Below are 72,089 nucleotides of genomic sequence, written 5' to 3' on the forward strand. Positions count from 1 at the left end.
CTATTGCTCATGTCAAAAGTTGTGATGTCTATCAGCGATGTGCGCCCAAGCCTAGCAAGCAATCCAATCGCCCTCTACAAGTATCTATGGCGTGGTTGCCCTATGAGCGATGGGGCTTGGACTTTATTGGTCCAATCACTCCACCTGCTCAACCCGGCAATCGTAAGTATCTCCTGGTAGCAACGAGTTATTCAACAAAGTGGGCTGAGGCGGTGGCTACCATGGATTGTACAGCCGTCACTGTCGCAAAATTTTTGAATAAAAATATTTTTTCCAGATTTGGATGCCCTTTGGAAATCACCAATGATCGAGGTAGTCATTTCGTCGACGACCTAATCTCAACACTCCTCACGAACTACAAGATTTTTCATCGCAAATCTTGCTCTTACTATCCTAAAGAAAATGGGCAAGCTGAGGGCACTAACAAAGTGCTAATCACGCTTCTCAAGAAAGCTTGTCATTTGCATCCAGCTTCTTGGGCTCATGCTATCCTCGGCACAGTTTGGGCTTCTCACACCTCCTTCAAGGCAACCACTAACTACTCCCCATTCCAGCTAGCTTTCGGTCTTGAAGAAATTGCACCATATGAGTTCAACTCAGGTTCAGCAAGAGTGGGAAGTGTTCGCATCACAACAGGGATTGCTTCCGCAAACCTCTCTCGTCTCTCACAGTTAGAAGAAAGCAAGATGTTAGCTTCAAATGCTCTCCAAGCCGAGCAACTTCGTCGCAATGCGTGGCATGATCGCCACTCAGGAAGCCAAAAATAACACAGGGAACACTGGTGCTACTCTATCAAGCTAAATATCTAAAAAAGGCTAAAAAGCTGGTCCCAACCTGGCAAGGGCCATTCAGGGTACAGCAAATTTTGCCACAAGGAGCAATCCAGTTAGTAACTTTGGACGGTGTTCCATTGCCTCTGGTAAATGGCTCCAGAATCAAGTGCTATTACTCCTCTGAGTAAAAAGTCTGCAACTATTTCTCCATCTGTAGGGTTCTAATATCCCATGCGTCTCCTCCCCACTACCTTTCCACCAGAACAGGTGTTCTGTTACTATCTCAATCTCTGCAATACTCTCAGTCTCTGCTATGCCTGTAGAAGTTTCCACCTTTCCTCCTAAGGTATCCTTTCTCCACTCAGTCTCGATAATTGGGTATTGTCTCGAACTTCTTACAATCCAATCACTCTTTCTCTAATTATTTCTATCATCAGTGTTATTTGACGTTAGTACTAAGGTCTTTCAAGTTAAACTCCTAGTCTGTTTGTGATAGTTTCTTTCAGTTTGCACGATTCTCTCTGTAGCATGGAGTTGTCTGTCTCTATTGTAAGCCCTTGCCATCTCTACTCGCTAAAGCCCAAATCGGGTGCCTTGGCCTTGGTGTTTTCCAAGCACATCCTCAGCTGTCTTTGAGACAAACTTCACCTCTACTTACTTCAAGGAGCTATATTTGCAGTCTCATCCCAACCGACTAACAAGCTCTTATCCTCCAGAAGAACAACCTCACATGCAAGTGTATCACCCAGTCTACCTCTACTCTCCTATAGGCATAACCAAGGGATCTCTTTGTTAACAAGTCCCGGCGAACCCTAGTAGACAGCACTTGTCCGACACTTGTAAACACGTCATAGAGTTGTGCTTCATTGACATTGGGATCAAGGTCACCCACATATAGAGAGTTTGTCATGTAAGGACTTGGGGCAGGCATTGCCATTGCAGGAACTTGTTGATATTCCCCAATTCACACTTCCACCCAATTATTCCCCCTCTTCCCTCTCCAAATTCGCCTTACTCCCCCCACTTTCAATTCGGCTCTTCCCTCCCCAATTCGTCCCTCCCCCTCTTCCCCAATTGATCCCTCTTCCCTCCCTCCCAATTCGTCCCTCTTCCCCTCTAATAATGTGTACCCTCTCTCCTTCCCAATTCGTCCTCACCCCTCCCCTCCCCATTCGTCCCTATTCCCCTCACCCAATTCGTTCCCCCCTCCCCTCCCAATTCGTCCCCCTCCCCTCTCTCCCCAATTCGCCCCCTTTCCCCCTCCCAAATTCCCCCCCCCCCCCCCCCCCCCCCCCCCCCCCCCCTCTCTCCCTCTCTCTCTCCCCAATTTGCCCCCTTTGCCCCTCTCGAATTCGTCCCTCCCCCTCTCTCCCCAACTCGCCCCCCTCTCTCCCCAATTCGTCCCTCCCTCCCTCTTCCCAACTCACCCCCCTCCCAATTCTTCCACCTCTTTCCTCTTCCTATTCAGCCTTTTCAGCAATTCCACCCACACTTCCAATTCGACCCCTCCCTCCCAAATGGCCCCTCCTCTCCAATTCGTCTCCATCTCCCCAATTCGCCCCTTGCCTCTCCAATTCCCCCAATTCGCCCTGCCCTCTCAAATTCGTCCCCATCTCCCTTCTCCCAACTCGTCCTCTTCCCGTCTCCAAATTCGCCCCCATGCCCAATTCGGCCTGCTTTCTCCAATTTCCAAATTCGCCCACCCCGTTCCCAATTCGGCAGTTTCCCAATTCGTACCCTGGTCCCCTCTACCAACTGGTCTCCTCACCAAATCACCTCGGCCGTCTCGAGTTCGTCAAAAACAACTCGACGTTTTTAAAGTGGGTAAGCTTTGCTTCCAAGCAGCCCTGATAGTGAGTATCTGTCGTCGCGCTACCCAATTCGACAACTTGGCCTCTTCGCCTTCTTTCTGCAATTTGGATTTTCCGCTTTCTCTCCTTAAATCAGTATATAGTAATTGGAATAATAGTATATAGTAATTGAAGAGTTATCACAGAATTATCACATGTATGCAAGTGTGGATATGTATGCAATTGTGGATCAGTTTTTAAGTATGTTCAATGTCTGACGTTCTTCTGCTCTACATTAGAACAAATTCGGTCTCTGGACAAGGGATGCACATCAATTAGTGTCGAGAAGATTTGCAATTATCATGGCAGGTACCAACAAACCCTCCAGAAAAGCACTCAAGAAGCCACCACCTCCACAGCTGAGTTCTGCTGAAGAGGAGGACTCGAAAACTAACAGCCAAGATGTGGATGACTTCACTTCCAGTGATGCCAACGATGAAAGTTACAAAGCATCCCCAACTTCGGAGTGGGATTCAGAAGCTGTCTCTGAATCGGATGCATCAAAAGAAACAAACTTGAAAACAAAAGGTAAAAAGAAACGCAATCAGGAAATCATCCATCAAGAAATCAGTAGGCCCGGCTACATCTAAAAGTCGCACACCATTCTCCTTGGTTGTTTATCTACAGCCGCCTCGACCGTCTCTCAACCAAATCCTCTCCAAGGACCAGCTACACTCTATGGGTCTCACAGCACTGGCCGAAGATCTCCCAACATCTGTTCCTGTAGAGATGATTCATGATCTTCTGAAGAACTTTTCCAAGGTCAGGGGTCATAAACTCACCGCCACAAGGTTAGGCCATGCTATGGGTATAACAACCTTTCCAGTTGTGAAGCCTGCCACTCGAACCTTCTCTCAGATTTCTAAGGAGGCCACAATTCAGTCATGTGAGGAAATGCTCAGTAGAAATCACCCGAGTTATGAAAAAAACAAACAGATCTTGGCAATCTTTAGATACTACTTTCTAGCCAGAGATGCCAAACAAGATAAATGGAAATGTGAACTGCCCACTACATTATCTCATTGGGACGGTCTTTACTGTTTTCTCTATGCCCAATCCTGTGGATTTCACCAAATCCTTTTTTCATCTTTACAGTCTCGGGCCAAAAGGTTTTGAACCCAGGTGAGATCTGTGCACCTTCAAATGCTTTGCAGCCCCTCTCTTGGCGTGGGTTGTAAGTATACATGTTACACCAAACGAAGTAAATGATGATACACGAAGTGTGCAAGGGAAAAGGAAATCCCTAAACATTCATGCTGATCCTAAAATCCACAAGAAAAAGAAAATCAAAGCAAAGGTGGCAAAAGATACAGGAGAGTCTCTACTCTCTTTGCCAATATCTCAGAGCAAACAGACTAAAGTAACACATCTTCCGCGGCGTTCTTTGTCTTCCACCCCTCTCTATACGCCACAAGTGTCGACTCCCGAATTTCATGACAAATCGGCGGCTTCTCCCTCGGAAATTCCTCTACCTTCTTTCCCAATATTCACCCATATGGATCTGACTCCACCTGCAACTACCATCTCAGCTCCCGTCTCAACTCCTACTTCAGCTCCTACTCTACCAATAGTACCTCCTCCTAGCGAGCCACTTGTGCCACTTGGGACTCCTCCAGTATCATCATCAGGGGTGGCCGACTCTACTTCTCTGTTACACCTTTCGGAGAAAGTATTACAAGACTCCAGGAATGCTATTGCCACCATAGAGCTGGAGCGGAACAGTTGGCTACCACGCACCAGCGCCACTCTGCCATATACGGAGCTATGGAGGGATCTTTGAAGGTGGCCAAAAGTGCCATCTCGGATCGGGATGCTACGATTTTCGTGCTACAACAAGCTTTGAAAATAAATTCACACATCATTGAAGACCATCGAGCACAAGTACAAATGTCTTGTCTTTCTGTTTTGCACCTTGGTATGCTCCTAGATGGGTCCAAAATCATCTACCACAAGGGCAAAATTTGCCGAGTTTATTTGCTGATGGAAGGCCTCAATGCGCGCCCTTGTGGCAGCCCATTTTAGGGACTTCCAAGCCCTTCAATAGGCACATCCATAACTTCGGAAGCCTAGGTATAACAAAGTATGCATTTTATTAATTTTAATGCCTGCAAGACCCTTTAGTAGTCATATCAGAAATTATGGTGCTTCTCATACACAATGGAAGCCCAGCATATAAGAAATTCAAAACCTTGCAAGTAAGAGAGTCGTAGACACCAAAAAGTAGTTTCATTAAAGAAATCAATGCTTCACATGATATCCGGCTTTTGCTTTAGGATCTTTCGAATTACAATTTTCTGGCGCTTGGCCTTTTGGGGTGGCTCCCTGTTAAGTAAAGTGGTTGTGATTTCTTGGGTGTCATTAACCCCTACAATTTGGTTCATGCCGACATGGGCAATAAGGCGCCCGCCAAAGTTAACACCGAAAGTGGATATTGCAAAATCTTTCTTTAATTACAAGCACTATAAGGTTGGCCGATTGGGCAAGTGTTGTTAAACACAACGCCTTGGAGAGTGCACGGAGAGCAAAAATGTTGTAGCGACCATTGGGAGAGTAGTCGGCATGGACAAACACCACGACACCAGTCGAAAGTGTGCTGAGGTAGTGAGCAAGTGCCGCTTGAGGTCCGAACGGCGTCCTCCTCCCCCCTGACCGTTGCGCCAAGGCGTCAACCTCCAGAACATCCTGCAAAACATAGGTTTTCTGAGATATGACACAAAATTATGATATAACATTAACAAAATCATTTGTAACAATCGAATGTAAGTGAGCATCTATACCTCTTGTCTACGATCCTCCTCATCAGCATCCGGGTGCAAGTAAAGATCCACACTTGACTTCCCCTTTGGATCAAGCAAAACAGGTGTTGCAGCAGGTGGTGGTGAATCCACTCTTGCACGTTTAGCCAAACACATGGCTTGCACGGCCACAAACTCCTCCTTAGAGACCTCGGCCGCTGCCACCTCGGCTTGTGCGATCGCCACTGTGTCCGCCAAAGTATTCCCCATGGGCAGTAGGAGATCATCGTCATGGGAGGTGGTGGTATCAACCTCAAATTTGCCATGGGCATCGAGGATGGCGAAACACTCATCCATACGAAGCTCAAAGGATTTCTCCAGATCGTGCATAAACACAAACTCCTCCCCACCCACCACAATGGAGGAGAAGCGGGTAATCTCTACCTTAGGGATGGCATCCCGAGTGGTGGCTCCTTCTGGCGGTCCCGAGGATGAACCGACAGATGGAGAGGTCTCTAAGAGGGCTTGAATCCCTACAGGGTAGGTCAAGGCAAGCGTCCTCTCCTCTGCGGATGAGTCAATGGCCGCGGGCTTGGGGTCCTTCACATCAGCCAGTACCCCGTCGATCTGCAAGTGTGGTAGGACTACGTCACGGCCTGCTGGGCACTCGTGAAGGAGGAAGATCATTATGGCCTGAACAGAAAAAAAAGTGTTTCCGATCCTTCCCTTACGCATTGCTCGCACATCATCAGCTTCAAGCCGCACATATTGTCCGGTGGGTTGTGCTATGGTGACAAAGCGTGCAAGCCGCTGATGAAATGGCATGTCCCCTTGGTAGATGTAGTGGAGAAGGCCTTCAGGGACCCATTGCCCTGGCCGGTTTGGTAACTCAACAATGAATCTCCCCATGCACGCGGAAATGTATAAAGTAATGTGCTCAAGAAATTGAGTGGAGGGTCAAGGTGGTTTCCAAATCGGGTTGGGTTGTGAAAAATGCTTGAAGCTCGGGGCGATTTGCATGCCCAACCTCAGTAAGGAATGCATCTAAAGCACTAGTAGCAGCCATGTATTCTCTTTGCGTGATTGGATATGCTAGGTCTCTCTGCAATGCTGGGATGAAAATGGTGAAATGAGGTGGTCCTCCTTATATAGACATATTCCATCTCGAAAAAAATAAAAAATATGCATTTAAAAAATAAATTAACCCTAAACCTTAAAACTCAAGTACAACACCTTAAAACTTTTCAAAATCTTTAATAAAATATCCAATATATAAACGATTAAAGTTACAAGCCAATTCACTTAGACCAAGATGATTTCGTCTGTAGCCCAATCTTTGTAAACAAGCATAGTGCCTCCATCCGCCTTCCAATCTATACAACCAAAAAATGAGCAATCAAAATACAAATACCCACAAAAAATAAGAAAAGGTAGCTAAGCAAGCACAAAGCAGACCTTGCGTTGTTCCAGTTTGAAACTTGCATTGCCGACATCCTCGAATCCCATTATGACAAAGTGTTCCCGAAGATTGGCAAGAGTCCAATGCGGATTCACTGCAACCACCTCCACCTCATTATTGGGCATGCGGACACGAATTTCAAAGGATTGAACCTCTTCGGCTGTCAGCTGCAAGGGTATCCATTTGCCACATTTGTGCATCCACCTCTCGTAGCTAAACCATGCATACAAGGTGCACCTTGCTTTCAAATACCGAAGGCAAAGCTGTGTGGGGGACACATTGCACTTATAACGGTCACCATCATGCAAACCGTCAACATAGCCCCAATTGACACCTAGAATGGTGTCCATTGCATCTATGTCAACTTCTTTGCAAACAAACATTGTTGGTGTTTCTACAATCGGCAAAGCGCGGAATGCATGCAAAACAAATGAATGGGACAATGCCAACTAAGACCCACCGATCTGGTTGCCTTACCAAACTTTAGGGACCCTTGGAAATCTTGCAGCACCTTGCGCTTGAAAGAAAGCAAAGCCCAATGGTCTGGAGTTGGCTATTCTGCACTCTGCAATGAGGGTGTCTCCACGGCTTCTAACCTACCATAGCTTTGGTTTGACTTCGGCACCACGTACTTGTGGGAGTACATATATATTCGCTGCTCGGTAAGTTTTTTCGATGAGACATTAGGAAACATAAGCTCCCCAATGTGAGCATGCACAACCATGAACATGCCTGAAAGACACTCAAGCGATTGCTCCTCAACTAAGCTGGATGGAAAAACATCTTTACAAATGCCCTTAGTTAAACATAATGATCGCATAAACGTAAACATGACATATGCATGGGATAGCTAAACCATGAAAACTTACAATGAGGTGCAAATTGAGTTGAAGCTCTCTTGAGGTGGATCTAAGCTGCACTGTAGACGTGTTGCACGATGGCCACCATTCCGGACTTGGTTTCTTTGAATGCCAATAGCCGGTCCTTCCAATGACGTTCCAATACACCTCGACACCGTACGCGATGAGGTCCAGCACGTGACGGTTGCATGTAGACCCATGCACCCTTCTTGAATACCTGTGGAATCCATTACCCCTCTGAATCTTTTGTGTTGTGCAAAACAATCTCCTGTATCTCTGGTTTGGGCCGTCTATGCGTGGACATGCTTGGGAAGTTGGGCTTAGGAAGGGATTTGAAAGAGTTGGGTACTGTGGAGAGAGAATGAGGAGCTGAGAGGAGGGTGAGGTAAGCTGTCTATGGTGGCTATGGTGGCTTTGATAGTGGAGATAGAGAAAGAGGGGCGGAGTGAGAGGGAGAGAGGTAGAGAGGATAGTGGAGCTCTGGGCTATGGAGTGTGGGACTGTAGAGAGTTGATGGAGGTGTTTCCACCCAATTATTCCCCCTCTTCTCTCTCCAAATTCGCCTTACTTCCCCCACTTTCAATTCGGCTCTTCCCTCCCCAATTCGTCCCTCCCCCTCTTCCCCAATTCGTCCCTCTTCACTCCCTCCAAATTCGTCCCTCTTCCCCTCTAATAATTTGTACCCTCTCTCCTTCCCAATTCGTCCCCACCCCTCCCCTCCCCTCCCCTCCCCATTCGTCCCTATTCCCCTCACCCAATTCATCCCCCTCCCCTCTCTCCCCAATTCGCCCCCTTTCCCCCTCCCAAATCCCCCCCCCCGCTCCCTCTCTCTCTCCCCAATTCGCCCCCTTTGCCCCTCCCGAATTTGTCCCTCCCCCTCTCTCCCCAACTCGCCCCCCTCTCTCCCCAATTCGTCCCTCCCTCCCCCTTCCCAACTCACCCCCCTCCCAATTCTTCCACCTCTTCCCTCTTCCTATTCAGCCTTTTCAGCAATTCCACCCACACTTCCAATTCGACCCCTCCCTCCCAATTGGCCCCTCCTCTCCAATTCGTCTCCATCTCCCCAATTCGCCCCCTACCTCTCCAATTCCCGCAATTCGCCCTGCCCTCTCAAATTCGTCCCCATCTCCCTTCTCCCAACTCGTCCTCTTCCCGTCTCCAAATTCACCCCCACGCCCAATTCGGCCTGCTTTCTCCTATTTCCAAATTCGCCCACCCCGTTCCCAATTTGGCAGTTTCCAATTCGTACCCTGGTCCCCTCTACCAACTGGTCTCCTCACCAAATCACCTCGGCCGTCTCGAGTTCGTCAAAAACAACTCAACGTTTTTAAAGTGGGTAAGCTTTGCTTCCAAGCAGCCCTGATAGTGAGTATCTGTCGCCGCGCTACCCAATTCGACAACTTGGCCTCTTCGCCTTCTTTCTGCAATTTGGATTTTCCGCTTTCTCTCCTTAAATCAGTATATAGTAATTGGAATAATAGTATATAGTAATTGAAGAGTTATCACAGAATTATCACATGTATGCAAGTGTGGATATGTATGCAATTGTGGATCAGTTTTTGAGTATGTTCACTGTCTGACGTTCTTCTGCTCTGCATTAGAACAAATTCAGTCTCTGGACAGGGGGTGCACATCAATTAGTGTCGAGAAGATTTGCAATTATCATGGCAGGTACCAACAAACCCTCCAGAAAAGCAGTCAAGAAGCCACCACCTCCACAGCTGAGTTCTGCTGAAGAGGAGGACTCGAAAACTAACAGCCAAGATGTAGATGACTTCACTTCCAGTGATGCCAACGATGAAAGTTACAAAGCATCCCCAACTTCGGAGTTGGATTCAGAAGCTGTCTCTGAATTTGATGCATCAAAAGAAACAAACTTGAAAACAACAGGTAAAAAGAAACGCAATCAGGAAATCATCCATCAAGAAATCAGTAGGCCCGGCTACATCTAAAAGTCGCACACCATTCTCCTTGGCTGTTTATCTATAGCTGCCTCGACCGTCTCTCAGCCAAATCCTCTCCAAGGACCAGCTACAAACTATGGGTCTCACAGCACTGGCCGAAGATCTCCCAACCACTGCTCCTATAGAGATGATTCATGATCTTCTGAAGAACTTTTCCAAGGTCAGGGGTCATAAACTCACCGCTACAAGGTTAGGCCATGCTATGGGTATAACAACCTTTCCAGCTGTGAAGCCTGCCGCTCGAACCTTCTCTCAGATTTCTAAGGAGGCCACAATTCAGTCATGTGAGAAAATGCTCAGTACAAATCACTCGAATCATGAAAAAAACAAAAAGATCTTGGCAATCTTTAGATACTACTTTCTAGCCAGAGATGCCAAACAAGATAAAGGGAAAGGGAAATGTGAGCTGATCCTAAAATCCACAAGAAAAAGAAGATCAAAGCAAAGGTGGCGAAAGATACAGGAGAGTCTCTACTCTCTTTGCCAATATCTGAGAGCCAAAAGACTAAAGTAACACATCTTCCGCGGCGTTCTTTGTCTTCCACCCCTCTCTATACGCCACCAGTGTCGACTCCCGAATTTCATGACAAATCGGTGGCTTCTCTCTCGGAAATTTCTCTACCTTCTTCCCCAATATTCACCCATATGGATCTGACTCCACCTGCAACTACCATCTCAGCTCCCGTCTCAGCTCCTACTTTAGCTCCTACTCTACCAGTAGTACCTCCTCCTAGCGAGCCACTTGTGCCACTTGGGACTCCTCCAGTATCATCATCAGGGGTGGCCGACTCTACTTCTCTGTTACACCTTTCGGAGAAAGTATTACAAGACTCCAGGAATGCTATCGCCACCATAGAGCTGGAGCGGAACAGTTGGCTACCACGCACCAGCGCCACTCTGCCATATACGGAGCTATGGAGGGATCTCTGAAGGTGGCCGAAAGTGCCATCTCGGATCGGGATGCTACGATTTTCGTGCTACAACAAGCTTTGAAAATAAAGTCACACATCATTGAAGACCTTCGAGCACAAGTACAAATGTTTCGAGAAATGCTTCTACATGGAGATAGGCTCAAGGTCAGGCTCAAGGTCAAGGTCAGGGTCAGGCTCAAGGTCAGGGTTCGGCTCAGGGTCAGGGTCAGCTCGGGCTCGGGCTCAGGCTCAGGCTCAAGCTCAGGCTCAGGTTTGCGTGGGGTTTGGATGGACTGGATCCAGGCCACCATTGTAGACTGCGGGTCCTTCTCAACACTTTATGGGACTCTACACACAGCCTCAGCCTCCAGTTCAGTACTACATTCCACAATACCCTCAGGGGTTTCAGTCATCGCCATCATCCCACATGCATAGCGTTACTTGCTGCAACATTGTTGCTGGTGCACACCGCCATGGCTGTGTCACTCGTCGTCCTCAGTACACTTCTGCACAGGTGTTACCCTCTGCCGTGCAGCAGCTGGCGGCTCCTTTCACAGGCGGCCAGGTTATGGACAACAGAGCCCAGCAGCCTCTACAAGCTCAACAGCCCCTACAACGAAGTTCCAACATTGATTTGATGGCTCCACCTCCAGAGATTGATCCTTCGAGGGCAGTTATAGCAACTACTCTTTCTCTGGGATGACGATTGACAATCTTTTCACCATGACAGTACAGTAGTCATTTCTTATTGCAGTTCAGTCTTTTAGCAGTTTCAATGGTTCTCTCACCGAGACGTGAGTGGTTTCCTGGCGAGCAACCTGTAGCAAGGCTACAGTGACACTTTCACAGGACATACACTTAGTACAGTTGGTTTGATTCACACTCGACAGACTCTCTGGGCTGGACACTGACACATGGCAAGGATACGGATGGTGGTCTAGTGGACATCGTGGCCAGGTCACCACCATTCAGTTTCGGGATAGACTTAGATGGCTGACATTTATGAGCCGTTGGTGGCTCTTTATGGTTGCACATATGAGTAGTAACGATTGGATCATCAGGATGATTTTATTCATATCTGGTCCAACGTCATTGTCTAGAGCATAGAGTCTGTACACACAACACGTCTTCATCATCCCTGCACATTTGAGCCTCGACACCCCATTGTACCTGTGAGTCTTGGGCTGGAGCTGAGTGTGCTGCCACGCCGAGTCTGTATCAATTCTTTGAGATAGTCGAGTCATATGTTGTGGTCTGTTGCTGTTGTGTCTCTGTGAGCTCAGTTGTTGTCTATTGTTCCTTTGTTCTAGTTTGTTTTGAGTGAGATTGTCACGCACATTGGACTGAGGAGCACCCATTGTAGAGAGCACGACACACTATCCGTGCTACAACTCCAATTATCTGAAACATCACTTGCAAAAATAAAGTGAGCAAAAAGATGATTCTTAATTACAGAAGTGATAGCCGAAGCAGATACAATAGGGACAGACTCCCTTTAAGCTTTACATCAAGGATGTGAGTTTTGCCCCTATGTTGAAGGGTGCTCTTTTTGTTGAAGACATCCAACACTCCATGTATACGGAACATCCACGGGATTCCCAACAACGGATGCACCCTTCCAGTGGCATGATGTAAAATTCCTCTGTGTCCACATATGACTGAATATGTAGACACAGCTTTCCAATGATAGGAGTAGCACACTCGAAGTGGCCAAGACATACAAACCCTGCCTCTGCTGTGTACCCCATCTCTTCAGCTTTGATGCCCAATTTGATGGCCAATTCTGGTGAGATAAAGTTTGCTTTAGCACCTAGATCAAAGAAGATAAGTGATGTCTGGTCTCTGACTTTACCCTAGGCTCTGCAAATCACACGCATGAACTTGACCTATCACCCATCATATCTGGCACTAGACCTATCGTGGGTTTGGGCTTCTTGCCTTTCCTGTCCTCTTTGTCATCCGAATCAGCTAGTCTTCTTCTTTGTGGACAATCTGTAGCAAAGTGACTAGGCTACTCGCATATGAAACATTTGTTCCCATCCATTAAAGCCTTCTTTTCCTGAAACGACTTGCACAAAAAAGGCTTCCTTTTCTTTTTCTTAGCTTGTTCTTCAGAAGCCTTTGTTTGCCTTTTCTAACCCCTAGGACGCTTGAGAGTCACTCTCACAACGAGCTTCTTTGCTGAAATTTTTCATTTCTTGACCCCCTTTCACGTTGCCCTGAAACCCATTGTCCTCTCCCTTCAACAAGGCAAGACCGGTGTTGGCAACTTCCATATGCTGAATGAGGGTAGCCACTTTGTTCTTTGTACAATAATCTTGAAGCCCTTTAGACAGGCCATGACAATACTTCTCAATCTGCTCTGTCAGTGGCACAAACCACTAGGAGGTTACTGAGAGCAACGCTTTATAGAATCTCCGATTGTACCCCTATAGGCTCTTCCAAGTAGCCGCAGTGAATTGGTGCCAATCCATCATGACATCAGCTTCAAATTCATTTGACAACCATGCAGATGCAAACATTTGGTTGAAGTATACCCATGTGGCGGGTGCCTGTCCTTGCATCAATAGTGTCGTCCGCCATGTAAGCGCATTGTCTTTCAAGAAAGTGGCAGCTTTCCTGACCTATAAGGCCTCTGTAAAATTCCCCCCCGCATAAGTTGTATCAAACTATTGGAAGAAAGTAAGAGCCTTTGCCTTATCCTCAAAGTCGTTGAAAGTTTCAAACTTGACAGCAACACCACCTTCTTTGTAGGCTTTTGGCTTTTCCAGTGCTCCCAAATTGTCATAAGGAATTGTCTGCAACATGGGAACTGTAATAGGGATCATCGGCGCCCCTTGGCCATTGACATTTGGCGTCACTGATGCCATATGTCTGCTCATCGAGAAAACCAATCATGCAAAAATTGCCATGTGGCACCCCAAACTAGCCCAGATGGCACTGAAACCCTTGCTATATGCTAATATTTCCAGACATGGGGATTGGCATCGTGCTTTGCATACCCCCAAACATTGTTCCTGGTATATATTTATTGGTTTCCAAGTGCATAACCAGCCAAGATCTAAAACAGGGATCCACACCCGCAATACCGAGGATGTATTGTGGGTGGTGGAAAAACCTGTTGCATAGCCTAGTGTTAGCTACAGCAGAATGAATGTTGTATTTTCTCAAGATTAGTGATCTTTATTGCTCAAGGTTCCTTTTAGTTCTTAGGGAAAGAGAGAGCTTTCCGTCTTATGGAGAGTGCTATGATCACAAACAAAGTGAGTGGATATTGTGCGTGCAAGTGAATGAGACTGAGAGAAGGAGAGAGAAGAGATACGACACTCGAGAGGTTGTAAAACCCTCCTCCGAAGGCCCCACTCTCGTCGGCGAGAGTGGTCTTACTTCGATTGCACAAAGGTGTACAATGCGAATGCAATGGATTGATGCAATGGGACTATGCCGACGACGATGACGACGGCGACTGGACGGCTGAAATCTGATATCTTCTAATCGCTGAATTTCGGGACTCTTTCGGTGGCTGACAATGACTGTTTTGGCTGCGTTTTCTTGGGCTAAAGATGGGGGAACTTTTGCAACCGATCTGGGATGTATCTGCTAACTTGCTAAAGGCTGAAAATGCTGTGTATCTGTGGCAGGTTGGGGCTGAAAGTCAAAACGCTGCAACAAGGCAAAAACGCTAGCTTTGCTGAAATTGCTGATGTCAAAACGCTGCTTTGCAATCCCAAAAACGCTGGCTTTGGGGGCTGCCTGAAGAGGGAACAAACGCCAGAAGAGGGAAGCTTCAAGGCGATGGTTCTACTGGGAATCCCCGCGAAGAAGGAGGTCCAAAAACACTAGGGGGTTCTGGGGGGCACTGCTGAGAAGTTGCCTGTTGAGCGGGAAGCTCCTGCTGCCTCTTCTGCCAGAAAGTGCTAACTTGGGTTTGGTTATGTATTAACTTAGCACAATTGCCCTACCTACTTTTGTAGGAAAGTCACTTAAAAATAATAAGTGAAAATCTCAATAAATAGGAAAATAGGCTAAATGCACTGGAAAATTCCCCTAACTGATGCTAATGGATTCTGATGGGAATTCCGACGATCATGTTGCGTGCAACCGGAGGATATGCATCTATGCTAAGTGACTGGGCATGTACGGTATACGAATAGACTCACAAAAGTGCCAGATCACTGCTAATCTTAACTTGACTTGACTGACGGGAACCTTGCTATGGTGTAGCTTGTCCACGGACACATAGGGTTGGGATGTGTCACGTGACATCCCCTCCTTTTCAAAGTGAGGTACTGGTACCGAACTGTATGGTGTCGAGGGAGATCGCCAACAGCATCCGGAATCCTAGAAGGGACTCTTCGCCGGCCCACTTTGATGTGTGGATCGTGCGGTACTTGAACTTCATAAAGGTCTACAACGCTTGCTTCTTTGGGCCACGCTGAAAGCGACTCAAAGTCTTATGTGTCTCTTTCGATGCGTCAACTTCGTCTAGAGTCATGCTTCTTTCGTCTTCAAGAATCTCCATGGCTGAAAATTCCTGAAACCATCTCCAACACAAAACCATGAACATACCCATTCCATGTAAAGTGAAGGAAAAAAATCGTGTCTTCTCTAAAGACTGTGTATGAAATGTAGATAAACATAGAGATGGAGTGACAACTCGTTCATCAAACACATGCAAACAATGCGCTCGTATCTTTTCTCTTTGATCGAAATCAATCAACTGTGGCAAATCACAATGGAAATGCCCATGCTACTCAGACAATCATGTGCTCCTTCAAAAACTATGTCATGCCAAGGAAGAGACATGGAATGTGACTTCCTGACATACAAACTTTTCAACTTCTCATGCACAATCCGCATACATTCGTGCTCATCCATGAGAGAAACGTGCTCAATATACACTATGTCATGCTTAGGAAAAGGGATCACATAACGATGCTGACTAAAATACAGGAAATCTTCACGAATGAAACACTCGAACAATGCGTGCGTATGAATCATGCGAACACACAATACTTCCTGTGATGGCTCTTTGGACCAAGGCTCGAGAGCCAAGATCGGTTCTTTCTAAATGATCAAATCGTCCTGTGGGGGTTCTTTGGACCTCGACTCGAAAGCCAAGATCGGATCTTCGTGATTGATCGAATCTACAACGAGGTTAGCTTCGCTAGAAAAAGCATCAACTAACACATCATCTTTGTGAACAATCACATCTTCTTCATGCAACTCATCATGCTTGTGAGAAATCACATCTTGATCATGCAAATCATCATGCTTGTCATTGGCATCCAAATCATCATGCTTAGCAATATCATTCAAATCATCATGCTTATCTTTGTCATCCAAATCATCATGCTTGTCACTCAAATCATCATGCTTATCATTATGCAAATCATTGGCAATCAAATCATCATCATGCTTCACACAATCATGCAAATCCTGTGTGTCACGCTTTGGAGAAGAAGAGACTGAGAGAGTCTCCTTTCCCCAAATCTCTTGCATCTATGCCTGAACTTGAAAATAGAGTCGCCAAAACTCTTTGTTGTGGTGGTCACTCTTTTCTTTGAGGGCTTTGTTGTGGCGATCAAATCCAGCTTGTCTTGCTTTGGTCTCACGCGCTATGGCTGCCATTCTGTCTTGGTACTTACGCTCGATGGCTGCCATATCATCTTTGTGGGCTTTTCTTTTTGCTTCTCTTTCTTGGTCCAACTCCTCCATAGGAGTTAGTGCAATCTTTGTCGTAGATGGAAAAGCGGGAGGGTAGGAAAAACCTCCTGGTGTGGAAAATTCTTCTTCGCCTCTTTCATGCTCATCACCGCCAAGCGAAGTATCCATTCCGCTTCGAGTAATGACCATTCTGCAATCGTGGTTCTTGTGGGTTCTTGGGGTCTTGGGTTCTTAAGTTCACGAGGAACTTGGGTTCTTGAGGGGCTTGGTTCTTAAGTTCACGAGGAACTTGGGTTCTTGCGGGTCTTGGGATTCTTGAGGTCCTTGATTCGTGAGAATCTTGAGTTCTTGAGGTTCTCTTTCGCTTGCAAATCACGTTGGAGAAGGATCTTCTCTTCACCCGAGTTCTACCCTTTTCTGCGGGCGCACCCCTTGGCGGCCTTGCGCTCACACCAAGGTTGCTTTTTCCCACCTCACGTCGATTGGCCGGCCGCTAAGTGCACGGTCCGCTCTCAATGAGTGAAAAGAAACACAAGGGGAGGCTGGACAAGCCCTTCTTTCTTGGGATTCCTGTCACTCTTCAACAAAACACAATTAGGAATCGCGACGCCCAAGTTCGTGCGATCGCAACAAGCAAAAAAAAATCTTGTGGTTCTTGTGGTTCTTTCCTTGAGTAATGCAAAACACCTCCAAAGCTCTGATACCAATGTTAGGTGCAACGGAATGAATGTTGTATTTTCTCAAGATTAGTGATCTTTATTGCTCAAGGTTCCTTTTAGTTCTTAGGGAAAGAGAGAGCTTTCCGTCTTAAGGAGAGTGCTATGATCACGAACAAAGTGAGTGGATATTGTGCGTGCAAGTGAATGAGACTGAGAGAAGGAGAGAGAAGAGATACGACACCCTAGAGGTTGTAAAACCCTCCTCCGAAGGCTCCACTCTCGTCGGCGAGAGTGATCTTACTTTGATTGCACAAAGGTGTACAATGCGAATGCAATGGGACTTTGCCGATGACGACGACGGCGATGACGGCTGAAATCTGAGATCTTCTAATCGCTGAATTTCGAGACTGTTTCGGTGGCTGAAAATGACTGTTTTGGCTGCGTTTTCTTGGGCTAAAGATGGGGGAACTTCTGCAACCGATCTGGGATGTATCTGCTAACTTGCTAAAGGCTGAAAATGTTGTGTATCTGCGGCAGGTTGGGGCTGAAAGTCAAAACGCTGCAGCAAGGTAAAAACGCCAGCAAAAACGCTAGCTTGGTTGAAATTGCTGATGTCAAAACGCTGATTCTGCTGATGCTTTGCAATCCCAAAAACGTTGGCTTCGGGGGCTGCCTGAAGGGGGAACAAACGCCAAAAGAGGGAAGCTTCAAGGCGATGGTTCTGTTGGGAATCCCCGCGAAGAAGGAGGTCCAAAACCACTGGGGGGTTCTGGGGGGCACTGCTGAGAAGTTGCCTGTTGAGCAGGAAGCTCCTGTTGCCTCTTCTGCCAGAAAGTGCTAACTTGGGTTTGCTTATATATCAACTTAGCAAAATTGCGCTACCTACTTTTGTAGGAAAGTCACTTAAAAACAATAAGTGAAAATCCCAATAAATAGGAAAATAGGCTAAATGCACTGGAAAATTCCCCTAACTGATGCTAATAGATTCTAGTGGAAATTCCGATGATCATGTTGTGTGCAACCGGAGGATATCCTCTATGCTAAGTGACTGGGCATGCACGGTCTACGAATAGACTCACAAAAGTGCCAGATCACTGCTAATCTTAACTTGACTTGACTGACGGGAACCCTACTATGGTGTAGCTTGTCCACGGACACATAGGGTTGGGATGTGTCACGTGACACCTAGAAACTGGTTCCCTGTCCATTTAATGCAATTTTTGGACTCTGAAAGGTGGCTAGTTGAACTGGTAAAGCCTGTGGAACAGATGTCCTAACCACCTTTTCGTGGACAGAAGGAAGTTGTCTTGGAGCCCCAACTAACTCCGCAACATGAGAGTGCTCCTACCTTGCTGAGACGCACAAGGGACCTGAGCTTGAGCCTCAACAAGCTCTATTTGCATGACAGTTGCCTTGTCTGTTTTGACACTGGTGACACTTGCAAAAGTTCCATAAACCTAGGATTCTGCAGCAACCGAGAAAACATATTCACAACGGCAACCAACTGTGTCCTGAACGCATCCTCGTTTAGTCGCCCAATCATATAGCCTTGACCTTGTGGAGCATTCAAATCAACAAAAGGTACAAACAGGGGTGGCTCTGAACTCTTGCCATGCTCGAACATTGGAGGAGCAAAGGGGAGAGAGAGATGCGTGAGAGCAAATCGTCGCGCTACATGAGATAAGGGAGAAGGCAAGCTTTCCATCGAAGCTGTGATCACCTACACCCACTACTCACACACACATTGTAGTCACCATGTGTTAAAATCAGCCCCTGTTCTCAATTTGGGCGCCCCCGCCAGCTGATGTGTCTGGAAAATAGCTCACAGATCGCCATGTATCCAGTTTAACTCTTTTGAGTTAATTCCTAGTACCCACTGACTTATAAAGTGTAGGGAGGGGCCTAAAAGACTTTGAATTGAGCCTAGACACCCTTTTACTGCTCGGATTCCAGTGATGACTGGCCCGAGCATCTTGTGGCGACCTGCCCTTCCCGACTGTGGGTGAAACTCTTAGTCGTCGACCGTTTCACGCTGGCCACACAATGGCCGGCCATTTGTGACTCCAAAAAGAGGGTCCCAAAAATTAAATAAAAATCAAGGGAAAGAAACCAACAATTGAGGTCACAGCCTCGTGACATACCAACTCCTCTAAGGCACTACAAGCGGCTATTTCTTAACTGCCATGTGGTATTCACTCTAGCTATTGCAATCCTTGCTACATCCAAAGGGTCATCATCTCTATCTACAATCACCAAATTATCAAAACTCACTCTTGAAGATGAATTCTCAAATCCTTTCCTTTTCTTTTCTTTTCTCTTCTATAAGAATCTACACTCTTCTCCCCAAACTTCCATAGGCTTGAGTTGGCTTCCTGAATTGCCTTTTCTCGTTCTTCCTATACTTAGATGCTTCACTAGGATAGTAATCCACATGACAATACCCTCTCCTTCAGGCGAAGATGGAGAAGAGATTACCTCTATCAATCGCAAACTTGCCTTGGGAGCTTCTAAACGCTCGCACGGCCAATCCATAGACCTTTCTTGAGCCAATGGCCACTGTCAAATTGGTAACAAGTCCTTGCAAACTATTCGCATTGTTCTAGCCAAAATGCTTTGACGTTAAGAGGTTGTATCTTTTCTCAAAGTTAGCACCATGTAACGACTAAAGGGAAACAACTTCTTAGTGTATTTCACTTTTATAGAGGCAGAAAATACTCCAATAGGGTTCACACTTTGGTGGGACATATCGTATTAAAGCGATCATTTTTTGAATAATAAACTACCAAAAAATGGTTTGAGGTTACCGTACCATTTCCTCTCTCTTCTGATTCAAACTTGATATACTTGAAGCATAGGATAAGTTTCAATGAAAAATAATTGACACATTGTAGATTGGGCAAACTCTTAACATGGCCATGCCTCGTCTACATTTAACGCAGGGCGAGGGTGGATGGGATCGATGGTCCTTGTACAATGGCGGTCCCATCACTTGATCTTGTGTGTAGATCTTAAACACTAATCTCAGGATAAAATATAATCTCGGGATCTCGAAATTAGTTTTTAACCCAAAATTAGCATTTTTGGATTTATAACCCCACGGTCCCAAATCCAAAACAAGTGACACATCCGGGTGTAATGGTTAGGGCGTTGGCCTCTCACCTTGATGGCGAGGGTTGAAATCGTGGTTGCAAGGTGTTGGGGCATCCTGAGATTAGGAGCTGCATCCCGAGATTATCTTCCACCACGCAATGGCCAAGATCCCTCACATCCCCCAAATCCAGCATCCATCATCGATCCTATCCAACCCACCTGTGGTAGATAAAGCTGAGGATATCCACGTAGCTTTTGAGAAACCACAACACTACCGATGTCTGACTCTAGAATTTAGGGAAAGAATGAATAATAGCAAGCCAACATTTATTTTTATTCGGGTGGATTATCAAAAACTACCACACTAGCTTCACAATAGAACTAGAGACGGCCAAATGGTCCCAAAACAAGTTTTTCACTGGTAATTAGAGTGATGGAGGACACCAATGATGCAAATTAGAGTGATCATGGACACCAATGATGCACGCACCCATCAAGAGGTTATGGTCGATAAACCAGCCATTCATGAGGAAATTGCCTTTCTTCATAGTACATGAATCATTCAAGTACAAGTGTGCCTCTTCAACTATCATGAATTCAAGCAGTCAGCCGTTACTCAATGCTTTATGCACTTTATAAATGTCAATGCCCATCACACACATACAAATTTATAATTTTTCCGTCTTCAATGTTCAGTAGGCAGATGTGAATCTCCAAAAGTGAGTGCTTACTGCTCATCGAATTTCAGAGCTAAATCTTGCTCCTCTTACTAAATCACTTTACTTTCATCTGAGCAGGAGTTCTGGAAAAGCAAAATGGGTGGCCCGTGCCAAGTTTGCAAAGAAAGAGTACTACTTGGGACGTTTCGGTAAGCATTTATGCAATGCTCATCATTTTGTCAGTCTTTTTACATAAGATAAGTAAGATAGACTTTTTAAGAGAATTGGATGGGATACATTTTTCCATATCTAGAAGCAAACGGCTCAATTGACCTTTAATTACAATGAATGATATAGACAAAAAATTGTCATACCTGAAGAAGCAGCACGTCTTGTAAAGCTGTTGGCCTTGTAAAGCTGTAAGAAAATCTAGTGCCATGTCATGTACACGGTACCATCATGCCACAGTGGGTTTACTTAGAGAGCTTCATATCGTGAGATCTAGTAATCTATCGAAGAGCAGGCATTTGAATGATATGTCAATCTCTTAATACTGCAAAAAAAAAGGGCACCACTCGATTTTCTTATAAATTCCAATTAAAAATGCTCTTTTAACGTGATGAAATGCTTACAGTGTTTCAATGCTCATTGTTTGTAAAAATGCAGACACAAAAGAAGAAGCTGCCCAACAATATGACATTGCCATGATCCACAAGAAAGGCTCAGATGCACTGACAAACTTTGATGTTGATAGATATGATGTGAACAAGATACGTTCAAGCCCTTCAATTCCTAAGATAACTAAAGATACGCCAGTGGAGATGTACCTTAAATCCCACACTGCAAATGATCCTGACTTAAATCCCACACTTGGACAAGATGATCAACAATCATCTTGTTTACAGACAGGGAGAAGTTTTGAACTCGCTCAAACTAGCATCTCTTTGCAACCCACAGTGCAACCAGGGGGCAGTCATGAGCATGAGGTTGCTCAGTTGCAGAATTACCATGAGGTTGCCCGGTTGCAGAACTACAGTGGGGCTGAAGGTTATGGCTATGGAAGTAATGAGGATGAGGTTGCCCGGGGGCAGAATGTACTCAAAGGTACAGTTCACAGCAATGCCAACAACCATTCTGCCAGTCAATTAGAACTGGCTCCAAGCCCTTTCCCTGAGCCACCAACCCAGGCCAACATGGTACGGAGCTCAGTTCAGATGAGTTAATTGGTCTATTTAAAACAACCGGACATTATGTTTTTCCCTAGGACTTGCAAATTTGCACTGAATAGCACCTTTTTCAGCATCTTTTGGAAAGAAGAAGTAGAGGCCCATTTTACCTGTAGAACTGATTTTGAATATGGATACTAAGATTCTTTGGCCGTACCGCTTGTGACAGAGGGAAATAAGGTTACTAGAGTTTTGAAGATTACTAGCTGCAAGTCATTGATCAATTTTGTGAATATCTGCACATGTTAGAAATTGATGGATTATAATATTTTAAGTAATCAAATTGAAGAGAGTTTTTGACATAGAAGAGAATTGTTTCTTGATATCCTGAGCATGTAAGAATATCCAAATCGGAAAGCTAAAAAGTCCCACTCCCCATCACTAGATCGTATAATTCCCTTTAGAAGCTTCACATGGTAAGAGTGACACCTCCACCCTCAGACCAAGAGGAGTGAAATGTCTAGATCAAAGAGAAGGCTAGACCAACCGCAAGCAGCCCCATTTGAGCCCTCACTGGCTGCATATTTGTGAACTAGAGAAGTTCTTGTAGGAGGAGCAAAAGAGGGTTGAGAAAGAATTCGCACAGGCTACTTATTAACCTAAATCCAAGTTTCCTGAATGGATACCTAAATACATACCCAAATTTACCTTCACTAGACTGCTTAAAATTCAAAACTGATCATGATATAATGTGCCCCAGGCTGCTAGTTTCATGATTTAAACCACAATTACAGAAGTATTTGCATACATGCTTTTTGTAACAAAATTTACATGCATACAGAATTTGCTCTCTTGTTTCCCTACTTACCATCACACCTTGTCTGCTTTGCTCTGTATCATCTAGCTCTACTCTCTCGTTCAATCTTCACGTTACTCCAATCTCCAAAGCATCTCCTCCTCCATTCATCATGACCAAGCAGGTAAGCAAGCAAGCAAGAGAGATCCATAGATTAGGGTCAGGGTCAGGATTCAAACAAACTACGAAAGAAATCAAGGAGTTTGGTTCACAATGTAATAGAATGATTGATCCTTGTCGATAGACCAAAAGCATGTGGGCCCAACCATCCTAACCATAGAACTTGAGAAGAATTATCTCTCACATTGAATGAAATTTCAGAGAAGGAATTTCTTATCCTCTAATGTATCTTTTATTTCTTTATCACATCTCACTTCGTACTCACTGTCAACATGGTTTATGATAGTGAGTAATCTAAAGTCATTGCTGTTTCTAGATCTCTCTTAGAGGTCACTTCCATCTGCCATTCTCTATAATAAGGTCGGTCATTGTTGATCATTCTAAATTTAGTAGGGTCTTTATGATTCTTGCCAGGTTTGCTTTCATTGGAAATTGGTTCCAGAAGTTTTACTATTGCGGAGCTCATCTTGATGTATGATGGATGAAATTTCATTGTCATTGGGGTTTTGTAACCCCTTGTATGTTTTATATCATTGTTGAATTACACCACACTATGAAGCTGCACAAATGTTCACGCCATTTCTCCTCTCCCTCGTTTTCTTTTCCCACCTTCTCCTGCTCTCTCAGGCTCTATAAATGCAACACAAAACACAACAGAGCACTTGGCTGTAATCATATTAAAAATTGCTCGACCAGTCTTCCCATAGCCCTTTAATAAAGGAAAAGGCATAAAATTTGGATGTCAAAAAGTAGACCAATTGTAATGATTAACCTTCTCCACAACCACGAACATAGACAAGAGGAGTAGGCATAGGACCGAAAAGTCAACAATCGTGAGCGCAAGTGGTTTGGAAGGTCACTGCAAGGCTTCCTTTCTAGAAGGTGTTCAGTTTTGCTACTCACCTGACAAGCAAACGTACCGCAAGCCAAGCAAACAAGCTAAGGAGAGATTCTTGAGGGCCAAGGAATCCCCAGCTGCCTGCTGCAACATACCATCACATAAGTGGCCAACCTAGCACTGCAAAGAGTCGATGAGACAACATGTGAAAGTAGAGCCATGAGCTTGAAAAACAAACCATCAAGCTCTCCTTGTGAAAGAACTACAATTTGTCATCCCCAACAATTGTGTTCCTGTGACCTAGAGGAGGTCGGAGACATATAGAGCCGTCAACCATACTCGAGTTGGGGTCTCCAGAGAGCCAGAATGTAATGGTCAAAGACATCAAGGGAACCTGTAGAGAGTATTGAAAAGGAGGCAGCCTGTCCATGGTGAAACCATGATGTCATCTGTGCATACCAGCATGATGTATCTCCCTGTAGAGCTAACTGTCTGGAGGACTCTAGGGCCAACCTGACATATCTATCTCTCATAGTATCCCATAGGCTGTGTACAAAGGAGACTGATCTGGTAAGCGCTTCAATCTTCATGGGGGGGGGCAGCTAACTCCGCTCGAATGATATCATGCGGTACGGAAGCCTTGGCTCTAATCAGCCGAGAGATCAATGATCATAGATACCAAGGGCCTCTCCATACGTCTCCAACCATCCTGGCCTACAGAAGGTCCCCAAACCTGCACCCCATATAGCATAGTAGAGGCAACCAAAGTATCAAAGAGCCATAACTTTGTCCTAGGTTCCTGGAACTGAACCTACGAACACATCCTCTCCAATCCTCCCAAAGCCGCATAAGCTCTAGTCAATCTAGTCTCTGCTGCTCTTCTCAAAGAAAATCTCGGCCCAGTAAAGACTACCCCCAGGTAAGTGTATGCATCTGTATACTCCACAATCTCCTGACCATATGTGAAAGTAGGTGTTGATCTCCTGATCCATTGTGGTGAGGTGTTAAACACCATAAACTTGGTTTTACCAAGGTTTACACACAATCCACTATCCTCTGCAAAACTGTGTAGTGCATCCAAATGTCGCTGCATACCGTCTGGTGAGTCACATATCAACACAATATCATCAGCATATAACAATGGGATCCACGTCCCTGCCTCTGTCAGTTGGGCACCTCTGTCAGCCTCTTTGTCAATGTAATCAGACACCTCATCATTTACATACCAAATAGAGTAGGAGACAATGGGCAGCCCTGTTTAGTAGAGTGAACTAAATCAGATACCCCTTCCGGAGTGCGTACATGTCCCATCACTGATCTGTACAAAGCCATAATCCCCCAAATCAACTCTATGGGCAACCCAATCTCCTATAGTCTACGCATCAATAGAGCTCTCAGTACCATGTGAAATGCTTTGCAGAAATCCACAAAGCTACAATAAATCCGTCTGCCATGTGACCTTGCCTCCTCAATGATGGCTCTGAGTGTCAAAATATGATCAAGAGTGGAGAAAACCCTCTTGAAACCGGCCTGACCCTTTGCTCGTCCACCCTCACCCTCTGCCCAATTACTCAAGTGCTGCTCAAGAATGGATGCATACAACCGTGCCAATGTGTGTCCAACCATAATAGTGCGGTAGTTCCCAGGCTCTATAGGATCACCTGCCTTGAAGATGGGCACAATAGTAGACAACCTCCAAGTCTCACGTAACCCCTGACACATGGCATGATTGAACAACACTGCAAGAACCTCCATCAACATATCCCTAGCATGTATAAAGTGCTCCGCTACTAGACCATCATGATCATATGCCCTCTCGGTCCTCATCTTGTCAATGGCCCTCTGTACCGTCCCAATGGTTAAGAAGGTGCTCGTAGTTGGGCATGGCTCCCAGGAACCGTATATAACAATGTCGCATATTGGCCCCACACATCAGGTGAAGTAATCACTGGGGGAGGGGAGTGCTCATGAAAGAGTCGACATGCCTCTCCTGAGTCCCTACTCAAGAACATCTGGTATAAGTCTCGCTCCACAATCTCCTGACGATATGTGAAAGTAGGTGTTGATCTCCTGATCCATTGTGGTGTGGTGTTAAACACCATAAACTTGGTTTTACCAAGGTTTACACACAATCCACTATCCTCTGCAAAATTGTGTAGTGCATCCAAATGTCGTTGCATACCGTCTGGTGAGTCACACATCAACACAATATCATCAGCATATAACAACAATGGGATCCACGTCCCTGCCTCTGTCACTTGGGCACCTTTGTCACCCTCTTTGTCAATGTAATCAGACACCTCATCATATACATACCAAATAGAGTAGGAGACAATGGGCAGCCCTGTTTCACCCCAATAGTAGAGTGAACTAAATCAGATACCCCTTCCGGAGTGCGTACATGTCCCATCACTGATCTATACAAAGCCATAATCCCCCAAATCAACTCTATGGGCACCCCCATCTCCTATACTCTACGCATCAATCGAGCTCTCAGTACCATGTGAAATGCTTTGCAGAAATCCACAACGCTACAATAAATCCGTCTGCCATGTGACCTTGCCTCCTCAATGATGGCTCTGAGTGTCAAAATATGATCAAGAGTGGAGAAACCCCTCTTGAAACCGGCCTGACCCTTTGCTCGTACACCCTCACCCTCTGCCCAATTACTCAAGTGCTGCTCAAGAATGGATGCATACAACCGTGCCAATGTGTGTCCAACCATAATAGTGCGGTAGTTCCCAGGCTCTATAGGATCACTTGCCTTGAAGATAGGCACAATAGTCGACAACCTCCAAGTCTCACGTAACCCCTCACACATGGCACGATTGAACAACACTACAAGAACCTCCATCAACATATCCCTAGCATGTATAAAGTGCTCCACTACTAGACCGTCATGATCATATGCCCTCCCGGTCCTCATCTTGTCAATGGCCCTCTGTACCGTCCCAATGGTAAAGAAGGTGCTCGTAGTTGGGCATGGCTCCCAGGAACCGTATATAACAATGTCGCATATTGGCCCCACACATCAGGTGAAGTAATCACTGGGGCAGGGGAGTGCTCATGAAAGAGTAGACATGCCTCTCTTGAGTCCCTACTCAAGAACATCTGGTATAAGTCTCGCTCCATCTGAGCCAGGTAAGCTCGCTTCTACCGTCGCACAAGGCGTCGGGAAGCAATCCGAGACTGTCTGTAATTGATGATTCCTAAAAGAAGATCCCTCTGAAGGTGGGCTCTCATCTCTCTGAACTCCTCATCATACCAACTATTCTGGGGCATACTCCCAGAATGTTGTCTCTTGCCCGACTGAGTGTGTGGGTATGCCACTAATGCACCACCATGCAATGTCTTAGTCAGTAGAGTGGTGCACTCCTCCACTGAGAGGCATGTATCAGTTGTGCTAGTTGTGCCTTCCCCTAGACGGCGGTCCCACATCTCCTCTGTATAAACAGAATCAGTCTCTGGTGTAAATGTATAACAGGTGTGTGACCTGCCTCCTGATGTCTAAGCTGTACAATACATTATACTGAAATGAAACGGACAATGTCAAGAGAGCATGGTCCATTGCTACGCCCACTGGCTTGGCTCCCACTGTGATATCCTGAATGCGACAGACAAAGCTCGGTTGTGTCATAACATAGCCCATTGTACTAGCCCCATGTCTGTGTGGAAAGCATATGAAACCGGCTGCTCCAGGAAAGCGATGTAAGCCAGAGAGAGAGAGAGAGAAATGAAAGGAAATGTAATATAACGTTTTCAAAAGGCCAAAATGACCTATGAGACCAAAAGGTTACATTGGTGACTCTAATACCAAGTCTGGATACAAAAAGTACAAAGAATTGTAAAGAAAATAGTGGGTGGGGGTGGGGTGAAAGCTGATACAAAGGGGGGATATAAAAGGGGGGGGGGGGGGGGGGGGGGGGGGGGGGGGGGGTTTGATACAATGGAGCTCTCTCACAATAGAGACGTCAGTATCCAAAAGGCTGTAGAGGTTCAATGTCCTCCACGATAAGCACTCTGTCTTGACGGCTTCTATGTCGCGCCAGTATGGTATGGATCCTCTCTCTCAATCAGTGTCGATGTTGACAAGGCCCCCTCATCCGTGGGCGACGGGACCGCCCCAACTCTATCGCCCGATCAAGCAGTATGCCTCTGGTGCTGCTATGTTGTGGGGGCTACTCGAACTCCTCTGTGTGTGACTGAAAGAAATATGTAATCTGCCGCTGTCGCTGGTTCTCTCTCATTGTGCCCCTCTTCAAGAGATCCTCTCTGTGTTTGCGAATCTCCAGTAAGTATAATCCGAGGCATTTCTGATCCTGGTATCTCATGACTCTAGAAAGTGGTCCAAAACCCTCTCTGAATAGACAGTGAAAGCGGCCTCGTATCTCATAGTATATTGGGCAGTGACATATGTAATGTAGCTCTGTCTCAGGCTCTATCTGGCACACCTGACAAATCTTGGACCCAGCAGGTACTCCTCTAAATTTGCCTATCTCGATCTCTAGCTGATGTGAGGATGTGCGTAACTGACCGATAGCACATCGTATCCCGTGGGATAGGTGAGTATCCATGTATCCTAGTCTAATCACAAACCCATCCTCCATAAGCTGGAGAAGATGCTCTCTATAGAAAGCCATCTTCGTACCAAACTCATGTGTAGGCTCTATCCATGTCCTCTCCGTATCCAGTGAATCAAGTCTTGTCCGATGAGTCTGGTAATCTCTGCCCTAGTGAGGGAGATGGAGGGTGCATCCAAAGAGTATTGAAATGGGGGTAGCCGATCCATACTAAAGCCATGTAACTAAAACCAAAATGCCATCTCTGCATACCAACATGATCTCTCTCCCTGCAATGCCAGTTGTCGCGAAGACTCTAGTGCTAATCGAGCATGTCTCTAGGAGAGCCCAGGTGCTATGCCTAAATGAAACTGATCGAGTGAGTGCCTCCACTACCAATGGAGCAGCAGCGAGCTCTGCCCTAACAATGTCATGTGGTACTGAGGCCTTGGCCCTAATCATCCGAGAAATCATAGACACCAAGGGCCTCTCCATACATCTCCATCCATCAGGATGGGAGTGGGAGAGTTGGGAGAGGGTGGAGTTTCTCTCCTACACGGCAATGGCTCCTCAATAGGTGCCACTCTCAGTACTTCTTTATATGAATAAAAATATGATAGTACCATGCTTCTAAGAGAGATGGTGCCTTGTCTTGCTTTTGGGAAAGCGGATTGAGAGATAGAGAGTGCTAAAAGACATGTACAACCAGCTATTCAACCCTTTTAATAGATATGTGTGTATGTGTGTTCAAAAATGGCAGATGTGCCATTTGTATTCATCTTTTCTTTCAAACTGAGCCTGTAATGGGCTGTTTTGAAGGAGTGGCCAGTTGCTTGGTTGCAGACGACTATGCGTGAGGTCGCCCTTGGCTAAAAATGGCATCTTTGGAGTCTAGACAAATGATCAGTCTTGCTACTGCAGGTTCCAGTGTGTGTGGTCACCTTGACTTAAGCTAGTAGCCTTTGGGGTCGCCTGGTATCTACCACGCGTGAAGTGCCACCTGCCATGCATGCCTTGTCCAAGTGTCCACCTGCTCTGCAGGTGCCATGCATGGGGTATCCAAGTGTCAACCTGCCATGCGTGTGGTGTCCAAGTGTTCGTCTATTGCCTGACATGTGCCATGGATGTGTGGCCAAGTGTCCACCTGTCTTGCATGCTCTATCAGTTTGATGAGCACCTAGGAGATTTGTCCTCTTTCCTTGCATGCTCAAGCACCAGAGGCTCCTGCAACAGCCCAAGCACCTGATGCTTCTCTAACAACAGAAGCTCCTCAAGTTGTCCCCGCAAGAATGCAGGCAACATGACACTTCAAACAACTTGAAAACAGCTGAACTGGAAGAGAAAGTAAAGGGGGTAGAGAGAAGATGTCGAAGCGGGCTGCCCTTGTACACACTCAACAATAGTGAACCGGCACTGTCAAAGCCCCCAGTCAAGTATTTCTTTATTGATTAACCTCTGCAAAGTACAATATTTGAAGGTACCTATCAGTACATACCATTTTTTTTAAGTTTGAATAATCATTAATTCAACATTTTCACAAACATATTAGTCATGTATCCATTACAGACTACCTGCAATGAACCAACTTCATAGATTAACATTAAAGAGTGAACACTAGCACGAGACAAGAAGCATGTTGCATTACATTGATACCAATCTACAATGTGCATATCGCTTCAAAATGCAAATGAACACTAAATAATAACGAATTCCAATGCCATAAATTCAAAGACATGAGAAACATGACATTGAAATATGCAAACGAGGAAAAAAGAGTCAATAGGTAAACCCTAGATGAAATACAGTATCCGGCTGTTGATCTGGAAGTCCTCAAAATCAGCACCCTATAGCACTCTCTGCAAAAACTTTATATGCTCTTTATAAATACCCAGGAAGTCTGCAATCCTTAGAGTAGCCCAATTAACTTATAGAATTCAGAAAAACCCTTGCCTCTCCAATTTGTACACGTGCTGGACAAAACCCCCAAAAGAAATTATTGTTAAAACAATGGCCGTATGGTACATACTGATCTGTATCATATGGATGTACCATACTCTACGGACCAGTACATATGTAATGATGCAGCCTTGCCCCCATCCTTGCCTTTTCCAATGCTCTCAAAAGCAAATCCCCTTCCCAAAAAGCTAGCACTGGTTCTTTTATAAAAAGAGGCAGAGAGGTTAAAAAGCAAGTCAGTTTTTAGAAACAGAAAATCTATGCTGATTGAATTGACAAGAGAAAATACATCAGGTCCAAGAGATTCGCACAGGCCACCTTTCCGAGGAGAGAGTCTGTCACTCAGAGACAAATGTAATGATCAATTGCGTTTATGCCCCCAATGTAGAAACCCTAACCTTAAAACCCATCACATCCTGAGTGACTGTGGGCAAGTGATTTATAAGAACAAGTTCTTCAATCTGTTGTGTTTGAAGTCTTTTGTCAATCTTTTGCCTTGTCTTTGTACAACCGGTTCCAGTGGTATCAAAGCACCAACAGATTGCTCTTCTATTAACAATCCAATCCAGATTTTTCCTTCAAGTAGCATGGAGAACGTTCTGAAAACTAACAAGAAGGAAAATTTGTAATATGAAGAATTAAAGGTGGACAAAGAGATTGAGATAAAATCCAAATGAGGATATTAACAGCCATGATAAGGCTCCCAACAATGGTGCCTAGAACTTTGTAGGTCTATGTGAGCCTTGTCAGTGCACATCTGCACTCACTCAATTTTAGTAGTGTGAGACTTAAATCTCCCAACCTAGTGATGCAATTGTGTGACCAGCCGATGATACTCACCAGGCAGTGGGATACAGCAAACCTGTAATTTTCAGCACAGTATGGAGAGAGAGAGAGAGAGAGAGAGAGAGAGATAGATGAAATGAAATGTTATATTAACGTCTTCAAAAAGGCCAAAATGACCTATGAGACCAGAGAGTTACAATGTGGTGGATCTGATACAAAGTCAGAGTAACAAGATGACAAAATGACAAAATAAAATACTATGGAATCCTAAACTGCTAGGTGTGAAATAAGCAGCTAGCTGGGATAGCTGAATCACAGGAGATCTAGCATCGGTCGTTGGCGGATCTCATCAATCTCCTCCATGGTTAGTAGTCTGACCGGGCGTCGTGCATGCCTGGCCAAAGTGTTCCGAATCTTCTGACGTAGCCTCCGTCGATGCTGTGTAGTCCTCCGCAGTTGTGGACGCCTGGATTTCCCCAATTCAGTGGCTCAGTCGATCAGTGTGCCTCTGATGTGAGACGAGGGGGAGCTCTGCTGTGGGAGTGGCTCTTGCGGCTGTGCCGTGTCTGTTCTGAAGAAGTCTGTGATCCGTCTTTGAGACTGGCTAGCCTTGCCACTCATCAAGCTGTCTCTGTGTCTGTGCAGCTCGAGCAAGAACAAACCCAGGCAGAGAGAGAGAGAGAGAGAGAGAGAGAGAGAGAGAGAGAGAAATGAAATGAAATGAAATGTTATATTAACGTCCTCAAAAGGCCAGAGTGACCTATGAGACCAGAAAGTTACAATGTGGTGGATCTGATACAAAGTCAGAGTAACCAGATGACAAAATGACAAAATAAAATAAAATACTATGGAATCCTAGACTGCTGAGTGTGGACTAAGCCGCTAAAACAGCTAGCTGGGATAACTAGATCACAGGAGATCCAGCATCGGTCGCTGGCGGATCTCATCAATCTCCTCCATGGTCAGTAGTCTGACCGGGCATCGTGCATGTCGAGCCAAAGTGACCCAGATCCTCTGCTGCAGCCTCTGTCGATGTTGTGTAGTCCTCCGCAGTCACGGGCGTTTGGATCTCCCCAACTCAGTCACTCGGTCTATCAGTATGCCTCTGGTGTAAAGCGACAAGCTCTGCTGTGGTAGTAACTCCTTCGGGTGTCCAGTGGCAGGTCTAAAGAAGTCTGTGATCTGTCTCTGAGACTCGCTAGTCTTTCCTCTCATCAAGCTCTCTTTGTGTCTGCGTAGCTCGAGCAAAAACAAACCCAGGCATCTCTAATCCTCATACCGCATGACTCTAGAGAATGGTCCAAAGCCCTCTCTGAACAAGCAATGGAAGCGGCCTCGTATCTCATAGTAGACGGGGCAGTGGCATGTGTAGTGCAACTCTGTCTCAGGCTCGATGTCACACAAGGGGCATGTCTTGGCCTCTGCTGGTATTCCGCTGTATCTCCCAGTCTCGATCCGCAGCTGGTGTGTAGATGTGCGTATCTGGCCAATAGCACATCATATCCCATGAGACAGGTGAGTGTCCATGTATCTGGGCCTCGACACAAAACCATCCTCCGTAAGCTGGAGGAGATGCTCTATGTAGAAAGCCATCTTCGTGCCTAGCTCATGTACTGGCTGTATCCATGTCCTCTTGGTGTCTAGCTGAGTCAAGTCCTGGCGAATGAGCCTAATGATCTCGGATTGTGTAAGAGAGAGAGAGAGAGAGAGAGAGAGAGAGAGAGAGAGAGAGAGAGAGAGATTTTATTAACGTCCTCGGATGACCTATGGGACCAAACTTACATGTGATGTAGTATGTGTGGCTGATGAGTGACTATGCTCCAAAATTGTGGTGATGAGAATCGCAATGGAGAGCCCACATTGTGGCTGGGAGAGGAAAGTGCGTAGGTCTAAGTCATGGCTAAAAATGTGAGGGAAGCAAGTTCGGATGTGACCAAAAGTTGAGCACTCTAGTAGTGTGTGGTACTCAAACTCTCGAACTTGCAATGAGCATAATGTGCACAATCGATTTGACTCTTCTCCATTGCCCCAACATCCTATCTCGGATCGAAGGGAGCGGGAGCTAAACCGAATGGCTGCGATAGTGCATATTGCTGACAAGGGGATAGGCTCAAGCATGTAAGTGTGAGTACGGTTTTCCCTTTCAGCAAAGAACATGGTTTTGTAGTTGGGGGCAATATGGGTGGTGTAATGTATGAAGCATGACCCACCGGATTCCTCCCAAGCCGTAATACAGTGGTGTTGAAAAGCTTCATTCACTTGCGAGTCAATTGAGGCATGCCGCATCATGTAACAAGTGTAATGCATCCCATCTCCCAAACCACTTCTTTATGTCTTGCATCCATCCCGTGCTCAAGATCTTGCTTTTATGCATCTTATGAACTTTTTTGCTTGCTTCCCATGCATTTGTAGAAAGTCGATGTGAGGGGTTTTGACGCATCTTTACCATGTACTCCACAACCCTTTACATGCCCATAACCTCAATTGGAAGAGATCCCCACTCAAGAAGTAGGAGCATATATGGTGTTTGTGTCTTAACTTGGAGAAAGATTGTAAGAAAATGCTTTTGGACATTCTAAAACTCTTTCCAAGTAGACTTTGAGATGCTCCCACGGTGTCCCACTCCACACTTCAACTCCATAAAGAAGAAACAGTGTCACCAATGCGCCAAAAAGGTACTTATTGAGAACCCAACACTTGATATTTTCCGCATTACACATGTTCTCAAATGCCTAGTATGCTCTCTTTCCCGATTCCAAACGACGCATAGCACATTCATGCCACTTGTGATTAGCCGGAACCTCAAGAAGGTACTTAAAGATCACAACAACTTCAAGTGTCTCATTGTTGTACACAATGCATGGCTTCTCCTCATGGTTGTTTTTCACAAGCATAACCTTTGTTTTGGATTCATTCACAATCCGGAGTTTTGATGGGATCCAATGTATTAGCGCTGGTATGACCGCACCACCAACCATCACACAAAGAGAGAGAGAAAAGAAAGAAAGAAAGATTTTTAACGTCTATGTCAGGCCGAAATCGGCCTATGAGACAAATCAAATGTACATGGTGTGTATGTCATCCGTCTATCGGAAAGACAAATGAAACAAAACTGAACAAAACTGAACTGAATGAAGGTAGTGGAGTATCTGAGGAGGGATGGAGCTCTATCTCTAGGGGTATATGCATGTCTATATGCGAGAGAGAGAGAGAGAGAGAGAGAGAGAGAGAGAAATGAAACGAAATTTTATATTAAACATCTTTAAAAGGCCCAAATGACCAATGAGACCAAAACTGATACAATCTTGATGGATCTAAAACACAATGTCTGGGTACAAAATAAAAGAAGTAAATTGAAAAACTACAATAATCATCATCAATGCCCGAGGATACCTGGCATCAGGCGTTGTCCAAGAAAATATTGCATCGGTCGCTGAAGAGCATCGTCAATGTCCACCTCTCTAAATAGTCGTACTGGACGTCTCCCATGTCATGCTAGAATACTTTGGATCCTCTAATGGAGCCTCCGTCGATGTGTGGTCGCCCTCATAGACGTGGACGTCTAGCTCTCCAGAGCTCAATGGCTCTTTCAACTAATATACCTCTAGAATAGGTGGGCTCTAAAGTCTACTGTGAAGCTTGCTCATCTGACTGCCGAGTCCATGCTCTAAAGGAGTCAATGATCTCTCTCTCTGAATGTCTCCCACTGCTTGATCTCCTCAAGAGACTCTCCCTTTGTGTGCGCAGCTAGCAAAAACAACCTGAGGCATCTCTGATCCTCATATCTCATGACTCTAGCCAACTGTCCAAAGCCCTCTCTGAATAAACAATGAAAGCAGCCTCGTATCTCATAGTATACTGAACAATGACAAATGTGATGCAACTATGTCTCTAGCTCTGTATGACACAACTGGCAAATCCTCGTCTCTGTTGGTACTCTCCTAAATCACCCAGTCTCAATCTCTAATTGATGCGATGATGTGCGCATCTGACCAATAGCACATCGTACCCCATGGGATAAACGAGTGTCCATATAGGCCGGTCTGATCACATATCCATCCTCTGTTAGTTGGAGAAGATGCTCTCTATAGAAAGCCAACTTCATGCCCAACTCCTGTGTTGGCTGTATCCATTGGCTCCTCGTATCCAGCTGAATCAGATCTTGACGTATGAGTCTAGTGATCTCTGTTCGTGTGAGAGGTAGGAAGGGTGCATCCAAGCAATAGTGGAACGGAGGCAATCTATACATGCTCAAACCATGTGACTGAAACCATGATGTCATCTGCCCATACCAGCATGTTGTATCCCCTTGTAGCGCTAGCTGTCGGAATGACTCAAGGGCTAGCCAAGCATATCTATCTCTAGGGAGGTCCCATAAACTATGCATGAAGGGTACTGACTTAGTAAGTGCCTCGACCACAAGAGGGAGGGCACCTAGCTCGGCTCGAATAATCTCATGTGGCACTGAGGCCTTAGCCCAAACAATCCGAGAGATCATAGAGACTAAAGGCCTCTCCATCCATCTGTGCTACCAGATCTGCCATTGTGTTCCACTGAGGGTCCCCAAATCTGAACTCCGTAAAGCATAGTTGAAGCAACTAGAGTGTCGAAAAGCCAGAGCTTTGTTCGAGGTTCCTAAAATTGAACCTACACATCCTCTCCAATCCTCCCCATGTTGCATAAGCTCTCGTCAGTCTAGTCTCTGCTTCTCTCCTCAATGAAAACATCAGACCACTGAAGACTACCCCAAGATAGGTGTAGACATGAGTATACTCCACCGTCTCTTGCCATATGTAAATGTGGGTGTTGACCTCCTGACCCACTGTGGTGTGGTGTTAAACACCATAACATTGGTTTTCCTGAGGTTTTCCTGAGGTCAACAGACAATCCACTATTATGAGCAAATGTGTACAAAGCATCTAAGTGACACTGCATCCCCTCCAGGGAATCAAAATCAACACAATATTATCAGTATATAATAAGAGTGGGATCCATGTCCCTGCCAAGTGTGCTTTTCTCTATCACCATCCCTCTCAATTAGTCCAAAACCCCTCATCCACATACATGCCAAATAGTTTAGGAGATAGCCGACAGCCCTGTTTGAAGCCTTCCCATCTGTGACAAAGGCCACCACGTGTTTCTCACCGATCGTTTCTATGGCCGATGTCCACTCTGCAGAGAGGACATCGGAGGACTTGCCACTCTCGGTGGCATCATGAGAGTGCACAAAGTACATCTCTCCACTCGAGTATGCAACAAAGCCATGGATAGATCTCTTCCTTGTATTGCTCCATCCATCGACAATGAGGGAAACGCCATGTTTTGCCCAAAGCCGCTGAATATTGAGTGTTGCTTGCTCCACGATAGCCTTCTTTCGATCGAGCAAAGTGGTTCGGAGAGCCTCTGAAGATAGCAGTACATAGTTGGTGCTGTACTCTCCTATCGTTGTACCATAACTTTCCAATACTCTGACCTATATCGATCACACATAGAAGAGGTTAGTAAGGTAATTGATTATTCATAGTTTAAATTTTAGAGATCATAGTGGCGAAAACGACGATAACGGAAGAAATGAGAGAGAAGATTGATAAAGCATACCTCGCCGCGACAAATGGAATATGGTCATGATAGAAGAATTGAGCCACTACGGCATCCACCTCTTCCTTCTTCTTTGGGTCCCAAGAGGTGGCAAGGGCCCTTTGGCGACGAATCATACCCGATGAAGGTCCACCGCCACCGGCATCGGGTAAAGAAGAAGAAGGGAAAATGAGGGTTTTTGGGTCGATATCTTTGCGTGCGGGCTTGGCTTTATGGTTGCATTGCCGACCCTTTTCCTCAAGCTCCTTCCTCTTCTCGATGGTTACGTTGGTGCAAAATCTCACCTCATGTCCTGACACTCGAAGAAAGTGTGCCCTCACTTTGTTATGCCCCCCTTTCTGCGTATAAGAGCATAGCTTGCATGTCCATGCACGAGAACCTCCGGCCACCGACAAGGTGCCCTCTAAGGTCCCTTCATCCCACCACGACCATTCCTTTGCCTTTTGGGTGTTACCCACATGAACGGAGGGGGTTGTACGAGAAGAAGAGGCCATGGATAATTGGATTATCCGAGAAAGAGAGAGCTTCTCCTTGAGGGTTTGAAAATTGTGAGAGAGAGCTTGAGAGAGAGGGCTTGAGAGAGAGGCTTGACTCCGTTCAAAGCCTTGAGGGCAAGCCCAAGGGAGAGAGCTTGAGAGCTTGAGAGTAGAGCTTGAGAGCAAGGGAGAGAGAGCTTGATAGCAAGGGAGAGAGAGAGAGAGAGAGCTTGAGGGCTTGTTGCACTTGTGAATGAAAGGGGTGAGGGGGGCAATTTATAAGGGCTGCCAAAAAAAAGACACCCAAAATCTACCCATTTTTGCACGTTTATGGCCATTGGAGGATTGTCCGTTGCCCGTCGTTCCAAGATATTCCGATCCATTCCCGACCAGCCGTTTCGGTGATTGCCTACCTGCCTGCCAGAACGCCCAGCCGTTCCGGGACGTTCCCTGCATCTGAAGCGTGCAAAACGCCGTTCCGGCATTCCAGGCCCTCTAGGAGCCGTTCCTCGGTAACTATGGCTCCGAGGGCTTTGGCCTTCATCCAACAGTTTGACATAGCCTTCTCTGGAGAGCATTACTCAGAGCACTCCAAGATCAGGAGGGCTCCATCGTTTCTAAAAGGAAATACTCGAACATGGTGGTCCACTCTTCTTCTGAGGAAAGAAGCCCAAGTCAAGTGGTTGAAATTCAAACGGCTCTTTATTTCTTCTTGGTTGACCAGGGAGTACGAATGAGATGTAAGAACCGCTTGGAACCATCTTCGAATGACCAAGGAAGATTCTTTGGATGCATATTGCGAGAGGTTTTGGGACTCTTTTCTACCGACCTCTTCATTTAAGATGGTCACCTTTAAGGAACAGATTGAGTGGTTTTGTTGCGGACTCCCTACAGAGATACGAGATTACTGCCTTGAACAAAAGTCGAACTCTATTCAAGAATTAATGGGTCATCCAAAATGGGGGTTCTCGATACATTCGGGGAATTTAACCTACCCCACTGATGAAATCCTGGCTCAGTACCAGACAACAATGACAATAGAAAGAAAAAGTCCTTAGGAAAAGAAAGATAGACGACCCCGACTAACTCTTAGAGAAAGGGCTAACTATCTCAAAGAGGGGAAGTGTTTTGGTTGCACGGAACAAGGGCACATCTCTGCAAAGTGCCCCAAAAGGGCACAACAAGGACAGACTGAAGACAAGCCAGAGAGTTCTAGAGCAGCAGAGGAACATGGCAAAAAAGGCAAGATGAAAGCAGGACTAGTACCGGATTGCATGATGGGAACCGACCCAAGCCAGATAGATAAAAGTACAGAACTTTACCGAGCTTGGGGCAAAGTGAAAGATCAAAAAGCCCTTCTCTTTTTTCGATGGCAGAGCCAAGGCCAACTTCATTTCACCTGAATTGGCGGCACGGCTCGAGATTACGCCCGACAAGATAGGGCCACCGGCGAAGGCAGTTCTAGCGGCGCCCAGACGGGATGTAGCCATTACACCTGTCATTGGCAAACTTCGTTTGCATTGTCAAGGGTATTTAGGGCAGGAGGACTTTTACATCATGCCTTTGGAAGGGTGTGACGTCCGCCTAGGAGTCCCTTGGTACCATAAGAACAACGCCGTGGTCGACTATCGGGCCAAGAAAGTGACTTTGACAAATGAAAAGGGCAAAAAAATTGTACTAGATGTAGAATTGAAGGGCGAGTCCGTCCCTATTGTATCGGCTTCGGCCATTTCAAAATTAATGAAATCCAGTCTTTTTGTTTACTCGATCTATTTGAAAGAGTTGAACGATGAACATCGGACGAACTTGTCTAAATTACACAAAGAATGCCAAGATTTTCTCCACATGCTGATTGTTTCTCTGAGGGCCTGCCAGGCGAGTTACCCCCATCTTGTCCTGAGGGTAATACTATTGATCTGATTTTTGGAAGCACGCCACCAAACCGGCCACCTTACCGTGTTAGCCGAGCCCAGAATGAAGAAATCATGAACCAAGTGAAAGACCTTGAAAAGGGTCTTATCCAACCAAGTACTTCACCCTACTGCTCTCCGGTTTTGTTGGTATTAAAGAAAGACGGATCTTGGAGGATGTGCATCAACTGTAGAGCTCTCAATAAAATCACTATCAGAAACAGATTTCTGATTCCAAGGATCTCTATCGATGATATTCTTGACCGACTACAAGGATCCTCTTGTTTCAACAGGATTGATTTGAAAAGCGGATATCATCATATAAGAATCGCTCCGGGAGATGTCTACAAGACAGCCTTTCGAACAAGCTTTGGTTTACACAAATTTTTGGTGATGCCTTTTGGACTTACCAATGCTCCAGCGACTTTCAACCTAATGATGGATAGGATTTTCAGAGAGCATTGATCCTTTGTGGGCACTTTCTTTGATAATATTATAGTTTTCCCCAAGGATGAGGCAGAACATCGAAACCATCTGCTACAGGTCTCTCACGCATTGCGTGATCACAGATTAGTTATCAATGCCAAAAAAAGCAAGTCTTTCTTGCCAGAGATACACTTTTTGGGACACATCGTCTCAACAGCAAGAGTTCAGATGGACCCGGCCAAGAATAAGACTATCCGGAGATTGGCCAGATTTGAAGAATGTTCATAAAGTTAGAAGCTTCTTGGGCTTGTGTTCTTACTACAGGCGATTCATTCGGAAGTTTGCAAAGGTAGCTTCCCCTTTGCACATTTTGACTCAAAAGGGAGTCCCTTTCTCATGGGGACCGACAGAGGTGACTGCCTTTCAGACACATAAGGAAAAACTGACTACTAGACCAGTGTTGACTTTGCCAGACTTGCAAAAGCCATTTGAAGTTTATTATGATGCTTGTGGTCGTAGTCTCGGAGCGGTCTTAATGCAAGAAGGCCATGTGATTGCTTATGAAAGCATATTGTTTTTAAGGCCAGAATTGACAGGACACATATATGAGAAAGAGCTATTGGCAATGATCCATGCTCTTACTCAGTGGCGACATTACCTACTCGGAGCCGATTTCACGATCTTCATTGATTATCAAAGTTTACGCTACTTCTTGTCACAGGCACTGTAACAGGGAACAGAGGGATGTAAGATGCAGCGGAATGAATGTTGTTCTTTCTCAAGATGAGTGATCCATATTTGCTCAAGGTTCCTTTTAGTTCTTATGGAAGGGAGAGCCTTTCGTTCTTAATGGAGAGTGCTATGATCACGAACAAAGTGAGTGGACACTGTGCGTGCACGTGTATGAGACTGAGAGATAGAGAGAAGAGAGATACGACACCAAAGACGTTGTAAAACCCTCCTCTGAAGGCCCCACTCTCGTTGGCGAGAGTGGTCTACGATTGATTGCACAAAGTGGTACAATGATGATGCATGGAAAACTGATGCAGATCTAGGCTATGTCGACGACGACGACCGTGATGGCGAGGACGACAATGGGGACTGAGATCTAACTGCTGTCCAAAGATACTAACTGCTGAAAATCTGCTGAACTCTGGGGCTGTTTTGGGCGGCTGAAAACGCAGGTTTGGCTGCGTTTTTGAGGGCTGAAACTTCTTGATAAAAACGCTGGTGTGTGCAGGGGTTTAGGGCTGAAAAAAACGCTGCTGTCCTGCTGTGCTTAATGATGAAAAACGCTACCTGATCTGCTATGCTTCACAGCTTGAAAAATGCAGCCTGATCTGCTATGCTTCAAAGCTGAAAAACGCAGCCTGATCTGCTATGGAAAACGCTGGATTGGGCAGCCCTTTGGCGATCTGGGAAACGCTGGTTGCTAGTAGAGGAGACTGTGCATACTAGGCTGAAAATGCCAATGTAATGCTGTCGCTGCTGCAACAAAACGCCAGGGGCTGCTGGATGGAAAAACGCCAAGGCAAAAGGGTTGTTGGGGGTTCTTGCTGAGAGAGGGGAGTACTTGCTGCCAAAGGCCTGTTGATGCAAAAATGCAAGGCAATGGCTTGTCAAAAACGCTATATTGGAGAGGATCTTGCGGGGGGATCTTGCTTCTTGCTTGGAGGGAAGTCCACCAAGGTCTTGTCTTGCTGAGAAGTTGCCTGCTGAGCTTGGCTCCTGTTGCCTCTTCTGCCAAATAGTGCTAGCTCTAGTTTGTTTATGTACAAACTTAGCAAAATTGCCCTACCTACTTTTGTTGGAAAGTCACTTAAATTAATAGGTGAAAAATGTCAAAAATACGTAAAATAGGTTAAATGCACTGGAAAATTCCCCTGATGGAATCTGATGGATTCTGATGGGAATACTGATGATCATGCTATGTGCAACCAAAGGATATGCATCTACACTAAGTGACTGGGCATGCACGGTCTACTAATAGACTCACAAAAGTGCCAGATCACTTCTAACCTAGACTGACTGGACTGACTGAACCCTGATCATGCTGTAGCTTGTCCACGGACATATAGGGTTGGATGTGTCACGTGACAAGGGAACACAACCCAAACGTTTCGAAATGGCGTTCCGGACGAGTCTCGTTCTCGAAACGGAGATGGGAACGGAACGCCGTTCTGGAACGGGGTGTAACCGAAACGGTGTTCCGGAATGGACGGAACATGAGGCGGAACGGCGAAACGTGGGGCGGAACGGGCAAAAGCAGGCATTTGTGGGAAAAAAAAGTGGGCTTTTGGGGGCAGATTTAGGGTTGTTCGGGAAATATATTTGGTGCAGTTTGAGGGCAAGTTAGGGGGCAGATTTGGGGACAGTTTTGGGGTTGTTTAGGAGTTTATTTGAGACTAAGTTGAATGGAGGTAATTCAATTCTTACTTTAGGTGGACCGTTCCAACCCCGTTCCTATTCCGGCCTCCCCTCCTCGTCCCCGTTCCCGTCCTGTTCCGGACCCCCCCCCCCCCGCGTTCCCGTTCCGGGTAACTATGGTCACAGGAACCAGTTTTCAGAAAAGCAAATGCGGTGGGCTAACATCTTGTCACAGTTTCACTTCCAGATTGTCCATGTTCAAGGACGGAAAAACTTGGCGGTAGATGCATTGTCTCGGAAGCCCCTAGTCTTGGCTATTTCCGCAATTCATCATAGAAGCTTCGAGGATATGGTTGATCAGTATAGCACCGATCCAGATTTTTCCGATCTTTTTACTCGGATACAAAATGGGGAGATAGTGCCAAGATATTCCATACAGGATTGCTACTTGATGTAGAAAACGATGTTGTGTGTTACACAGCCGTTGAGGGAAAAGGTTTTGACTGAGTGCCATTGTCCACCTTTTACGGGTCACCACGGCATCGAAACCACCTTGAAAGGTGTGAAGGGTTATTTCTTTTGGCCGAGACTCAAGAAGGATGTGGATGACTATGTTCGCAGTCGTTTATTATGCCAGAAGGTCAAGTTTGACAGGCATAAGGCACAGGGATTACTACAGCCTTTACCCATTTCCACCCGCCCCTGAGAAAATATTGTGATGGATTTCATCTTTGATCTCCCGAAGACACAAAGTGGGCACGATGGCATTTGGACTGTCATTGACAGATTTAGCAAGCAAGCTCACTTCATTCCAGTGAAGAAAACAGTCAAGCCGGACAATTTAATGAGATTCTTCATTGCACAGATATTTCGATTACATGGCATGCCTGAGACAATAGTCTCCGACAAAGATCCCCGATTCGTGAGTTTGTTTTGGAGGGCTATTTGGGAGAACATTGCCTCACACAGTTGCAGTTCTCGTCATCATTCCACCTGCGAACAGATGAGGCAATCTCAGATTGCAAATTCAGTTGTTCTTGATTTATTGAAGTCGAACATATCTGATCAAAAGACTCAATGGGAAAAAAATTTACCTTTGGTGGAATTTGCCTACAACAACACGGTTCACTCTTCGACGGGAAAGGCGCCATTTGAGATAATTGAAGGTGCTTTGAAGGTTCCACCCTTTCTCAGCACTAAAGACAAGATTTTGAAGCCGACCAGTATACGAGGGACTTGGACACTGCTTTTGCCAAGGTCCAGGAGGCTTTAGAGAAATCTCAATAACGACATAATAAGGTACCAGATCGACATCGACAAGATTTGAAATTAAAGGAAGACGATTGGGTGCTCTTACATTTTGAGAAGGCACGCCTAAGAAAACGAAAGGGAAAGAAGCAATTTTTTCCAAAGCTTAGCATGAAGTATTATGGCCTTTTCTAGATTAAAGAAAATATAAAAAATGTCTCCTTTCGACTCAAATTGCCCGTACTTAAAGATTCACAACGCATTCCATGTGAGTCTCTTGAAACCTTTTAAAGGTGATGTGCCAGTTGATGGAGAGCCCTGATGAGCAACCCGAAGTGGAAGAAAGCGAGGAGATACTCGTTCCTGAACAAATTTTGGCACACAAGGAGAGAAAAATGAAAGGTAAAGTAATTCGGCGGTTCTTGGTTAAATTCAAGAACTATCCGGCATTGGATGCGAAGTGGATGGAAGAGGAGGACCTAGCAGATACTCCTCAGATTTTGGACCTTTACCTTGAAGCATTCGGTTTAGCATAGTCTACTCTGACAGAACCCCAAACTCAACAAGAGTGAATCTGGTGCAGCGGGTTTGCACAAGAGGGGAGTCCCTCCGCTCCTTTGTCAATAGATTACCTCGATTTTGAATAAGGTCTCTGATGTCCCCTTTGGGTTTCAGAGATACTAATGGGCTGACCAATATTCTGTTGTATGACTTTACGAAATGGAATTCCCGAAAATTGAAGATGATTGATTTGTACTCTCTCACTTGACTTGTTTGAGTGCAGGAACTGAAAGACGAAATGACTGCAGCATGTCGGTCTCATAAATCTCTATAGACATGATCGCAATAAGGATTAGTTAATCAAGCATCAGTGAGGCCCGGAATGGATCTAGATGCAATTACTAAATATGTTGCCGGCAGACATGGTCTAAGATTTAGAATGAATTTTTCTGTGATTTGTCATGTGATGTCGAGTGATCTCCTGTGATGTGACTATCGTCTTTGTACAAGTGCTAGATGTGTCAGGTCTAGTACGTCGGTACTAACAGCCAGTGTCTACTAAGATAGTTTATGGCCTCTGCTCGTTTTGAAGGCGTAATCGAGGGCGATTACAATTCTTTCAAGAGGGCGGTATGTCACAAATTGATGACGCGGCAAAGAAACCTGGACACACACACCCACAAAGTGATGACGTGACTAATTGTACGGACGCCCGCAATTCATGCTGACTGGCTGACGTGGCAGTTGTACGGAATCCCGCAATTCATGATGGCGTGTTGACGTGGCAAAATGTACGGAACTCCGCGTTTTACGCTGGTGCTGACGTGGCCTGGCTGTACGGATTTTTCGCAGATTACGATGCTGCTTTTGGTGGCAGATTTTTAACCAAGTGCCTTTGGGGAACATTGCTTTTAAGTTTCAATGATTTTGGGGCTCTGCTGTGTAGTTCTAGGTTAGAAAAATCCAACGAGCCATTCCCCGTATCGATCGGATTCCCGGGTGGGTAGATCTACGACAGTTTCACCCAAATTGGAACCCTTGACCTAACTTATTAATAGATCACTTTATTGATTTATTTGTTGGGTCTAGTGGACAGTTTGCCTTACCCACGCCTTAATCAATCCTTAAGGCCTATTCCTCACCTATAAAGGGAGCAGTAGACCCCTCACTTGGCATGAGTTGCAGAAGAAGTAGTAGCGATAGCAGAGCAAAGCAGGCAACGTTTTTGAAGGCAGATCAGCCAAGAGTTTTTGCAATGGCCAAATCAACCAGCATTTTCAGCCATTCAGCCCTACCGCCATCATCTCTCAACACTGAACAGATCAGCCTAGCGTTTTCAGTTTTCAGCCAGTTCCATCACTGGAGCATGGTTTGGAACTGCCTTCACGTGTCTTCGAGCCTCACCTTAGCCATTCCTTTGCCGGCATTGAGTGCTCACATTGTTGCCCGTCGTTGCCGTCATCGAGATCTGCGTTTCAGCCCTGCTTTACGCGAGAAATCTGCTGCGTTTTTCATCACAAATCTGCATTTTGCAGCCAGCTTTCAGCCCTTCATTCCTCTCTTTGGTGACCATCCGCAATCCCACATCAAGAAGGATCCAAAGGTGCATCAAATCAGCCCCGGAGATGCCTCATCTTGAGGAATTACTACAACGATTGCTATCATTCGAGTCAGTAGAATCTGCACTTGAGGTACTGCAGTGTGTGGACATTCCTTCTATGCAATCTAAAGCAAATGCCACATAGACAACGGTGTGAGGGCCACATAGACAACGGTGTGGAGGGCCCTTGAGAGGGTTGGTTGGGACCCCATCAGGTATCACTCTCCTCTTCTCTCTCTTTCGTTCCGGTCCCAAAAGCATTGGCCCCTCAACTAGGCGCCCCTCGTAGCGCGGATAATGTGTCGTGCTCTCTACAGTGGGTGGTCCTCAGTGCAATGTCCGTGACAATCTCACTCAAACAGACTGAAAAGAAAGGAAACAATAGACATCCACAGAGCTCACAAAGACACAACAACAGACCAGAACATATGACTCAACTATCTTAAAGACTGATACAGACTCTGGCGTGGCCACAGAGCTCACAAAGACACAACAACAGACCAGAACATATGACTCGACTATCTTAAAGACTGATACAGACTCTGGCGTGGCAGCACACTCAGCTCCAGCCCAGGACTCACAAGTACAATGGGGGTGTTGAGGCTTCGATGTGCAAGGATGGTGAATCAGTGCTCTGTGTATAGACTCACTGCTCTCGACGACGATGCTGGACCAAAGGTAAAGAAGATGATGATAATGACCCGACGGCCCATAAATGTCAAAATTCAACACTTGGAGGAGGAGGTTTCTTTGCTCGAACACAGAATGGCGGATTCTTATGCAGAGATGATGACAGTTCAGGAGAATTCTAGGAATTTCCAAGTAGAGTGTGAAGAGCTACAGCAAACTCTTGGCACTTCTCGAGCTGAAAACCAATGAAGTGTAGTTGCTATGAAGGAGGCATATGAGAGGCTCCTAAAAGAGTTGCAGAGGCCAGTCGTATTTGTTGAGGAAGAGCATGAAGGGTTCACGAACCAGATTGGAATGCAGACTCTTTGACGAGATTTCTTAGGTTGCAAAGGAAGCTTGAGGCTACTGAAGACACAATAGACCAACGGGGTGGGGAAGATGAGGCTGAGCTGAGAGGGTTGGGGAAGTTTAGATAGGGCGAGTGGTGGAGGGGGGTGGGTAGGGGCGAGGGCAAGAGAGGGTAGGGGCGAGAGGGGGTGGGGTGGGTAGGGGCGAGGGGAGGAGAGGGTAGGGGCGAGGGGGTGGGTTGGGGCGAGGGGAAGGGAGGGGGAGAGGGGGGTGGGTAGAGGCGAGGTTAGGAGAGGGTAGGGACGAGGGGGTGGGTAGGGGCGAGGGGAAGGTGAGGGGGAGGGTAGGGGCGAGGGGGACTGGTTAGGGGCGAGGGCAAGGGAGGGTAGGGGGGAGAGGGGGTGGGTAGGGGCGAGGGGGTGAGGGGAGGGTAGGGCGAGGGCAAGGGGGAGGGGGAGGGACTAGGGCGAGGGCGAGGGGTGAGGGGGAGGGACTAGGGTGAGGCAAGGGGGAAAGGGGGGGTAGGGGGCAAGAGACTAGGACTAGGGCGGGGGGTAGTAAGGGGGCGAGGGCGAGGGGGTGAGGGGGACGGTAGGGGAGGGGAGGGGGGAGGGACTAGGACTAGGGCGAGGGTGAGGGGGTGAGGGTAGGGGGCGAGGCGCCAAGGGGTAGTGAGGGGGCGAGGGCAAGGGGATGAGGGGGACTATGGGCAAATAAGAAGCACCCAACTATCATGACCAAGACAGATATCATGATCTTGGAATTCATCTTGCAGGACGGGCTCTGTGAAGGGAGTTTGCTAGACGCAGAGGAGAGCTTTGTTCTGGTCGGAGAAGCAGACACCACAAGGGTTGATGTTTGAGGGGTGGTGAACTCCTGTAGGGGAGATTTCTTCCCGCTTATATACTTTTTCATAGGCTTTCCAAATTCAACGGCTTTCATCAAAAGGGCTTTCACCGAGAGCGCATCAGGAGTATCTTTTGTGACCTTCAACTCTTGAGCTGGCACATTAGGTTTAGTGACTGTGGAAACATTTGAAGAGGGTGTATCTTCAAGCCAAGAGTGAATAGAGACTCCATAACAAGGCATAGATTTGGTAGCCTCCAACCACTCGAGCAGATCTTCATCTAACCCTTCAGGTGTAGTAGGCTGTTCTTGTTCAGGTTTGGTTTCCATTGACAAAGAAACTTGCTGCACCACGGGATCCATACCACCTTCTAAGAGAATGGGTTGCATCGAGGAGCCAGAAGTATGTATCCACATTGCGTCATTTCCCCAATCATGAAGTGCTTTAGTGTGTCGCAGCCATGGTCTTCCAATGAGCAAAGGAAATCCGCCCTCAACCTGGGGAAGACGAACCACAACAAAATCCAAGTTAAAAGTAAAGTCTTGTACCTGCAGAGGCACATTGTCCACTATGCCCATTGGGTAGACTATCCGCTGGTCGGCCAATGTAACTGTGAAGGGAGCAAGGCGAGTAGACTGTAGACCTAGAGCTAACATAGTGAACTCGGGCATCAGGTTGATGCTAGATCCACCATCCACTATCACTCCTAAGAATTGCCGACCTAAAATGGACACTGTCAGGCGAGGGCTTCTATAATCAGTGAGTGGAGCAACGGGATTGGATATCATATAGGACTCTGATGGTCGCACTGGGAGGTGCCCGCCACTTGGACCTGCTCCAGGATAAAGTGACTGAACAACAGCAAGGGTGTCACTTCTAAAATTTGCATCTAGCCGCACCATATCATAGAGGGACACTTGTTGGAAAGTGTTCTTCAAGACTGTCTCTGCTGTAAGCTTCTGTTTTTCTACCTGTTGTTCCTCTAGTACCTTGATCTTCTGTAGATCGAAAACTGCTTCCAAGAAAGCTTCATCAAAATCGAAGAGCAAAGATTTGGATTCTTTGATGGCACTGGGGGATGGCTTGTTAACAACTGCAGGCAGGGTATCCACTAGTGTGAGATTGTGTGGGGGAGTTGAACTTGATGGAATGCTAAGACCGAGAGCGGCTCTCTGGGCCCGGGTGAGGACGCCCGATGGCTCCTCTACCAACTGCGGCGGCTTATTTTTAGGGGTAACCACGTGGGTAGAAGGGGGCGGCTGAGAAACAGTGCTAACTGCTATCAAATTGAGCTTGGGAAAGGCAAACTCAGTCTGGCTTTGACTTGAGTTCGAAGTCGTGGATGCACGAATTTTAGGGCAATCCTTACTGTAGTGATCCTTCATATCAAGGCAATGACGGCAGGGAGGGGACCCTTCGTGCAAAGGGCATTTGCTTTGGTAATGACCATATTCCCTGCATCTGTAGCACAAAATGGCCGATTCAATGGACGAGGTGGTCCTTGCTCCATGGAGTTGGAGGTGGAGACATAGAAGTTGTGAGGTGAGGAGGGAGCATGGGTGTGATAAAGGCTCTGAGAGGGAAAAGTGCTCTGCATACCTTGCATCGGAGGGGCTGCCAATAAAGGTGGCATGTGGTGTGGATGACCACAAGGAGAAACCATAATGGATGCCGATGTTGCCCCTTGTGGAAGAGTATGACCAAGACTTTGTTGTATTTGTCGCAATCCCTTGAGGTAGTAGCAATCCTTGTCCTCATGACCAGACTTTTCACAGAAGTGGCAGTAAACCCGAAGGGAACAGTCCTATGGAGGGTGTCCTGGAGAGTGGCATGAGCTGCACCATACATAGCCTTAGTCTCCTGCTGAGACCTAAGCTCTTCTAGCTCTCTCTTTATTTGATCCAAAGCGTCGTGATGTGGGGGCTTCTCCTGTCTAAGAGAGAAGGACCTCTCCTCTTGAAGAGCTCACTGTAACTTTAGGGCTTCCAGTTCCCTGCGTAAAGAAGTTAAAGGATCAGAAAAACACAGAGGGGGTCTCTATGTGAGGGAGGTTGGTGAACAGCTTCCTAGCCCCCTCTATCCTAGTAGCAGCTGCGATGAACTCCTCCAGAGTGGCGTCGGGTCAAAGACTCGTAGTTTTTGCTGAGAAGTTTTGGGAAGCGCCTTCTCTACCCACTTCTTAACCATAAATTCACCGGGTTGCTGGGGAAGCTTGGCAACCAAAGACTTGGTTTTAGTCATAAGCTCTGCAAAAGTCTCCTCTGGCTAGAGCACCATGTTGGCCAACTCATCCAACACCTTCTCCTGGTAGTCACCTGGCCTGAAAGCTACACAGAACTGTTGTCTTAAGGCTACCCAAGTTGCAAAATGGTTCTCTGCAAACTGGCTGTACCATTTGTCTGCTAAGCCATCCAAGGTGGATGGAAAGAGTACCAAATAAGCATCTTCCCTGTTAAGACCACGACCCCTACAGAGAGATACGAACCTCCTTGCATGGTCGTCAGCATCTTCTGAAGAGAGTCCTTTAAATGTAGGGAACTTGATGTTTACCTTAGCCAAAACGCTAGCCAACGGCTCCATGGCCCCTTGCTGAGCCTATTGCTCTGTAGCCTGCTGTAGCAGAATAGGAGAGAGCTTTACTGGAGAAGGTGATATGGAAGATGTGGAACCGGAGGGAGGAAGGGTGATGTCGTATGTGAAGGTATGGGTGATGAGGTTGATGGACTTCTAACAGGTTCCAAGGGTCGTCTTTTGTTGTAGTACTTCAGAGGACTCAGGAAAGCGCTTTGACGCTCGACTGACCGCCTTGTATGGGTCATGCAAGGACCACCAAACCAACCAAGCTTTGGGCAAGAAAACCTTGAACTGGCTGAGGACTGGTCTAGACTCTACTAGCCCAGGCAAGTGACTAGACCAGGCTAGACCAAGGACGAGGAGGACTAGACCAGGGTCGAGGAGGTCTAGACCGAGGACAGGTTGGACCAGGGCGAGAGATGACTAGGGCGAGAGAGGACTAGACCAATTGGACCAGGGCGAGAGAGGACTAGACCAGTTGGACCAGGCGAGAGTAGAACAGTGCAAGGCAAGGTCGGCGAAGCTAGGCAAGGTAGGCGAAGCTAGATAGACCCAGCTAGCTTCAAGATTTGCACCTCACAGAGTGAGATTTCAGTTGAGATCCCATCGTGGTCGCCAAAATGAGAGCACCTGTAGCGCGGATAATGTGTCGTGCTCTCTACATTGGGTGGTCCTCAGTGCAATGTCCGTGAAAATCTCACTCAAACAAACTGAAAAGAAAGGAAACAATAGACATCCACAGAGCTCACAAAGACACAACAGCGGACCAGAACATACGACTCGACTATCTCAAAGACTGATACAGACTCTGGCGTGGCAGCACACTCAGCTCCAGCCCAGGACTCACAGGTACAATGGGGGTATCGAGGCTCCGATGTGCAGGGATGGTGAATCAGTGCTCTGTGTATAGACTCACTGCTCTCGACGACGATGCTGGACCAAAGGTGAAGAAGATGATGATAATGACCCGACGGCCCATAAATGTCAATCACCTAAGCCAATCTCCAAAGTGAGTGGTGGTGGTGACCTCGCCACGATGTCCACTAGACCACCGTCTGTATCCTGCCATGTGTCACTGCCCAGCCCAGCCCAAAGAGTCCGTCCAGTGTGAACCAAACCAGACGATTCACACCAGGCCAACTGTACTAACTGAGTGTCCTGTGAAAGTGACACTGTAGCCTGTTACACTCGTGTATTTCATCAAAGTTTACAACTCAAAAAGCCATGCTCTCCCTCTAAGTTGTCCACAAGTCCCAGTGCGTTGGGCTAATCTGCTCTAATGGCACCCCCAGCTTCTCTTTTATTGGAATAGGTCCAAAAGCAACTTCCAACCCTAAAAATCACAATTATTTTTTTAAGGGCTAACAGCACCAAAATCAAGTCCTATCAATTATTTTTATAAGGGCTAAAAGCACCAAAGTCAAGTGCTATCAAAAATTGTTGCTCAAAAGTATTATAAGTTGAGGCTTTCCTAAATCGTACCCAAAAGCTCTCCAGCTTCCTGACTACCACGCCAACATCCATATAGACTGTAAAGACTACCATGTCAACTTTTGCAAAACGCACCACATTTTCAGCTCAGGTCCTTTTCGGCTCTTTCTCTCCTATTCCAGTCTGGTTGGGTCATGCCACATCATCACGTTGTGACACTAGCTACCTTCAAAAGGAAGATGGACCAGAATTTTGTCTCCATCAAGCTTTTGTTGAGACATCCTGATCACATCATCGGTTTTTCGGAATAAAATGCAACATCAAGAGTACTTGCAGATAGTATTTAAAACATTTCAACAAGACCCGCTGGTGATCGACAACCAGAAGAGTAAGTGCTTGAAGGAGATTCACTTTCTTAGACGCATTGTATATAAAAATGATATCTACCCAAATTACATTGTCTATAAGAATGATGTGTACACAAATCCCTTAAAACTAAACTAGTTCATGATCGACCAATAATTATGAAGTATAGAGTTTTTGGACTTTGTTTTCACTACACAAGTTTATTCACCTCTTTGCAAAGAATGCTTCACATTTTGAGTTGACAAGAGGAGTGTTCCCTTTCATTGGACAGACCGAAACAAAAGCTTTCAAAGAGTTGAAAGAGAGCTAACTATAGAACCAATCCTAATTCGTCCAGATTTAAGAAGATTGTCATCATCTAATGTGGACTCCCAGGGTGTTATATCACGTGCACACTGGTTTTGTGTGCCATATAGACATATAGCTACATCTTGAGCCAAGATAAGTCTAGAAAAGCCTTCTTTCAGCCTATTTGCAGGGCATACATGTCCGAACTAGTCCATCAGATAAGTTCCAATCATGTATAACCCTCTTTGCATGAATAATCATACACGCATACTTGCTTGTTCTTATAGTATTGTGGCATTCAGCAATATCGACATGTAGCTTTGGATGACAAAATAAACGTGCCTGCTCTCTCATAGATCAAATTAATCTAGCCAATGGATCAATACTAACACATTTGAACAACGAGTGCAACATTAAGCTACAGCAAAGGCCCAAAAGGTTGCCACCACTGCAGGAAGAAAGGTATACGCAGCAAAAGATCAAAAAACACTAAGCCACAAAAATGTTCTGCATGATGAGATTATCCTGAAGAACTCTCAACCTGTACAATGTGGTCGTAACCTTTGCTGCCCAAAAAGAGACACGTGCATACAAATAACCTTGACGATGACCAAAAGAATATGCAGAGGAGAAAAGCCATACAAGCAATGCGATACTACCTCCCCCACCTTTACACAAAATCGCAGCTACTAGTCTCTTTAGGAAAACCAAAGCGCAAAATATAGTTTCTCCCTAGATTTACAGCACAACAAGAGACTCATAACACTCACAACGTTGACAGAGCCTCCCAGTTTCAAGGTTCGCACTTGGGATGGGGCGGTGGAGATGTTGCTATCGCTGGCAGGTGCCCACGCAATGGGAGCGAGGAGGCAATCTAAATTTCGAATTTCAAATAGCCTGCCTCTAGAAAAAGATATGAAATTTGAGCTATGACATACAATTTTCACCTTACAAAAATAAGCTGGTTACATACCATTCCATCAGCATAAGCAAGCGATCTTGAAGGGACATCGCCAGCGGAGATGGCAAAGGAGGACCGTTGTTCACCCTTCGAAGATCTTACGAGTCCAATCAAATGCATGAGTTCCATCATCCATGAAATAGCATGTTCATGGAGACCCACTATACATGCAGAGGGCTCCCCTCTCTACATCATATTACACCCTCCCATCGCCACTTGTCTAGGTTTGCATTTCCATGATGGTGTATTATCCCAAGCATATAAAAGAGCATATACACACCTACATTATATAGAAGACTCTTTTTACCATGATTTTCTAATAGCGTTCACCAAAACACTCAAAGAGAGTTAGCCACGCCGGTAGTATCTCCATTGAGTTGAGTTGAAAGCATTTTTAATTCATTTTTTTAATAATATCAAAATGCGGCCTCACATTCGTTCAAAGCCCTCCACTGTGTTGAGGTGACGTTGACATGGGTGACTCAAAATGACAAAGGGAGAATCAACAAGAGCTTCAACATGAGGCTAAGTTGAGAGAAGAGAAACAAACATGGAAGCAATGGTGATGGTAGACATGATAGCCAAAGTGAACATGACGGTCGGCATGATAGTAGAAGTTGCAAAAGAGATGATGATGGACATGATCGACATGAGAGAAGGTATGAAAGCCACAAAGATCATGACAAAGACGATGAATATAGAAGGGATCGTAGCCACATGGATAGTGATCAAAGGACTCACAGAGAGCATGATGATCGCATGGATAGATACAATGCATATGTTGGCAATGAGTGATGATGATTTGCGTAGAGATCGTTGTGTCAACACAAAGGTGTTGAAGAGGAACTTAAAATTAAGGATGAACAAACCTTCTTAAAAGGGCAAACAAGGTACTCCATTGATAGGTCACATGTGAAAATCATAAGGAATCTAGATTGTTCACTTCAAAGAGCTGCAATGACACATTCATCTTTAGCCAGAAAGTTGCAAGAGTAGTGGCATAGTGGCAAAGGACCCTCCTTGATTCCATCCCAAAGGATTTGAATCATCCTTGGGAAGATCCCATGCTAGAAACAAGAGAGCGGCATCTTGCTCAAGAACTATGTGGTGTAGGACTCTTTGCATATGACATGCCAGAGTGGAACAAGGATACATTTGATAAGGCACCCACATTTGTTTAGCGGTCAAAATTATCAATGCAGGAGCAAAGACTGTCTTTCCATTCATAAGTTGAAAAATGAGCTAGTTAGAGTAGTCCATGAGAACTGGATTTTAGTTGTGATTGGAGAAACTGGTTTAGGGAAAACAACACAGGTTACACAATATCTAGTAGAAGCAAGTTACACAACAAAAGGAAAGATTGAAGCACACAACCTCGAAGAGTGGCCACAACGTTTCTAGCCAAAAGGGTTGCTAAAGAATTTGATTGCATGCTTGGCCGTGAAGAGGTTGGTTGCACGATTAGGTTTGAGGCATGCATGGGGCCTGATACAGTAATCAAGTATGTGATAGATGGAATGCTTCTTACCCGACATGCTAGTTGTGAGGAACCTCAAGGTTGTTTCTAGCAAATGTGAAGTGAGTATTTTGCATCAATTGAATTCTGTTGGAATGCATCTACAAGATGATAATTCTATCAAGAGTTAATTGATCCATTGCAATTGACGATAACTTCAACTTTATTGATTTCAGCAAAGGAAGATCTTGGTTGTTTTAACCTAATGCAAAGTGAGGTTTTCTTGAAGCATCATGATCATGAAATATTCCCAACATGAGGATGCTCTGGGTTGTTTCCAATGGATGCAACGTGAGGGTTTCTCATCAATTTGAAGCCTCTGGAATATATCTACATGATGATATGTGTATCAAGGGTTGATCGAGCCATTGCAATCGACAGTCACTTGGAACATGTATTGATTCCCCAAAAGGAAGCTCTTGGCTATTTTAACTAAATGTGTATTGAGGGTTCATGCTATATGAAATCCTTGGGGTGCTCTTATGGGAGGATATACCCAACAAGGTTGGGAAGCTCTGGCAAAGTGAACTTTGCCAAGTCCAGATATGTATGCCCAATGTGGTTCCCTTACAAAAGCACAAAAATTGTTGATGTGCTTTCTATGCAAAATTTCATATCTTGGAGCCTGTTGATTGCAAGATATGCCCAACAAGCTTTGGAAAGGAAACTCTTCACTGTTTTAACAAATGCAAAGGGAGCAGTCTATGGAATGAAGCTCTTGGTTGTTTTAACACCAAGGGGTGAACCTTGTAGGTATGTAGGTGTATCATGTGTACTGACATGATGGTATAGTATAGTTCATATCAGTTGTAGAATTACACTTATAGATGGCCATTTTAATCATTTTAAGGAAAACTAACACATTTATGAATAAAGACGGATAGTTTATTCCAATCCATAAATATGTAAAGGGGGTTTACTAGGCTTTGATTGCACATGATATGAAGAATTTTGTAAGGTGCACCCCTCATGGTTTTAACCAATTGCAAAGTGAGAATTTCTTGACATATAAAGTCCTTGGAGTGCTCTTTTGGGAGGATATACCAACAAGATTGGTTGAGAAAGCTATGGCAAAGTGAAGTCCTGATATGTATATCTAATGTGACCCTGTAACAAAAGCATGAAAATTGTTGATGAGCTTGTTGTGTGAAATTTTGTATCTTGGAGTGCGTTGATTGCAAGATATAGCCAACATGTCTATGGAAAGGAAGCTCTGGTTGTTTTAACCAAACATGAACTAAGGGTTTCTTGAAGCATTGTGATTGCAAAATACACCCAACTTCCTTATAGCAAGGAATCTCTAGGTTGTATGTGAAGTGAGGGTTTCTCGTCAATTGAAGCTTGCAAAACTGAATCTACCAATGATATGTCTATCAAGCACTGACCGAGTCATTGTAATCGATGGTCACTTGGAAAATATTGATTTTAAGAATGGAGGCTCTCGCCTATTTTAACCAGATGTAAAGTGAGGGTTTCTTGCTAGGTTGTGGAAAGGAAGCTCTTGGCTATTTTTAACGAAATGCAAAGTGAGGGTTTCTTGCCAAAGTAAATCCTTGGAGTCCTCTTATGGGAGAATATGCCCAGCAAAGATCGTGGAGGAAGCTCTCTTCACATTGATTGTAGGATATTCCCAACATGGTTGTGGAAAGGACAATATTGCTATCCAACAAAAGCATTGCAGCGTTGAAAAAGAACACATAAAGCTTATACAAATAACATTTGCACATAGCTAACAACCTTGGCGTAGCATCCATGATGGAGTAGGAGGTGGAGAGTGAGGAAGAGCATGAGGGTGCATACATGGACACCTCTTATAATGGAGTGCTACCCATGTACAAGAGAGAAGAAGGGAGAGAAGAAGACATAGGGCACTAGGTGAAATCTCCCCCATGAAAGTCCCCATTTCCCTCTAACTCGTATTTATTTATAGGTTTTATTAAATGTGCAAAAATGATTGCAATTGTCCACATGAATATAAAATGACAGTCCTCAAATAATTAAATGTCCATAGGCTATTGATTAACCCATAAAAAAATCGTAATTTGCCACCCATCATCTATAGAAAATAATTGGTAATGCATCATAATTAAAGTCTCTTATATACCTCTTTGTTAGGGAAGAAACTACCCTCATTTGCTAGGTTATTAATCTAGAAATCATACTTGTTTGAAACAATGGTTAAAGTTATGTGTCAAAAACATCATGAATCAAAGTAAAATCTTATGAACTTAAGCATACTATTTTGCTTATGTCTTCAACCATCCACATACCACATATACTAGTGTATTATAATTTATACCACTAGCAATATACATCATATCTTGATGTATCAGGATATCATTGGTCACAATCATTGTTTAGTGACCAAGTTTCATAAATTCTAAGTCCAAAACCATAAACATTGTTAACATCATATCACCATAAGCCAATTTCCAAATTCATATAATCCAAATCACTTCCATCATATACCCGAGGTAATTACAAATTTAGCTAAGAGAAATGGTGGCTAGCCACTGCATTATGATTTTGTAATTAGTGTCGCCTAAAGCGAAGAATCAACACTAATTTTAAACGTGCTACTTGAATTGGCGAATCTACACTAGTGCTCCCTAAACCGGTACCTGTACATTTTTACTACAAAAAATTGTTGAAACTACATTTGTTGTCATGCTGCGTAAATTGGAGGACCTACACTTGTGCTACCTAAATCAGTGGATCTGCTATAAAAGAAGTCAATGTTTCTTAAACTAGAAAATCTACACAAGATCTACACCAGTATGATTAGTGTACACTATCTAAACCGGTGGATCCGTGTACATGTGATTAATGGGCAAGGTATTGCATAAGCATGTAATACATTTTCTATCAACTTGGATTCAAAATATGAGTGAATTTGAAAAAAAACTTACAATCTGAATATGCATTGTTCCAAATAACCTTTTTTAATCTATAGGATTTTATTAGCACAATTGAAATTGACCTCTAAAACCAACAACATGAGTAGTAATCGACAGTTCGTTTGAAATTTTGAAATTTAGGGAAGTAGATTAAAATATGATGTATATGATTTGCTTGCAACGAAGGAAGAGAGTTTGAAGGAAATTTACCAAAATTTTATACATCGACGAGAATCTTCTATAGTGATCTTATTTATCATGAAATAAAAGAAAGGGAGACAAATTAAGACTTACGATTTATCTTTACGTTGACTAAGGGAAGATATGAGCCAACTTAGAAAATGGGCAAGGTACAACCATTATTTAGGGTAGATACGATTGAGGGGCTTGTTTGAGGAATCACAACACTCTACAGAAGGAGGCAAATGGTATTCACTTGTACGAATTAATTTAGCATAAAAAACGATTGCGTTATTATTTAAATGGCAAGAATATGTAGTTATTGAGAAATGGAAGGTTGATGGGATATGCAATTACTCTTAGATGTAAGGTAAATGTGACATCATAGTTTCTATAAACAATGCTAAAAATAGGATAAGGATATGTACACTACAATCAAACCATGCAGATAGGGGAGGAAAATCATTGCACATAGTAGAAGTGGTTGTTAAAAATGTGTTAATTTTTTTAAAAAAATTTCTTGGGGACCGGGGGGGGGGGGGGGGTGATGTGATGCATAAATTGAACAACGACTGCATTGAAAGGTCAATAATTAAACAAATGAATTGTAACAAAGAACATGTGTCGATTATATAATGAAAATTGGTAAATGGTTAAAGGTTAGCGTATGTTAATAATTTAGATTAAGATTCAGTGTATAGAATTGCCCTTCTAGGCACCGGCGCTATACCACAAATAGAAATCACAATTTAAAAAAAAAAACTAGTGTCGTCATATCTGTTAGGTTGAAAGCATTGCTTTAGAGGTGCCCTAGGCAATACATATTTGAGAGAAAAAAAAAAGAACATTGTTACGAGTGATTGTGATATACATCGAGTGGATATACAAATGAGAGAAATGAAAACTAAGTTTGCTTTATTAAAAAGTTTAAGAACATAGAGAAATAAATTATAATTATTTACAATGGTTTCTTCTCTCCATGGATCTGGTGGATATCCCTTTCCCAAGAGTAACCCTCAATAATGGGGTCCATATTCTTCCATTCCTCTCAATTTTGGTGAGGTCCCTAGATAGCCAAGGTCTGTAGTCCTAACCAACCATGACAAATATGGCTTGTGTTCATCGTATCGTTGATCAATTAATTTCATGTGTGTAGGCAAAAATGTGTTCTTGATCATGTATTTTTGCTCTTGCTTTAGTTAGGTAATCAGAGAAGTATAGGGAGTGATAATCCCATTGGTCCCTTATGTAGATGTCCCAAAAATCAAAGGACATCCACAATTTGTGAAAATTGTCATACATAATGAACTAGTGGTGTGGGTTATGACACAAAAAGTGTTACCATATACATGTGGTAGTGATGTGTGTGAACACACTAGGACCGCCGGGGCATTTTTTCCCTCTTTAGGAGGTTTTCCCCCCGAGCATTGTATATACGCCCATCACTCTAGGGCTATCTATCTTTCCATTGCACACTAAGCAACACACTCTCTATTGTGTGCCTTGAGCTTCCTTCGTCTTCTCCAAGCTGTGTGTGTTTCTCTGCAACCCTAATTCCAACAATTGGTATCAGAGCAGGTTACGTCCTCCTAGGCTTAGTCGTCACCTGCTCCAGCACACGCCTGTTCACTTTCTCCGATTACAGTGAGGTTTGGCGAGCATTCACAGGTCGACAAATATTTCGGGCAAGCTCGTAGAGCTTAGTCTGCTCAGATTTCTGATTCGGGCTCATTTCGGCCTCCATTTCCACTACAGGCAGGTCTACACAGGCAATTTTGTCATTTTGTGCAGAATTTCTATCAGTGCCAATTGTTTCATAACAGATGCCTTACAGTCTTCTACGGTTTGTGCTATATAGCACGTGTTTTTCTCGCTCCGTTTCTCCTATTTTCGAGCAGTTTTCACATCAGGTGCAGCATTTACCATGGCTGACAACAACACAGATGTCTTCAAGATGTTTACTGCTGAGGATAGGTTGGATGGGGACAATTACCCTATGTGGGCTTATATGATGCAACACGTTCTTGTGTCAAAGGGCTTCCGCAATATTGTGTAGGGCATTGATGTACATCCTTATTTTGAGGATGTAGGCGATGTTGAGGATGTTGCAGGTCTTGCTGCAAGGATTGTTGCTATTAGAGTTGTTTTGCCTACGACAGAACAAGCTCGTTGGGATGTAAAGGATGTACAGGCTCATGCATTGATTGCGTTGTCAGTGAAGCGCACCATTGCTCCTCACATCCGTCCAGCGAAATCTGCAAAACAGGCTTGGGATATATTGGCTGGTCTTTATGCAAGTCGCAATCATGAGGCTAAAATTACTTTGCTCGGTAAAGAGCTGGAGTCGAAGATTATTTATGAGGAAGATGATATGGACACTTTCCTTGCTAGTGTCAAGGATATCAATGAGCAACTTATTTGTGAAGGTGAAGTCATTTCAGACAGTTCCCTTGTGCAGACTGTTCTTGATGCCTTACCAGATTCTTACCAGACTTTTGCTAGTACTTGGAGACTTATGACCCAAGTGCTTCAAACAAATTTCTCGCTATGGCTAAAAATGTCTTGAAATGTACTATGAGCACCCTCCGTTCCGATCGAGGGGGGGAGTATATGTCTCATGAATTCAATGCATTTTTGGCTAGTCGTGGGATAAAACACCAATGTGCAGTGCCTTATACACCTCAGCAAAATGGTGTTGCTGAGAGGAAAAACATGTCACTTATGAAAATGGCACGATGTATGGTCAAAAGTCAAGCTTTGCCGCATTCTTTTTGGCTTGAGGCCATCATGTGTGCCACTTATGTACTAAACAGGTGTCCTACGAAAGCTTTGCAATCTATTACTCCATATGAAGCATGGCATGATAGAAAGCCTTCTATTCAGCACATGCGTGTTTTTTGGCTGTTTGGCATATGCTTTGGTTCCACAAGCACATCGCAGAAAATTGGATGATAAGGTTGTCAAATGTATTTTTGTTGGTTATAGTGCTGAAAGCAAAGGTTATAGGTTGTATCATCCACAAACAAAACGTATTCTGGTTTCATGGGATGTAGTGTTTGTAGAAGATTTTGTTCAGCCCTTGTTGTCATGTACTAGAGACAATAATGTAAGCTCACAGGACATTTATGACACTTTGTTGCCTCTTTTCAGTGGTGGAAATACGAATGTAAGTTCCAATGAGGCAAATGTACAGCCTATGGGGGTTTCTGAAAATGTTATAGATCAGCCTATTACTGATGCAGATGTACATGATGTACTTGATGAGGAAATGGCTGAAAATGAGCAGGCTAGAGGTATGCCAAAATGGCTGGTGCACACTTTGCCTGACAGTAAATTGGATGCACCTTTGTCTAGTCATACTCGTTTAGGCTCTCGCCATGCATCTTATGCATCAGATTGTTATGCTTTGGCTGTGTCTAGCTTACATGATGTTGAGGAGCCTCTGTCTTTTGATGAAGCACAGAATTCAAAAAATTGGATGGCTACCATGCAATCAGAATATGATGCACTTATAGAAAATGACACATGAATTTATGTGATTTTCCTCCTGGCAAAAAGGCCATTGGTACGAAGTGGGTTTACAAGTTGAAACGTAAGTCGGATGGTGAGATCGATCGCCATAAGGCTCGACTTGTTGCAAAGGGTTATGCACAACAAAAGGGCATAGATTATGAAGAGACTTTTTCTCCCACTTGTCGTATGACTAGTGTGCATTTTCTATGTGCATTGGTAGCTCATTTTGGTTGGGATGTACATCAATCAGACATTGTTATTGCTTTCTTTAATGGTGACATATTTGAGGAAGTTTATGTAACGCAGCCTCACAGTTTTGTCATAAAAGGACAAGAGGATAAAGTGTGCAGATGTAAGAAGGCTTTGTATGGGTTGAAGCAATCTCCTCGTGCTTGGTATGAGAAAGCTGACACTCATTTGGTCAAACGAGGCTTTCGTAACAGTCCAACAGAAAGCACATTAAAGCGTGAGGATGATGTACTTCTCATTGTGGTTCTTTATGTCGATGTTTTGCTGATCACTGGACCAAATGAGAGACATATTACTTAATTTAAGGCTGATTTGAATGCTACTTTCAAGATGAAAGATTTGGGGCTGTTGCATCATTACTTGGGTATACAATTTAAGCAGTGTGATGGTGGTATTGCCTTGTGTTAGAAAAGTTACATAGAGACATTGCTATGTAAGTTTGGACTTGAGGATTGCAAACCTATTGCCACTCCCATGGAAACAGGTTTGAAGTTGAGTCTACATGATGCTGGCGATCCTGTTGATGTAACTCTTTATCAAACTGTTGTTGGCTGCCTCATTTATGTATGCAACACGAGGCCGGATATTCAGTTTGCAGTCTCACAGGTCAACAGATTTATGCATAGCCCAGGGTCTAAGCATTGGCAGGCTGTCAAGAGGATTTTCCGCTACCTTAGTGGCACTTTATATCTTGGCTTGTTTTATCCCAAGGGGGGATCGTTGCCGCCAGACTTACATGCTTTTTCCGACTTAGATTGGGCTGGTTGTTTTGACACGTGAGTGTCCACAAGTGGTTTTTTTTCATGCTTGGCAGTTCATGTATGTCATGGTTGAGCAAGAAGCAACCTACTGTGGCCACTTCGAGTTGTGAGGCGGAGTACAGGGCAGTCTTCACAGCTACGGTTGAGTGTGTATGGCTCAGATGCCCTATGGCTAATTTGGGTGTTGGACAGGACACTGCCAACACTATCTACACTGACAGTCAGAGCGCATTGGCAGTTGCGAGGAACCCAGTTTTTCATGCTCGCACAAAGCACATTGAGGTGCATTACCACTATGTCAGGGAGAGGCTCTCAGCAGGAGAGATCAGCTTGGCTTATGTGCCGACACAGGACAACCTTGCAGACCTTTTCACAAAGGCATTGTCTCGTGAGAAGCTTGAAGCTTTCCGCAAAGCTTTGGGCTTACTCCCCTTTGTGGGCTGATCATGTCCTCAAGGCATGGCACTTCCCTTTACTCATGTGCCATCTCTCGTTCACCGCATCACTCTAGGGGGAATGTGTTACCATATACATGTGGTAGTGATGTGTGTGAAAACACTAGGACCGCCGAGGCTTTTTTTCCCTCTTTAGGAGTTTTTTCCCCCCGAGCATTGTATATATGCCCATCACTCTAGGGCTATCTATCTTTCCATTGCACACTAAGTAGCAGACTCTCTATTGTGTGCCTTGAGCTTCCTTCGTCTTCTCCAAGCTTTGCGCCTTTCTCTGCAATCCTAATTCCAACAAAAAGTATGCCAAATACATGGTGGAAAAGGTCTTGAGGGATGGAATGAAAGGATTATCAGATGTTATTTTTTATGATTTTGTTCCAAACTCAAAGTTTAATAATGGGAAAGCAGCCCTAGCGTGCTAGTATTGTTCCCATCGTGGGCAATGATAGCAAATCAAAGCGTTGATGTAAAGCACTTTGCAAGTGATTCTGGAGTTTCACCTTGGCCCATTTCAAGTTGCTGGGGCGGGGAGTGCCAAAGCTAGGTGTGCCTCAAAATTTGGGTTGTCCTTCCACGTATTCATGCCAGGACATAGAGTATTTGGAATGAGATAGTGGTTTTATGGCCTCCATGAAAGATAATTTTGACCTCAACTAACCAACTGATGTCATGGCCGACTGCAAATTCTTTAAGAATTGGCAGTTGTAATATCCTGAAGTGTCATTGTGTGGACCTTGTGATGTCGGTTAGGCTACGAGATTAGGGGTTTGTGATTGATGTTATTTCTCAGAGTACTAAACAAAACATCAGCCCTAGATTGAGAGTTTTGCTATCTGATGTTAAGATGGCACTAAGATGAAGATTGATTGGAGTTGTCGGAGAAGTGGTGGGTGTTGTGGGGCTTTTTTGTGTGTTAATGACCCCCTAATGACCGTTTTGCTTATCACTATAGAAAGTAGACTTGAGGATGGAATATTGGAGGAAAGAAGGTGGGGAAGTATATGTGTGTTCCAAGGCAAAAAAATGTGTATCATATCATGTGAGTTAATCAAGAGGATTATTAGTAATACTTTTTTGTATACATTAGAGGGGCTGGGGTTTTTTTAACAGGCCCACAATGTAAATATAACATGTATATTGGGGTATTATCTCGTTATTATTAATTATCTCTTGAACGCACTTGATATAACGAGCTTTTGATGAGTGATTGCCATGAGGTGTGTGTGTGTGTGTGTGTGTGAAGTTTCAACATGGCCCCTACTATTCATCGATTTGTGCAAGCTATGGCAAGAGAGAGAGAGAGAGAGAGAGAGAGAGAGAGAGAGAGAGAGAGAGAGAGAGAGAGAGAGAGAGAGAGAGAGAGAGAGAGAGTATGTGTGGCATTGTAGACGTATGTATGAGTATAGATATGTGTATATGTAGTTCAAAGAGAGAGATAGCCTTGAGATAGCATGAGAGGGGTGAGAGAGGGCTGAATGATAGTGGAGAGGGTGTATAATTATAGATAATGAGAGGAGAGAGAGAGAGAGAGAGAGAGAGAGAGAGAGAGAGAGAGAGAGAGAGAGAGAGAGAGAGAGAGAGACGGCTATCAAACTATTTTGGCAGTTGTTCTCACTGGAGTTTATGGGGCCAATGCATGCAAATTGGAGGTTGTTGGTGCATGGCTAATTCCCTCGTTTAGGGGGGAAGGGGGGGGGGGGACTCCCATGTCGAGAAAAGAAAAATAAAAGAAAACATCTATGCTATTTTTGGCCAAGGAAAAAGGGTGTGCGCACCACCTTTTAGTGGTGGCAGGTGGAGTTTTGGCAATTGTTTATGCGGTATGCAAGTGAGGTGGTGTGCCTACTCCTTCAACCGTTGTCATGTCCACCTCTAGTTTCTAATGGCGCCATGCTTGTGGTAGGGGGCTCGCCAACATGCAACCATGCAATACATGAGTCCATTGGTTGGTAGTAGGTGAGAACTAGAGAGTTGGTGATGTCCTAGTTTAGACAGAGATATCACAGGGAGGTGCACCTTGTGGATATGTAGGTGTATCACATACACTGGACAAGAGAGTATATTACTGATTGCCTTTGTCTTGTGGAGTAGATTCTGGTTGCCAGCTGGTAGGTGGAGGGCCTTATTGATCAAATCATTGGTGATCTTCACTTTGATTGTTGCTTTATCCTTGTCCGTTAAGGTAGCTTCACCATTATAATGTATTGAGCTTATCAGCTCATAGCCTCTCTGGTAGTCGGTGCCCAAAGGTGGTTGTCAGAAGCATCCATCTAGCTACATGCATCTTGAAACTTCCAATGCTTCTCTTTGTTGATGTAGGATCCACAACTCTTTGAGGAAGATGATGGTCTTCAGTTTGGTCCCATCTATAGCTTGGAACTTGCCAATAAAGACATTGCAGGTACCTTTGCCAACTCCTTGTCTATGATATGGGATAAAGGAGATATCCACAACCTTATATGGGGCTGCTTACCATTCCTTTTGAGCCTTTCGATGAGGCATCCTTCTACCAAAAAATAAATTATTTAGGCCTAGAAACTGGTTGAGATGTTGTTGCAAAGTTGAAATAATGCAAACTTGACCATCAAATGAAAAATGAGAATAACTTGATAAAAAAAGTTCCAAATTTGACCAAAATTCACCAGTGTGACTAGGACAACTAGAGGCACTAGGTCAATAGGTTGTAGGTCAATTCTGGGTCAAAGGTACATGAATCACGACTCATGTTGCAACACCTTTTGAAGATTTGTTTACATCATTAATAGCCATTAGTTTTTGGCTATCTCCATTTGCCATAGTAAGCTATCTCACCTTAGAAAATCACCTAAACACTATGGCTAAGCTCACTTTTTCATTGTACATAGGCGTGAGGAGACGTTTCCCATCACTTCTTGAAAACCCTCAGCTAGCTAGTTACTGGGCTAGTTGAGCACAAAAAATAAAATAAAATAAATATTGTTGCCCATTTGTATGTAGGTATTTCATTGTATATAGAGCCTAAATATATGTATTTTTATTATAATTATTTTGGTATTTATTCAAATATTTTTATCTCGAGGGATTCATTATTAGTAATGGGGGGATGTCACTTGCGTGCATCAAAATTAGAGAAACCCCCCTATGTACGGTATCTTACATGCTAACCTACCCCCCTACATACGGACAAGATACAGACGTTCTCGCAATGAGCCATCTCCCCTCATACGGATTTTGTACGGAATGTAATGACCCGCTATTTTATGTATGCAAGTAACATAAAAAATTTAGAAGCACATGCTTTTGCAAAAATACATGTTGAAGTGCAAATGAATAGAAGTGTAGATTGTAGTGTGTTTTCATTTGCAATAGATGTTAAGAGAACAAACCATGAATTCAAAATGCAAGGGATGTTTTAGAAAAGTGTCCTGCTTAGTGATGTTGGTCGCGCTGGAGGGGGAGGACATAAGGAGATATAGGCACGCATCACAAACCATGGGAGCTGGTCCAGGGGGAGGATTGCAAAAATCTTCCACCAAATGATTTCTTTTGATGAGGAGCAAAGAAAGGAGTGAGTAAACTCACATTGAAATAATCTACCTTAAGAGTCATGGTGTTGACTGCCTTTAAATCGGATAAATAAACCCTCATTTTGTCTCTATCCAAGGATCTTGAAGCAAATAATTATTTAAGTTGGGAAAAAATATGTAATGCTATATGCAACAATTGCTATTCCTAAATGGTTTCTCTTGGTCCCACTACTTTCCAAAATAATAGAAATGAAGCTAATCAATGAAATATAAACTTTCCTTGCATACATGGATGAACAAGGAAGTAAATTTTGTGCTTACAAGCCTTTAGATATATTCCACATTCCTTGAAATAAATGAGTGATGCAACTTAATTTTATCATTGAAATCCACTACTTGAGCAGATCTGGTTATGCTACGGATCATCACATCGGTGTGTTCTTCTCCCTCAACGTTTGTATTCTCCATAGTGATCATCAACACTAACAAATCCACTCATAATCAGCACTCCTCTTGTCATTGACTTTGTTGTTTTTGATCTCTAGGCATCCCCTACCAAACATGCATCCACTAGCCAAGAAAATCATCAAACCATTTAGCACATGGCACTTGCAAAAGAAACATTGGATTCAAGATTTATTGGGTAGGGTTCTCCACTAAATCAAGCACTTACAAAGTCACAATCAGCACATATAATTCTCAAGAATGACACAATGAGCAGCTGGGATGAGGAGAACTACACTGGAGGCAACAACAACACTTCGGTTCTTGCGACCCAAAAGAGAAAGATGATACAAAATCTACCCATTACATAAACTGCGGTAGAAACTGCAACTAAAGATTAGATGGTTGACATGATGGAGAGCACGGCCCCCAACAGTTCAGCCTATAGCAACACCTCTCAAGCCACTCCTAGTCCTGCCAGCTTTCCATCTAGCTTGGATCTTTTGTCATCTCATAATAAGGTAGTGGATAGCTCAAACGGGCAAGAGCATATCTCATCCTTCAAAGATGCCCCTCTACTGCCTCAGAAGCTGTAGCACGTCCAACAAGCAATCAACGATCTATGTTGTAGCAGCCATGACACAAACTAGGAAGTTGATTTCCCTGATGTCCTGTTGTTGTCAGGTGGCGGTAATGATTCTTGAACCTTGGGCCACAAGATCAAAGCAATCTTGAGCGTAAGCCCGGGAGAGAGAGAGAGAGAGAGAGAGAGAGAGAGAGAGAGAGAGAGAGAGAGAGAGAGAGAGAGAGAGAGAGAGAGAGAGAGAGAGAGAGAGAGAGAGAGAGAGAGAGAGAGAGAGAGAGAGAGAGAGAGAGAGAGAGAGAGAGAAATTTTTTTTAATCCTGATTCAGAACCTGTTGTTCAATGCCACTGAATAAACCGGAGGGATTTCACAAATACAAAAAAACGACATGGTAAATGCATTCAACCACTTATGACCAAGATCAAAGCAAACTTCTCTCGAACCTTTGGCCGCAAGATCAAAGCAATCCTGAGCGTAAGCCCGAGAGAGAGAGAGAGAGAGAGAGAGAGAGAGAGAGAGAGAGAGAGAGAGAGAGAGAGAGAGAGAGAGAGAGAGAGAGAGAGAGAGAGAGAGAGAGAGAGAGAGAGAGAGAGAGAGAGAGAGAGAGAGAGAGAGAGAGAGAGAGAGAGAGAATTTAATCCCGGTTCAGAACCTGTTGTTCAATGCCACTGAATAAACCTGAGGGATTTCACAAACACAAAAAAAAGACATGGTAAATGCATTCAAGCACTTATGACCAAGATCAAAGCAAACTTTTGCTCGCAACCACAAAGGGAACGACTGATAATCCCTGCGGAATGGCATAATCAACCTTGCCAAATTGCATAACCAGCCAGACCAAAGAGCAACAATATCCCCAGTGCCAAGGCAACTCAACAAAATTAAAATATTTTTGGCATTCAAAACGAGAATGGATGCAACCACAAGGAGGATGATTTAAAAACCCTATAGAATGGCATGATTAGCCCTACACAATCACATAGTCAGCCAGAACATAGGGCGCCAACCTCCCTAGCATCAAGGCAGCTGAAAAAATTAGCATACTTTTGGCATTCGCTACAAAAAGGAACTACGTGCAAGCGATCCATAGCTTAAGCCACACACACACACACACACACACACACACACACACACACACACACACACACACACACACACACACACACACACACACACACACACACACACACACACACAGAGAGAGAGAGAGAGAGAGAGAGAGAGAGAGAGAGAAATTTTAATCCTGGTTCAGAACCTATTGTTCAATGCCACTGAATAAACCTGAGGGATTTCACGAATACAAAAAAACAACATGGTAAATGCATTATACCACTTATGAACAAGATCAAAGCAAACTTTTGCTCGCAACCACAAAGGGAACGACTGAAAATCCCTGCGGAATGGCATAATCAGCCTTGCCAAATTGCATAACCAGCCAGAACAACGAGCAACAATATCCACGGTGCCAAGGCAACGCAACAAAATAATAATATTTTTGGCATTCAAAACGAGAATGGATGCAACCACAAGGAGGATGATTTAAAAACCCTATAGAATGGCATGATTAGCCCTACACAATCACATAGTCAGCCAGAACATAGGGCGCCAACATCCCTAGCATCAAGGCAGCTGAAAAAATTAGCATACTTTTGGCATTCGCTACAAAAAGGAACTACGTGCAAGCGATCCATAGCTTAAGCCACAGAGAGAGAGAGAGAGAGAGAGAGAGAGAGAGAGAGAGAGAGAGAGAGAGAGAGAGAGAGAGAGAGAGAGAGAGAGAGAGAGAGAGAGAGAGAAATTTTAATCCTGGTTCAGAACCTATTGTTCAATGCCACTGAATAAACCCGAGGGATTTCACGAATACAAAAAAACAACATGGTAAATGCATTCAACCACTTATAAACAAGATCAAAGCAAACCTTTGCTCACAACCACAAAGGGAACGACTGATAATCCCTGCGGAATGGCATAATCAACCTTGCCAAATTGCATAACCAGCCAGAACAAAGAGCAACAATATCCCCAGTGCCAAGGCAACGCAACAAAATTAAAATATTTTTGGCATTCAAAACGAGAATGGATGCAACCACGAGGAGGATGATTTAAAAACCCTATAGAATGGCATGATTAGCCCTACACAATCACATAGTCAGCCAGAACATAGGGCGCCAACATCCCTAGCATCAAGGCAGTTGAAAAAATTAGCATACTTTTGGCATTCGCTACAAAAAGGAACTACGTGCAAGCGATCCATAGCTTAAGCCAGAGAGAGAGAGAGAGAGAGAGAGAGAGAGAGAGAGAGAGAGAGAGAGAGAGAGAGAGAGAGAGAGAGAGAGAGAGAGAGAGAGAGAGAGAGAGAGAGAGAGAGAGAGAGAGAGAGAGAGGGGGGGGGGGGGGAGGGGGGGGAGAAATTTTAATCCTGATTCAGAACCTGTTGTTCAATGCCACTTAATAAACCTAAGGGATTTCATGAATACAAAAAACCGGTAAATGCATTCAACCACTTATGAACAAGATCAAAGCAAACTTTTGCTCACAACCACAAAGGGAACGACTGAAAATCCCTGCGGAATGGCATAATCATCCTTGCCAAATTGCATAACCAGCCAGAACAAAGAGCAACAATATCCCCGGTGCCAAGGCAACGCAACAAAATTAAAATATTTTTGGCATTCAAAACGAGAATGGATGCAACCACGAGGAGGATGATTTAAAAACCCTATAGAATCGCATGATTAGCCCTGCACAATCGCATAGTTAGCCAGAACATAGGGCACCAACCTCCCCAGCATCAAGGCAGCTGAAAAAATTAGCATACTTTTGGCATTCGCTACAAAAAGGAACTACGTGCAAGCGATCCATAGCTTAAGCCACACACACACACACACACACACACACACACACACACACACACACACACACACACACACACACACACAGAGAGAAATTTTAATCTTGGTTCAGAACCTATTGTTCAATGCCCCTGAATAAACCCGAGGGATTTCACGAATACAAAAAAACAACATGGTAAATGCATTCAACCACTTATGAACAAGATCAAAGCAAACTTTTGCTCGCAACCACAAAGGGAACGACTGAAAATCCCTGCGGAATGGCATAATCAGCCTTGCCAAATTGCATAACCAGGCAGAACAATGAGCAACAATATCCCCGATGCCAAGGCAACGCAACAAAATTAAAATATTTTTGGCATTCAAAACGAGAATGGATGCAACCACAAGGAGGATGATTTAAAAACCCTATAGAATCGCATGATTAGCCATGCACAATCGCATAGTCAGGTAGAACATAGGGCGCCAACATCCCCAGCATCAAGGCAGCTGAAAAAATTAGCATACTTTTGGCATTCGCTACAAAAAGGAACTACGTGCAAGCGATCCATAGCTTAAGCCACAGAGAGAGAGAGAGAGAGAGAGAGAGAGAGAGAGAGAGAGAGAGAGAGAGAGAGAGAGAGGGGGAGGGGGGGGGAAAAATTTTAATCCTGATTCAGAACCTGTTGTTCAATGCCACTTAATAAACCTAAGGGATTTCATGAATACAAAAAACCGGTAAATGCATTCAACCGCTTATGAACAAGATCATAGCAAACTTTTGCTCACAACCACAAAGGGAACGACTGAAAATCCCTGCGGAATGGCATAATCATCCTTGCCAAATTGCATAACCAGCCAGAACAAAGAGCAACAATATCCCCGGTGCCAAGGCAACGCAACAAAATTAAAATATTTTTGGCATTCAAAACGAGAATGGATGCAACCACGAGGAGGATGATTTAAAAACCCTATAGAATCGCATGATTAGCCCTGCACAATCGCATAGTTAGCCAGAACATAGGGCACCAACCTCCCCAGCATCAAGGCAGCTGAAAAAATTAGCATACTTTTGGCATTCGCTACAAAAAGGAACTACGTGCAAGCGATCCATAGCTTAAGCCACACACACACACACACACACACACACACACACACACACACACACACACACACACACACACACAGAGAGAGAGAGAGAGAGAGAGAGAGAGAGAGAGAGAGAGAGAGAGAGAGAGAGAGAGAGAGAGAGAGAGAGAGAGAAATTTTAATCTTGGTTCAGAACCTATTGTTCAATGCCACTGAATAAACCCGAGGGATTTCACGAATACAAAAAAACAACATGGTAAATGCATTCAACCACTTATGAACAAGATCAAAGCAAACTTTTGCTCGCAACCACAAAGGGAACGATTGAAAATCCCTGCGGAATGGCATAATCAGCCTTGCCAAATTGCATAACCAGCCAGAACAAAGAGCAACAATATCCCCGATGCCAAGGCAACGCAACAAAATTAAAATATTTTTGGCATTCAAAACGAGAATGGATGCAACCACAAAGAGGATTATTTAAAAACCCTATAGAATCGCATGATTAGCCATGCACAATCGCATAGTCAGGTAGAACATAGGGCACCAACCTCCCCAGCATCAAGGCAGCTGAAAAAATTAGCATACTTTTGGCATTCGCTACAAAAAGGAACTACGTGCAAGCGATCCATAGCTTAAGCCAGAGAGAGAGAGAGAGAGAGAGAGAGAGAGAGAGAGAGAGAGAGAGAGAGAGAGAGAGAGAGAGAGAGAGAGAGAGAGAGAGAGAGAGAGAGAGAGAGAGAGAGAGAGAGAGAGAGAGAGAGAGAGAGAGAGGGAGGGGGGGGGGGGGGGAGGGGGGGGAGAAATTTTAATCCTGATTCAGAACCTGTTGTTCAATGCCACTTAATAAACCTAAGGGATTTCATGAATACAAAAAACCGATAAATGCATTCAACCACTTATGAACAGGATCAAAGCAAACTTTTGCTCACAACCACAAAGGGAACGACTGAAAATCCCTGCGGAATGGCATAATCATCCTTGCCAAATTGCATAACCAGCCAGAGCAAAGAGCAACAATATCCCCGGTGCCGAGGCAATGCAACAAAATTAAAATATTTTTGGCATTCAAAACGAGAATGGATGCAACCATGAGGAGGATGATTTAAAAACCCTATAGAATCGCATGATTAGCCCTGCACAATCGCATAGTTAGCCAGAACATAGGGCACCAACCTCCCCAGCATCAAGGCAGCTGAAAAAATTAGCATACTTTTGGCATTCGCTACAAAAAGGAACTACGTGCAAGCGATCCATAGCTTAAGCCACACACACACACACACACACACACACACACACACACACACACACACACACACACACACACACGCACACACACACACACACACACAGAGAGAGAGAGAGAGAGAGAGAGAGAGAGAGAGAGAGAGAGAGAGAGAGAGAGAGAGAGAGAGAGAGAGAAATTTTAATCTTGGTTCAGAACCTATTGTTCAATGCCACTGAATAAACGCGAGGGATTTCATGAATATAAAAAAACAACATGGTAAATGCATTCAACCACTTATGAACAAGATGAAAGCAAACTTTTGCTCGCAACCACAAAGGGAACGACTGAAAATCCCTGCGG

General features: G+C 44.6%; 1 protein-coding gene across 7 annotated transcripts; it reads right to left on the reverse strand.

The window, feature by feature from the left end:
- Positions 1-4,843: 4,843 nt before the first annotated feature.
- On the reverse strand, positions 4,844-52,710 carry LOC147440398 (uncharacterized). Of its 7 annotated transcripts, none has more exons than XR_015190384.1 (4): positions 52,492-52,710; positions 22,662-22,750; positions 21,002-21,180; positions 5,172-5,305 (listed from the first exon to the last, which is right to left on the reverse strand). XR_015190384.1 is itself a non-coding variant. In XM_086530138.1 (2 exons), the coding sequence occupies exons 1-2, from the start codon at positions 6,265-6,267 to the stop codon at positions 5,036-5,038; spliced, it is 1,137 nt and encodes a 378-aa protein (XP_086386264.1). In that variant the 5' UTR covers positions 6,268-8,299; the 3' UTR covers positions 4,844-5,035. The 7 variants fall into 7 exon arrangements, 1 of the variants encoding a protein (XP_086386264.1); XR_015190389.1 differs by lacking the exon at positions 5,172-5,305 and adding an exon at positions 19,257-20,187; XR_015190385.1 differs by lacking the exon at positions 22,662-22,750.
- Positions 52,711-72,089: the final 19,379 nt, after the last annotated feature.

The sequence above is a fragment of the Adiantum capillus-veneris genome, chromosome 15, assembly GCF_014529385.1.
Source record: "Adiantum capillus-veneris isolate H3 chromosome 15, ASM1452938v2, whole genome shotgun sequence".
Lineage (NCBI taxonomy): Eukaryota > Viridiplantae > Streptophyta > Polypodiopsida > Polypodiales > Pteridaceae > Adiantum > Adiantum capillus-veneris.

Bases quoted from the DNA above. Each gene is read 5' to 3' on its own strand.
- LOC147440398 (XM_086530138.1), bottom strand. From the start codon at position 6,267: ATGGGGAGATTCATTGTTGAGTTACCAAACCGGCCAGGGCAATGGGTC. The intron at 5,306-5,400 runs GTATAGATGCTC...TATGTTTTGCAG, and splicing joins AGGAGGATCGTAGACAAGAG to GATGTTCTGGAGGTTGACGC.